Raw genomic sequence first — 72,089 nt, forward strand, 5'->3', positions numbered from 1 at the left:
GATATTGGGCATAATAATAAACTGAGCCAGTGACTGCAGGCCATGTAGGATGATCAAGCAATAAAATTTTTACACTATCAGTAACAAAAGAGCCTTCTTTAATTATAGCATATATTTCCCATGGTATTGTGTCAATAAGCATATGCAATACTACAACATTTATTTCAATGTAGCTGCATTCGTTTTACACCAAGGTCTTGTTGATGGGAGAGTCGGAACGCTGTGCAAAGTCCTTTCTATAACATTCCAAAAATTCTCAATGGGGTTAAGGTCTGGACTGTGTGGTGACCAATCCATTTTTGAAAATGATGTCTTATTCTCCCTGAACAACTCTTGCATAATTTGAGCCCAATGAATCCTAATATAGTCATCTTTGAACATATCCATGCTATCAGGGAGGGAAAAAAATATGATTTTGATGGGAAAACCTGGCTGACCTAAATTTTGGGTAAATATCTGAACCTCATCCCCGCAACCCCAGATCATGACATTGCTCCAACAGGCTTCAGGACATTTTTTTGGACAGGCAGTGTATATGATGTACAGGGATTTCTGGAGTTCATATGGAAAATATATAAAACTGCAAACAACATTGTATTATGTAATCTGTCATTTTTTTTCTACATTTTGCATCTTTGTTTTATCACCATAATAAAGAAATACTGTTATTTCATGTTTACCCAAACAATTTTATATATTATCAAAGCTAAGCAACTCATGAAATGCTGCAAGCAGATACTAGCGGTGACATTTATAAACACATTCCTTAACATGGTAATGAAGACAGTAATGATATTATATATATATATATACATATATGTAAAGATTTCTGTTGGAGAACACAAAATTAAATTTCCCTTTTCCACCCAAAGTTTGTTTTCGAAGTCAAACTCATAATGTATAAGATATTTAAAGAGATAGGATTACATACACAATTTGTACAAAGATTTATAGGAGAATTGTGAGTCATCTGGTCTGAATTACAGCCACAACAACCTCTTGATGCCTGTGTATTGCCGCAAAGAGCGTGGCTGGCTATGATATATCCAGAAACGTTGTAAATTCTAAGAAGTCTAAAACATAAATGTTTGTGTTTCCAAAGGACCCATTCACATTTTTGCTATTATTTTTAGTGCAGGTGCAACTGATGATCAGTTCTGATATCTTTTTTACATGTAACCCAATGCATATTAAATAAAAATAAGCAAATAAGGGAAACTCCATTGCACTTGATATTTGATCTATTAATGGTTTTAAAAGATTGATAAAAAGCAGTTGGTAAATGTTGTATTTACTGCAATTCCTCAAATAGGAAGCAGGCAGTAAAAGTTAGTGCAGGATTTCTACCTTGAAATGAGTTCTGGTCACCTAGTATGACCCAGTATGTATACAGGGATTTATGGAATATGATTTTTCACCTCTTTTATGTATGTGGCCATATGGTGAAATTGTATACTCGGTAATATTCTTATTAGGAAAGTGCTTTCTTAGTAGGGCAGTGATGTCACATAGGTAGAATAATCCATTATGTTGCCACTATGATGTGAGTAGCAATTCTCCCTCCATAGCTGCCCATGGGTTTAAATATCAGATTCAACCTGCATCTCAGTGCAAAGTCACAGGGATTTATTAAAGCTCTCCAAAACTGGAGAATACACTTTCATCAGTGAAGCTGAGTGATACAGCAAACTTGGAATGGATCTGGCCCAAGATTCAAAAACATTTGCTAGCTAATAGGAAATTATTTATACACTTTCATCAGTGAAGCTGAGTGATACAGCAAACTTGGAATGGATCTGGCCCAAGATTCAAAAACATTTGCTAGCTAATAGGAAATTATTTTAAGAAATCCCTCCAAGGTTTGCAGGATCACCCAGATTCACTGATGTAAGTGTTTCCTCTGTAGTCTTGGAGAACTTTAATAAATCAGGACTACTGTGTCCAAAGATTAGGGGCAGGGAAACTAACTCCCTCGTGTTTTCTTTACTGAAGGGGCAGTTACTAATTCTGCACAGTGGTAAGTGTTCCAGTTCCTAATGGACTGGTAAGTGTTCCAGTTCCTAAATTAGTATACTAGAGAATAGACACTCCTGAGTGAACCATTTAGTAAGAGTTCTAATTATTTTAATCAAAAATGTTAAAAAAACACTGTTAAAGAAGAACACCTAAATACATATTTGCAATACATATCTTAATTGTTTCCTTTTCCAAAATATTGATAAAAGTTTACATGCATGAGCGCCAGGCAAAATCCTTTCATGTGAAAAACGGCTTGCGTTGGGGAAACATGTATATTGTGGTTGCTACTACATTGTGATCGAATTACACAGAGCAAATTAGAAGGTAGCAGAAGAATCAATCAAAATACTGTAAGTAAACACTGCTCCATGCAATCCAATTACAACTGGGAACTGATTTGCAGAATATTAAAAATATCCTAAACTTTGTTCAGCTAGTCTTACCCAAATGTCTTTCTATTTCCAGCTAGACTCTCTCGCATTCATTCCTATGGAGCCTGTAGTCATAGTCTGGGCACATAGGACCTGATTTAATAAAGCTCTCCAAGGCTGGATACACTTTCATCAGTGAAGCTGGGTGATACAGCAAACCTGGAATGGATAGCTATTTGCTATCAAATGTTTTGAAACCTGGACCAGATCCATTCCAAGTTTGCTGGATTACCCACTGCACTAATGAAAATGTATTTTCTCCTTGGAGAGCTTTTTCTAAAACAGGCCCAGACTATAGATAGATAGTTAGTTCGAGTTTTTGAGTATATTTACTTTTCTTTTTATGTTATGTTCTATGTTTTATGTTTTATTGTATTGTATTTTATTTGGATTGTGGTGTGTTATGGAAACTAGCTGTGAAGTAACACTGGAATTGTATTTTTGATTTTTTTATAGATTGTGTTGTATTATTTTTTGTTGTACTAGTTGGAAAAATAAAATAAAAATTTTATTTAAAAAAAAAAACAGGCCCATAGTGTTGTATCTCAAGGTGTGAATAATGGTGCACTGGCTGGTGGTAGGGGGACCCAAACTGTTTACTTTTTAAAATAAATATAAAAGCTGATAAGCACAAAAAAACCATTATTGAACTTAAAATGGACTTCTAGAGCCATATTAAAAAAAAAACATAAAAAGTGTAACTTGATATTATAGTACATTTATTACATATAATCATTACTTAGATGAAACAATAACCAACAATTAATAAAGAAATATAAAGAAATAATTTCACTCGCAACCTTACGTTTTACCTAACACAAAAACTCAATTTTAATTTATGCTTTTTTATTATTTTACTTTCCAACTCTGTAATTTGAATAGATCAACATTTTTCTAAACAGATTTTGCTAATTTGACAAATAGTATTTACCCGTGTTTATTTATACATGTAATTTATGAGTTGTAAAGGTTTATTTTTCCATTATATTTATGTTCCAGAGATTGTAATTTCTGGAAAATATGATGGCCTTGCGTGCTTGGATGTTTGACGGAAATCTTACTTATAAACTATGCACCTGGGTAATTAGATTTACACCTAAATGTAACTGTTAAACCTTCACACTTAGTAAACATTGCTGGAGCATGAAGAGTATCCTTATCCTGTGACATGATGAAATATGGCATGCGGACCGCGACAGAAATGATGTAGCCCCCTATGGTGTTTACAAATGATTTTCTGAAAAGGAGCATTACTAAGGTCATTTACCATGCAGGATTTTAAAACGTGCTTGGTAAATTCTTGAGACATTCAGGTGGAAACTTAGAAAAAAGGAATCATGTATTAATGAAGAATGATCTTATTAAGCAGGTTTTGCTTTTAATGAAACTTCAGAATCAATTATGCATATACTTTTTTAATTCAGAAGAATTGGTATGCAGACTTTTTTCACTAGGGAGGGAAATGGTTAAAACTCCTGACATTGATATCTGTATCGTATTGGGGAGATTTTTCTTCCCTTCCCATCTAAAGACATAGCAGGAAGCAAGAAGATAACTATCTCTTAGATGAGGGGTCCTCAAACTATGGCCAATGAGTAAAGTGGACCTAAACTCAGACTTTTTGCTTTACATGAAGGGGTAGACAAAGCTTTAATTTAACGTAAACATTTTTGTTCGCTGCAGGATACCTACATCATGCATCCCGGGAGGCTCTTGGCTGCTCCATGATTAGGGCATGCACAGAAGGGGCCCTTTCATCATCGGAAAAAAAATACCTCATCGTCACTGCACATGCGTGAGATTGGCAATCTTCTTCCCCAAACTACGTCACCCGATCCCATGCCTGGGTAGTGTAAGATCAGGTGACGTAGGAAGAAGAACTCGGAAGAAGAGAAAAGAAGATGTCACCGCCTGGCGCTTCCCCCACTCATCGGGACCCGCGGGACCCTATGGAAGAAACCTCTCGACGGATAGAGGGATCTACGGGGTAAGTGTATTTTTTTTATTTTACATTTAGTTCTGGTAAATCTGGCCCACCAGGCTTTTTTTTATTATAATTTTTTTTTTATTAAAATGTTTAAGCTTTTGTTACAGTAATACAAAAAGAAAAGGTACATACCAACAGATAATATCAGTTGCAGAATTCCAAGACATTATATAAAATAATCACACATAGCATAACACATTCCAATATAAGTGGACAATTCCATAAACAACTGGGTAATGTGATACCCAAGGCTTTACACTGGACAATATGACCTAGATTCTGGCCCAAATAGTAGATTCACAAGTCCTAAAAACTTCATATAATTGGTGCATCAGCTTAAATTGGGTCTCTCTCCATATTTCATTGATCACAAAATCTCCGTACCGAAAGATAGCTCTGTAATATGTGATCAACCAAATCTGGTCAGAAGTTTGGGCAATCCAGCAATCCGGATAATAAAGTGTGCAGCAAAAAATCAACGTTTATGTGTTTTTTTACAGCAATACCTTACAAAGTAAAAGTAAAGTCAATGACACTTTAGATGGTTTAGTCAGTAAGCTAAACATTTTTAACCTGGCATTAAGAGTCATAGAACCATCAAACTATTACTACTACTACTACAATGAGGTGGATGCATTTATTTTTTTACTATATCTTTTTTTGTTACCTGATTATAATGCCACTCGTACTCTTCAAACATATCTACCCTTGTTCATCTCCATTATACAGGAAGTATTGGGATTTGACCAATTTGTTTTGAACAGTGGCAAGAATCCAATTTCTTGAAAGAAAGTATTTTCTGTACTTGCTAAAAACCATATTAAGGTTTATTGAATTCAGCCACCACATCTTTGAACTATTAACCTGCAATATATAAAATGTTGGTTCTTGGGTTTAGTTGGCCTTTATCAAGACACGATTATTAATGTATTACCCTTACATACACCTGGAACATAGAGCTTTATTAATATTTTATGTGACACGTTGTTCATTAAAATGGAACCTAGTTTCCATCCAAGATAGACTATGCGCCCATTGAGCACAGTATCCTTGTACATCATTACAATCCAATCAAGCGTTTATTGTTATTAGGCAACTGAACTCTGTATTTTTTTTAAACCAATAAAAATGAACATTAATTATGTTTGTTATGTAATATCTTGTGGATGATGATTGCCAATACAATGAATAACATGTTTATTTTAGTAGACGCTAATCCATATAACCTATCCTAGATAAACATATTAATTGGTGTTCCTAAGCCAGTGGTTGAATGACGTTGAAAGAAACCTACTGTCTGATTTTGTTTCATTTATACAGATGAAAAGGAACTTGATATCAAATACAAACCAAACAAATGTTTGACAACATTATGAACAAGGCTCTTAAAATCTTCTTCAAATGTGGGAGCGTGTTCGGAAACATCAACAAGTTATGAAAAGCCCAAAGCTCAGCTAGCGAAACGTCTGTTGCTGACTATTGTTTGGTGATTATTAACGCCATTGCTGGTGTGTTTTGCTTCACGTAGACCAAGTTTCTATTTGGAAGCTTGAAGCTGATAGAATATAGAGCATATGAAATATTTTATGGGAGAAGTTGCAAAGGCTATATCTTGTCCATTATTTTACAGAATTACTTCGGTTTTAGGAACGTGGCACAATGTACTATAATGTACCTTATCCAACCCACTGGTTTTTAGGGGTTATACAATGCCTTAAGCCTAAAAGGCAACTATGGCTACTAGAATATCAAAATCCCCAATGGCACACCAGTTGGAGGTATTGGGCTTGATTTATTAAAGCTTTCCAAGGCTGGAGAGGATACAGTTTCTTTAGTGAAGCTCGGTGATCCAGCAAACCTGGAATGGATTTCTTCAAGGTCATTTGCTATTTGCTAGCAAATGTTTTGAACCCTGGACCAGATCCATTTCAGGTTTGTTGGATATTGCTGGTGTGTTTTGCTTCACGTAGACCAAGTTTCTATTTGGAAGCTTGAAGCTGATAGAATATAGAGCATATGAAATATTTTATGGGAGAAGCTGCAAAGGTTATATCTTGTCCATTATTTTACAGAATTACTTTGGTTTTAGGAACGTGGCACAATGTACTATAATGTACCTTATCCAACCCACTGGTTTTTAGGGGTTGTACAATGCCTTAAGCCTAAAAGGCAACTATGGCTACTAGAATATCAAAATCCCCAATGGCACACCAGTTGGAGGTATTGGGCCTGATTTATTAAAGCTTTCCAAGGCTGGAGAGGATACAGTTTCTTTAGTGAAGCGCGGTGATCCAGCAAACCTGGAATGGATTTCTTCAAGGTCATTTGCTATTTGCTAGCAAATGTTTTAAACCCTGGACCAGATCCATTTCAGGTTTGTTGGATCACTCAGTTTCATTGATGAAAGTGTATCCTCGCCAGCCTTGGAGAGCATTAATAAATCAGGCCCATTACTGGAAACAGGTATTTATTCTCACACGATTATTTACAAAGGCAATGGTTTTTATGTGTTAAAATAATAAATATAACTTTGTATGGTTAACAAATAAGAAGTTATTTGCAAAATGTACTTTCATAGTGTGTGGCAAAGATTTGGTCTTTTTACAAATCCAGATCTGAAAAATAAAATAAAATAAGATATTAGATCGAGCATTCTGTATATTATAGTAAATGTAAACTGCTAATGGTTGGTTGAAGCATATGACTGTGCCTTACATTAAAAACACACAGCTTGCTTCCTAATGTCAATCTTATTTGGTTCTATCATAAAGACCCGTGCACCATGGGCGATGATGCCTGCCAAAACATTTTACAAATAAATTATCTCAAAACTGCTCTATTGGCTCTATTTCTAAAGTAGGGACTCTACTGTGTGTCATTCCCCCACACATTCCCTGATGGAGAATCAATTACTGTCATTGAAACACATGGACCTGGAAGATTTTCCACCAAGGAATGTCCGATTTCCTGATGTTTAAATAGAGCCCGATGTGTTGGAAAGAAGTAGTAAAGTGCATTCTAGTAGTATGCTTTAGGGAATCTATGCAAACCGCCGGATGGATCTACGCAATTAAAGGTAAGTTAGGCCCAGTGGACTGCCAAGAAGGAGCTAGGCAAGGGCCTGCATGACTTTGGTTGGGGGGGGCCTAAAGCTTAGTTTTTTTTATAAATATTATGGGGGAAGGTTAATGATGTATTTGATCAGGATGACTACGTACTGAGAGTGTGGTAAGTTGAGGTGGTTTGTGGCAGTTCGAGGTCCTCAAAGACAAAGTGGTGGAAGGTGTGTGTTCTTTAAAGTAATGGAGTGTGGGGAGCCATCTAGAGTATGGGTCTCCAAAAAAGTTATGGTTAGGGGGCCTAAAGATGGTTTTTGGTGGTGGGAAGGGAACTTGTGATTGATATTGTTGATTGATATTGGCAGTGAAGTTGCGCCTGGGAGCCGGATATATCAATTGGTGGTGTGGATTTCTTGGTAAATGGTCTTGTAAGGATTAATGCCTATTGAGGATCTACAACCTGACTGTTGTTGTGGGATTGTTAAACATATATATGGGTAGTAATAATAAAGTTGTTAATGATGTTAATAAACATGTTGTTTAATAAATGGCCAAAAGGCCAAAATTTTTACCACAAATTTAGTTGTCGTTATTGAACTTGGTTATGGGGAGGAGGGGGTTATTTGAGGAGCGTAGGACTTTTTATTTTTAGTTTAGTTCCGCTTTAACTCCACAGAGTTGAATTTGCAAATGGACGAGGACACCTGATCTAGAATTTTACACTTAAGCAGTTGGTCTAGTTTTAAAAATTCTATTGGTGAGTTTGTTAAACCATCTTGCTCCTAAAGTGACTCTGTCATTAGAAGTAAAATAAAGGTTGCCATTGTTGACCTCACCTTTGTTTGTTCCCTGGAACTAATTCTAATTATTTGGTTTGAATGCTCTTTGAGTCTTTGACCTGGAGAAGAAAATCAGACACCTTGCCGACACTCACGTACTTAATGTTTCTTCTGCTGTGTAAGTCAAAGTATTAAAGCTCAACACATCTAGGCAAACAGTATTTTCACAAGAGGGACGTACATGAAAACTCCCATACTATTCCTTTGACATAGTCACTTTAAATTGGCAAGAAATTAAACGTGAATGCCCCCAGATGGATCACTTGGTCATCTAAATTTTTTATCTAAAAGTTTTCCGCCTTAATTTTTCTGTAAGTTAAAAAACAGAAGAGATGCATTAAAATGGATTAACTGATCATGTTTAACATATTTTGTGCTGTGGTTTCAGGAAATATTCAGTTAATGTTTGATTTCTGCAAATGGATTTCATATTAATCACCCTCTATTTATGAGAATGCATAAACTAGTATTTATATAAATACCAGGCCTTGTAGGGTTGACCCACAATATCAACCATCTGCTAAACTGTCGTAATAGCATTTTTGAAGTGTGTGTTCATACTTAATAATTCTTTGTAGGAAACAGAATCTACAGGAAGAGGCATTAGAGCTTGGAAATATAACTCTGCTTGTCTAGTGGAATAATTCCCTTCTGCCCGTTGTTTTACAAAAATAGAATAGGAGTGGACGCTACCCAAATGCTGTTTAATTTAACCCATGTTTTTAACATATGTACAAATTACAGCAGATATTGTAATAAAGTTTTATAAAGTTTAATAAAGTTTTAAAATGAAATGAAGATTTTACATAAAGCTTTGAAGACCTTCTGTGAAAATAATCATAGATTGTTTTAGGGATAAAACATTTGACCTATAGGCAATAAAGTGGTATGACTGCTGGCTAACATTCTCTTGGTGTTCTGAGTTGACCATGCTAGTAGGTTGGCAATTCAATGAGAAAGAACTTTAGAAAAAAGAAGAGAAGAAACTTCCTGCGATGGACTGGCAACAATGCTGCACTGCTTCTAAATTCAGGGTAGAGTTGCCTCTTTCATGTAGGCTGTGCCTGCTTGTACTACATTGGAATGAAAAATATTTGGGGAGGGGGGTGTTAGCATTGTCACTGCTGATTTACAAGCCTGTAGCCTTTACCACCTGTTCACATCTAGACCTACGCACTGCTTTTTTGGATTCCTAGCATTGATTGAACCCTTCTACTGTAAGATGCAGTTTTTTAGAAAGTGAGAAGTCGCACACAGAATACAATTGTTCCCTTTAGGCAGAAAACAAACCAACACATTCAAATTTCTTAACCCAGTATATTAGCCAGTACTAGGAATGAGCGAGCGAATTTATTAAATTCGGTCTTGCGGCGAATTGGGCAGTTCTCGCTTACCAAACATGTAGGCGAGAACGGCCTTTGTAAATTCGGCCAGCCAGACCGAATTTTTGGGACCTGTGTTATTGGATTGAGTTTCCCTATCCAAGAATACAGGAGTCATGTTTTCCTGGATGGAGAAACTCTATCCAGGAACACATACTACAGGGCAGCAACAGCAATCAGGGGAGCGGAGTTGTTAGCTCCTCTCCCCTGATTGGTCTTGCAGGTCCCAAAAATTCGGTCTAACCTACATGTTTGGTAAGCGAGCCTTTATTATTGCCCTCATTCTGACCTGTGGTGCCCGGGGATCGCTCACTGACAGAAGGATTCCCACTGCTGTATTTGTGAACTGCGATAATCCTCCTATAGCGATTTCCTGGATTTCTGATGGTTTCGCAAATTTTCAGCGAAATTTCGCAGACCCATCACAACTTTGAGGCATTCTCGCTCATCTCTAGCCAGTACATCTGCCCAAAGCAGAATCACAGAGCTCCAAATCGAAAAAAGAGTCTGCACTGTTTCAACTTTAAATATGGATATAAATCACACTAATTAAAAACCCATTTACTCAAATTATTTAATGTTGTTTCCAATGCAAAGTCCCAAAATGCCTAACCTGCCAATTTCTTTAAAAAAAAGAGCTAATACTATCATCACCACCAGCACTGTAACCAAATGTTCCATTGAATGCTTCTTGAACTGTTTATCCCAATTTATTATACATTTTCAGATTTCCTTGTGGGTTGCAATATTTGGAGCCTTTTTGCCAGTGGCTAAACAGATCCAACACTGTTCTTAGATTTCAGCTACACCGTAGGGCTAATTTATTAAAAAGAATTTAGGTTGCTTACTTATCATGATGAATTAGCACCAGTATGATGAATTAGCACCTTCCAATAGAGAATTCACTTAGCTTAATGAATACAGTGAATATGGTGACAGTTTACTTTGCAAAGAATACCCGGCATTTTTTTCTTGTACCCCATTGGATCGTTAAAATCAGCAGAGCTTCATTTCATTAAGTGTGGCTGATTTACTAAAAAAGTAAGTTTTGGAAAATGAATTTTCAATGAGCAGGAGTACTTTTGTTTAATTTAGTAGATAAGGTGGAGTTGTGCTGACACCTTTTTTTAATTTTTAGTCATGTATCTATGACATTTTGTATCGGAATATTTAATATTTGCCACTTACCACGAGGGGCTCCAGGCTTCTCATACCAGGCAAACTGGCACTGGTTATCTGAAACTCAAAGTACACACACAATAAAGTGAGTTTGGGGAACTCTATACCACAATCTTCCAGTGTTCTTCTTTTAGAACTTTGTATGGAACACCTACCGCTTTGCCTTCTACCAGGAAAACTCTGAATACTCTGGCTTGGCTGAACCCTTTACTCAACATGTTAGACCCAAAAAATTGATCAGACCGGTGGATATCAAGTAATGGTTCATCCTAATATTTTTCCAGTTTAGGAAAACCTTTGCTGTCCTGAGTTTACTTTGATTTTGGTATAACCTGAACTTGAGACCTAACTTGAACTGTAAACCCACTTACTTTCAGGGATGAACACTATCCACTAACTTCTTGTTCCATGTGGACCTCCAGCGTTGTTTTTTTTTTTTTACCCTTAAGTCAGCACTTTTTTTTTCGCCCTTCCACAGGATTGGATATTTGTTACAAAGTAAACCTTCAACTTTTTTTTTTATCAAAGTCAGTGAAAATTTCCTTAGCAATATGAACAACAATAATTGTATAGCAAATCACTGAATTAAGAAATGTAAATATTCATGTTTTAGATGGCCTTCTTTCCACTTTAGAGGCTTCCTTGCCCAACTTTTATTACCTGTTATCTCTTTACATTTACATTTTTCACTCCATGTCCATTCCCTCTCTTCCCCTACTCTTTTCATTTGCACAGGGTAATTAAATTATATTTTCCTTCCTTTTACCATATTGCCATCCATCAGTATTGCCTTATCACACACAAGTACATGTATTCTGACTTATTTCCGGTATTTATCCATTATTTAACCCAAACACAAGTACATAAATATATAGTAACACATTATCTGATCATCAGCTTGATCATCATTTACAGAACTACTTCAATTGTACAATTTAATTTAACATAAATCTCGAAAGCAAATCCTTAACCTTCTGAAGGACCTAATCCTCATCCAGAATTAAGTCCTTTAGCCTCCAAGGTAAAAAGGCCAAAGTGACCCAAATTTACTGTGAACTAGGTTGCCAGTCCTGCCATTTCTCACCCATTCTTATTTAAATCCTAAATTCCAAGCTTTATTTTCTTTTAAATTTATATTAAGTAACAACTGAAGGTTCACGTATGACAGTCTAAGCAAATATCCAATCCAACTACTATGTTATGTACAAGGCTTACAAAATAAGCAAAAAACTTCCTTTACCTTCACTGATGGAGCAAAATTCTCCTCCATCTGTGTCTCATACACTCCCCTTATCAGACACTTCAGCTTACAGAAGAGTTAAGATTAATGCACACGTTTAAATTGAGATTCGTGTTTATTGCAAAGCAGAATCAAACAGAATCAATTTCCTTTGTCAATATTGGTTCTCATCAACCGTCCCAGACAACTCCCTGTACCATCCACCTTCCCTGTCCATATCAGTGCCTCCTTGTTGTTCAGTTAAAAAGCAAAACTCATCAGCACCACACTGGTTGCTGCTCAATTTAGCTTCTGATGAACACTATACCATGGCCAATATAAGTTCAAGGGGAAAGTTTAAGTTCAAGGGAAAATTACAATAATTCAGTCTTTACATTCACCAATCTCATTATGTACTACGGGTGGCTTATATTTACTTGTTGTACACTAAAAAAGTAATGTCTTTTTTGCTTTATGTTTATTAAAATATATATTTTTTAATGTTTTATTGTAATATATTGTAATAAGAAGTGATTAGGCAGTTCCAGTTTCTGATACAGATGTGGACTGTTCCAACCTTAGATAGGAGCTTGGAATTTGAGTTCTGGTAACCCGCACCACAGGGTTCCCTGGGAATCCTCCTGTTTGCGATTCTCGGGGCACTCGAGGTTAATTAACCTCTAGTGCCGGGGATCGCACACTGTTCTCAATGCATGAGGCCACGGCTGCATTCATTGAGAGGATGCCGAGCACTAGAGGCTAAATGGGGACATATCTCCCCATTCATTCACCTCTAGTGCTCTGTGATTGGCTGGGGAAAGAAAAATCCTGATGACGCTTAAGCTGTCATCAGGGTTTACCTATCCTCAGCCAATCATAGAGCACCAGAGGTGATGAATGGCGAGACTTGTCCTCATTTAACCTCTAGTGCCCGGGGATCCTCTAGTGCTGTGCAGCCGTGGAAATCCTCCTGTCATTGTGGGATAACCTGTAAAAAAATAAAAGTTAGTTACACAAGTCACACACATAAATTTCTTTAACATTAACGTTTCTTTTTTTTTAACACATTTTTTTACACATGAATTTGCGCCATATTCGGGTCGAATGTAAAGACAACCTGAATTCGAATACCAACACTATTGTCATTAACATGTATAGTGGAGGACCAGCCAATCCGCTAGCTGGATTGACTGAAAAATTCTAAAAATACTGGACTTTGCTCATTTATCAGCTAGGTGCAGCTGGCACTGGATGGACCTCTGGACCCTGCACAAATATATATTAGTTAAAAAAATGTAAAATTTGGTGATAATATTTAGGCCTGATTAAACTCTTTCTGGGAATAGGTAAGGGGTACAATGTAGATAGATATACTTCGGGCCCCCATATTAAAGTTTCCAGATTTCAATAAACTCCCTGTCCACATACTTTCACATCACTAAAGTGATGTTGTGGGAATTTAAGCCCTCATTCTAAATAGGGGACAGGTTTTGTCAAAATGTAGCAATGCTACACAATTTTTCTCCATTGCGTCTGAGAGAAGCCAGATTCCACAGAAACTTTAATGGCTAGGTGGAGGGAACATAACCAAAGAGGTCCCAAGCCTATGAAAGGGTCTGGCATTAACATTAGGGGGGACCCCACCAACTGACAGCATAGAGCTATCAAAGTCCACCAGCTGGATTGTCAGACCCAACAAATATTAAGCTTTAAATTCAAGTCTATTGTTCTTTTTTTGAGTGAATTCAGACCATTCCAAATGAAAGCATTCTGACATGTAAGTTTTCTATTTCAGGCACCTCTAATTGTAATATTGATCAACATATTTTTAATTTTAAGTCTACAATAATGTCTAAATTATTCTGTTTTCTGATGGAGAGGGCAAGGTTGGTCCCCAAAATCCAGTGGTTGGCTTTTATAATCATCTGTTTGATTCTGCTTTGCAATAAACACGAATCTGGATTTTAAAACATGTGCGATATTCTTAAATCTACCGTAATCTGCAGTGTCTGATAAAGGGAGTGTATGAGACACAGATGGAGGAGAATTTGGCTACATCAGCGAACGTAAAGGAAGTTTATTGCTTATTTTTTAAGCCTTGTACATCACATAGTAGTTGGATTGGACACTTGTTTAGACTGTCATATCAGAACCTTCAGTTGTTACTTAATATAAATATAAAAGAAAATAAAGCTTGGAATTTGGGATTTAAATAAAAAATCACAGGCAATAGAATGTACTTTAGAATGACTCTTTCTAAATATAATTTCCAGTAATGCATTAATGGGACTACACGCCCTTAAAAGCACATGAGATGCCTAAATGATCTGCTACACAAACACAAATAAGCCTTTAAGAGAAATTCCTGCCGAGCAAACAGCACATCTTTTTCTTTGGAAAACAGCTGTTCCCAGAAGAGTAAACTGCTTCTGTATCAATTAAATCCCATTAGTGTCAAATTGGTAAAAATAATGATACATGGGTGATTTCATTGGGGAGTTGTCAAAGGAAAGCTTCAGTACTGTCTATTGGCCCAATGAGAAAATTGCTTCATTTTAAGTGATGTGCTGCTTAGTGATATGTCATGTAATAAAAGTTACTAAAGGATATTCAAATACATATTTTAAGAAGACATGTTTCCTTTTACATATATTGAAGTACAAGCTATGGAAATACACTATATTTCATATGCCAAAAGGTGATTTTAGTGTTATCTCCTTGTTCCAATTTCTTTAGCCACCCCTCCCCAAGCAAAGTTACTTACTTTTTCTCCTGATATGACTGCCTTTCTTCATAGCATTGGTTAGGACAGATGAGCATCAGCTTAGTCATTCTCTGTTTATTGTGAAAGCACAAAGTCTTAAAGTTCCCAAGAATATTTCAGGGCACCACAGAGCCCCTTTATTTAAGTAACATAATGGTCCTGGTTTATCAAAGCTCTCTAAGACTGGAGAAGATAGACTATCATGGGGGAACCTGGCAAACCTGGAATGTGTATGGTCCAAGATTGAAAACATTTGCAAATAATATCAAATGATTTTAAAAATCCATTACAGGTTTGCTAGATTACCCTGGTTCTCCCATGATGGTCTGTTTGATCTAGTCTTGGGGAACTTCATTAAAAAAGGCCATTATTGTCAGTTCTGTGCCCGTATTGCTTTATTTGATACCTTAAAAATAAAAAAATAAACAATCAGGCCCATTATATCACCCTACTCAATCAAACCTATTGAAATTAAATGTACTTAGAGAGATGTTATAGTGAAGATTACAACTTGATGTCCTTATAGATATCCCTCTTCGTTATAATATCTAATGAGTAAAATACTATACACATGCATATCATGCACAAATGCATAAATTATATATTAAATAATTAATATTAAATAATTAATAATTAGATATCCCTCAAAAGGCAAAATGACCAACATTATTAGCACAAACACACAGTTATAGCATATGATCAGAAGGATATAATAGTTGGCCTTTATGATCTTTTTTCTATCTAGGTGTTATTTACTTACCTTGTATAAATATATATATATTATGTATGTTTTTCTTTGTAGATATCAGTACAGCTGTCCTTCTAAGTTGAGAAAGCAGATTTATTCTGCGAAACACGTCAAGAGAGAGAGATCAGGGGTGATTTTTCCCCCTACCCATTAATTAGAAGGCAATAGGTTCGGCCTCCATTGCCAAACCTTAAACAATAGATTATAGAGAGCAATGTCAGGTGTACATTAATGATGTTCAATTGGTTTTATATTAAGAAAAATCCTTTTTGTGAATGATGTCATGGTTTTAATAATAATGTCTAAATAAATTAGCAAATCAAGTTTTAAATTATATAAAAAAAAAATATTTTTTGTTTTTTCCTGTTTGTTTTGGCACCTTGAAAGTCCCTCTATGTGAAACACTCTCTATGTTTTTTTTATTTTTGTAATCTAAATAGTGAAGATTAGATGTTTTCTAGTTGTAACACACTACCCATTCCAAGGTGGTGACTAGGGATGAGCGAGCAAATTTTTTAAATTCAGTCTTGTGGTGAATTGGGCCGTTCTTGCTTACCAAAAATGTAGGTGAGATCGGCCTTTGTAAATGCGGCCGGTGAGACTGAATATTTGGGGCCTGCAAGACCAATCAGGGGAGCCGAGCTCTCAGCTCTGCTCCCCTGATTGCTGTTGCAGCCCTGTAGTATGTGTTCCTGGATAGAGTTTCTCTATCTAGGAACACAGTGTGAATCTCGCTGGATGCTCATGAATAAATGCAGCGTGAGAAAAATCCTCTGATTTTTCCCATGGCCACGTTCATTCATAAACGCAAGCCGCATTGGAGAGGAGGAGTATTGCGGAGGCATTAATGAATGGAGCCTTGAGAATCCTCGTCTCAGTGAGAGGTCCCCGGGCACTACAGGTTAGAATGAGGGCTTGCTTCCATTCTGACCTGTAGTGCCTGGGGCATCGCTCACTGACAATAGGATTCCCACGGCTGCATTTATGAAACAGCTGTGATAATCCTCCTATAGTGATCCCTGATGGTTTTTGCGAAATTTCCCCGAAATTTCACGAACCTATCGGAACTTTGAGGAAATTTTCGCTAGAATGCCGGAGACATTCTCGCTCATCCCCAGTGGTGATAGCACTGCTGCTTCATTGATACACAATAATGTACAAACATTGTGAAATCTAAGGACTTCTAAACTGCAATAAATTTTTGCTGTTAGGTTGAGATTTTAAATCTTAAAAAAGAAAGAAATAATATATCTCTATATATTTTTTATCCATTAAATATCAATTGACCAAACATTATTTTACTAATACAAATTCACATTTCTATCCTAGCATGCCTTCAAGAAAATTCATCATATTCATTCTTTCAATTTCTAATATTGCTGAAAATGAACCCAGATTCAGTTACTTTTCCTTGTAAATGATTTAACAATTGCAGATCTCTCACATTTGCTGCAATGGTTTTGTGTAAACACCAATTTGCTCTAACAGCTTTCAGATGTAGACGTTTCATACTTGCTTAATTGAGGCTGCTTTACCGTTTCAACAGTTTATTTTTAAAAATGTTGGCTTCTTTACTGCAGGAAAGAGCTTTCAGCCAGCTTCATGGCTTCTTTCAGCCATCCTGGGTGTCGTTTGAAGATCCCCATTTTACTTTGCAGGTATTCGATGTCATTTATTTGTGTTCCAGAGCAACACCAACCAGTCTACCACATTTAGCATGGACATTGAGCCGTGTTTATTACATTTTATAGGGAAGATGTCAATTATGACTTGAAAGTGTCATCAGTGTTGTATTAAAAGTGTTAGCCCACCTTAAAAAAAGTGGGGGTTGTAGTCTCCCAATAGCTTAAGTCATGTTTCCCCTGGATTCCCCCCCCCCCCCTTATTTATCCATCACAATCATATGTCCATAATAATAATGTTTATAAAATCATATCCTTCTTTTATTTTCAAATCTGAATAATTGCATATGAATATTGTACATGGACCATACTACTATAATAGCAGGTGTAGCCTTTTCCAGTACAAAAACTGTAAAGCATGGTTTTGCTGCTAGACCTACATAGCGAACACATACCTTCCTTTCCGAGCAACATTTATCTATTACTATCTGCATTGCCTAACAAAAAACATTCAGCCAGTGCTAGACTTACTTACTGGAAAGCCCAGCATCCTCTACAAACTTAGTTTAACAAATTCAGTGAACATTACATTTAAAATGAAACATTTCCTCAAAATTTAGACACGTGTGAAAAAATCTCTGCCAAGTATGATGGCTTATGTCTTCATTGGAAAGATTCTCGCATATTTCCTGTTGGGGTCTTCTACTTTCCTGACCCTGTGTTCTTTAAGCACAAGCTTACTGTGACGTATTTAAAATACAGCTCTGTGAAGAATCCCTTACCTGGGCATCCCTTTAGCCTGAGGGTATATTATTATTATTATTATTATTAATATTATTAAATAGGATTTATATAGCGCCAACATATTACGCAGCACTGTACATTAAATAGGGATTTCAAATGACAGACTAATACAGACAGTGATACAGGAGGGGAGGACCCTGCCCCGAAGAGCTTACAATCTAGTAGATACACATAAGCCTATAAATGTACACACCAGTTATTGAATCCTGCTTGGGTATTTCACATGTATGATTAGGTTTAATGAGAATTCAGCGAGTATATCTAATGAAAATATCCTACTGCTTATCCTAGGCTCATGAATACATCTATGCGCAAGCAATCTACATATATTTTGTTCAAAGAATTCAGTAAGTTTTAGCTGATTACCACAAACTGATCCCACATGTGTCCACTAAAGTACATGGGCATACATTAAGTTCAGTTATCAACCAGGCTGATTGAAATGTAATCACAAAATGAAATATATGGTGAATTTTAAAGACAAGAATTAGGTTTTAGGTGTTAAGATTGAATGGGTCCAGAACTTCAAGTTAGTTCTCATGTCAGGAAAAGTGGTAGTAGTGTGTTTTGATTATTATTTTATATTTGTTATTTTTATGGGATTTAGTTTGTATTCTATGCTTCCTTCTTCTGCACACTCTGTCACACTTACCGCTTCCTTACTAAAGTGCCGGCATCTCTCTCCTGCACATGCTGGCAGTTCTGACCCTGGTCGTGTCTCTGCTCCTAAGCTTTATCAGTTTCACCGGCCAATCAGGAAATAGCCTCCTAAAACTCCCGGGCTATTTAGCTAGCTCAGACACAGCACTCAACGTTCATGCAACCTCTCTTCATTAGTGCCAAGCCCCTAGCTTTTCAGCAAGTTCCTGTACACCTGCTGCCTAATTCAGTGTTTCATCTGCCCAGCTCCTGTGTTAACCCCTTCTGCCCAGTCTGTTGTTTCCCAGCCCATTCCCTTGTCCTGTTCCAGTGTACCTGTCTGTGGATATTCCTGTGTCACATGTGCCTCCTGTTGCTTCCAGTATCTCCTGTGTTCCCTGTGTCTGCAGTGGCCCCTGTGTCACTGGTGTCTATTTCCTGGATCCCTGCTTTTTGACCCCTGGTTTATGTCCTGACCTCTCTTGCTTGCTACCTGCCTTGACCCCGGCCTTCCTTGACAATTTTTCTGTCCAGTGATCTTCCTGCCCACCCTGGTGTACCCAAGGACCTCAACCTGGCGGTAACCAGCAGTGCAACATTCTCACCCCTAGAGGCTCTGGAGGAGACCTGGTTACTGCTTGGACTCTGCGCTGTGGCCCTTCTTGGGGCTCACACCACTTTTGTGCAAGCATAGCACCCCCCAGTGGCCCTGTCTCCCAAAGCATGACATAATTACTGTGCTGGTGGATGCTTTGGCTATAGGGGTGATGCAAGTAAGGTCAGACAGTTTCGAGGGGATGTCATAGTAAAATTTAAAGAAAGACATGTTTAGGTGTTATTTAGATTTAAATGAGCATTTTAAAAAGTCATATCTGCATTGAAATGAGCAGGGCGGACTCTTTTCCATATTATCACTTTGTTTTTGAAGGGTTCAATTAGAGAGATTTAGGTTCATGTTACATGAGTGACTCTGCCACTAGCAAAACATCTCCATCCCTGGAATCGTGGGAGAAAGTCATCTACTTACCTTTGTGTAATTGCTTCCTTGCTGGCCCCGAATGCTGCCAAATTTGATTATCTGGTCAAAGGGGCAGCAAGAAGCAACCAGGTTCTGGGGTAACTAGTAGAGTATTTCAGGCAGTCTGTTAGCTATTCCATTGCTGGCAATGTTGCCAAAACTGCACATGTGAAATCAGGCTAACCCTTACTTTCTGATATATTCAAGTTTTAGAGCACAGGAAGTGAAAGAGAAGAATATTGGCTTAACCAATAAACCTAATTGTAATAATTGTTAAATAAATTGACCTAATTAGTACAACTAAGCAAAATATTCACATACTGTAAAATACCTGTTATCATCATCAAGAATGTTGAGGTTTGAAACATAGAAATTATTGGGTTTATAAACATATTTTATTTCACTGCCTTAGATAGCAGAAATTCTCTTTTTACTTTTTAAAAACCCTCGGACCACTAGAGGGCTGCTGGAAAGTCAGCATTACAGAAGAACTCATTTATCAGCTTGAAATACACATAAAGAGTAATTCCTTGCAGTTTCTAGTTCTGTATATTAGTTTGTGGTTACATTTTTGAGGCAATACAAATGGCAAGCTCACAGAGTTACATTCAGTATGCCCACCAATTTATGTTATAACGTGTTCCAGAATGCAAAGTAATGCACAGCACAGTTATGTGATGACATAATGCGATTTTATAGTCATCCATCTCTAGCTCAACGAGCTGATTCAATCACAACTTCAGTGATCCATTGCTAAAAATGTGCAGCGCTTTTGTATGACGGAACCGAATTCCATACTTATGTCATGGCTATCAGGATCACGTAGAGGCATGTTGTGGAAAGGCTGCTAGTGTAACTTTACTGCTGATGATTTCCAGTTACATTCTGCATCAATCAATGTAGAAAAGTCTAAGTAACTCTTGGATTCCAGTCCAGGGTTAGCTGTGCATTCCAGAAGCCACAACCACAAGTGCACAAGACAATGGTTTGATAACAATTACCTAGAAGGAAAGTTGTAGCCTCAATGCTCACTTGTGAAGTAAGGTGGCTTTGGTGTTGAGTTCTCCACTTCTGGATTATAATGTTCAGTGAATATTGAACTTGATGGTTTGGACCTTATGTCAGCCACACTGTTTATATAGCTAAGCAATGAGACTTGTGGGCTAGTTTGTTATCATCATTTTATTGGCTTTGTATAAGTAAGTGAAGCGATTTGCAACCCCTAACTCTTTTTACTTATTTTCTGTAAGCTTTTTGTACATTTAATTCGTAAACTTGAATCTGCTTTTTGCCAATCCTGGTTCCTCTTTTCTAATTATGAAATAAAAACTTTTTGACCTAAGTACATTGGGCAGCATGGTTGCTCAGAGGTTAGCACTCTAGCCTTTGCAGCGTTGGGCCACAGGTTTGAATCTTGGCCAGGACACTATCTGCATGGAGTTTCCAGGTTCTCCCCATGTCTTTTTGGGTTCCCTCCCACATCCCAAAAACATGTAACGAGGTCACGCACCAGGGGACAGATCAGATGAAGAGAAAGCCACCATAGAATGGCAGGACCCTGGAGGATGCCGATGGTACCAGGTAAGTGTTTATTTTTTTTGTTTTTTAGCTACCCCGAGTGTGGCTTGGGGTTACCGCTATTAGCAGTTTTTTTTTACCCTCAAGCTTACAGCTCGGGAGGTTAATGAATAAATGTCATCAACTTAATAAATTGAGTTTGAATGTGAAAAAATATCATAACTCTCTCCTCTTCTGGGATTCATCCCTAATGTGGACAGCAGCTACAGCTACAGCAATTGACCTTGTAGACACAGTCAAGCAAGTGTTGTAAAGAAATGCTTAGATGATTTTTTTGTTGCACTTTTAAAATTTCAGAAGCAAACATACAAAAAAGATCTGTTTTAGAACATATGCTAAAATGTCAGTCCATTAGGTTTCACTTGGAAAATGTAGCATTGCCTATTTTGTAACTAGGGATGAGAGAGAATGCCTCTGGCATTCTCACGAAAAATTTCCTCAAACTTCCGATGCTTCCGTGAAATTTGGGCGAACCGATTTCGCATAACCATTGGAAGATCGAGGAAATTATAACAGGAGAATTCACAGGATTCCCTGGGAATCGTCTTGTTTGCGATCCCCGGGGCACAAGATGTTAATTAACCTCCAATGCCGGGGATCACAGTGGAACAGCAGAGGAACTCTCAATGGAGTTCTCCATTTCCCATGGTCCCATTTCTCCAGTTCCCATGGTCACCGGGCTGTACTTTTCATTAACCTCTAGTGGCCCGGGATCACATTGGATTCTTAAGGCTGCAATCATTCTTGCAGTCCTGGGAATCCTGTTTGTGATCCCCGGCACTAGAGGTTAAATGGGGACAAGTCTCTCCATTCAAAACCTCTAGTGCTCCCTCTAGTGGCTTTCCTCAGCCAATCAGAGAGCACTGGAGGTTTTGAATGGGGAGACTTGTCCCCATTTAACCTCTATTGCCGGGGATCCCACACTGAGCTGATGAATGAATGAACCAATGATTTTTTTTTAAATTTATTTAAAATTCGAGCTCAATCAGCGAATTTACACCGGCCATTCTTGCTTACAATTTCCGTAAGCAAGAACGAAGGAATTTGCCGCGAGATCAACATTTAAAATCTCACTCACTCATCCCTATGTGCAACTCACAATATTTTGGTATGAACCAGAATGGGCTCTGGATCTGGCTTTATACCCACTGCTGCATCTTTAGCAGACTTGTTCTAGAAAGCCAGTAAAAGAGGGGTTACTGATAAACCTAATAACGACACCAGTAAAGCATATATATGATGAGATGAAAACATAGTCTCAACATGTTGCCAGGACCAACTTTATCTAAATCTCAGAGCATAATCATGGAGAAAAGTCAGAAGACATGACAAAAATGAGGCAAGAGGCAAGAAATGAAATAAGGAGGTAAGGAATCTGTTCAAACCACAACAATTAATCAAATCAGAGATTATACAAAGAATAGCAAAGAGAGTTACAGACACAGGCTAAGATGAGCTACTAAGGTCAATAAAAATACGGGTGAGTTCCTTAGATACACAGTCAGTTAGGTTGAAAAAAGTCCATCAAGTTCACTGGGGAAATAAACATATCCCAGATAAAATCCCTATAGACATAGTTGATGCAGAGGAAGTCAAAAAATGGTTGGTCCAGAGGAAGGTAAAAAATGGTTCAATTTGCTCCAACAGGGGAAAAAAATTCTGTGAGACTATCGAATGTTTCCTGGATAAGCAGTCTCTGTTGTTTTTACTTTAAACCTTTAATACTCTACATATTCTGTGCTTCTAGAAATCATCCAGATTTTCCTTAAAGCAATCTATAGTAGTTGCTGAAACTACTTCCTGAAGGAGCCGATTCCACATTTTCACAGACCTTACAGTGAAGAATCCCTTCCTTATGTTTGCTAGCTTTAGATATTGCAGCTTGGCATTGCATGCTGTTATTAAGTTTATGATCTACCAGAACCCCCAGATCCTTTTCCTTAAAAAAAAGAGCCAAGCATTTAGAATATGTACCGAACCTTTCTGACTTAGGAACACGATTGACATTCACCCCTAGATGACTAGTTTGAGAACAGAGTGTTGAGACATGTGCCTAAAAATGGGAGAGCAGAAAGACCAAGAGGTAGCAAGTAGGGAAAAATTGAACAACTACAAGTGGGTGGAATTACAGAATTGTGGGAAAGAATAAGTAACTATTAGGAGAACCTATCTCCAACATAATTCTCAATATGCAATTTTTATTATTATTATACAGTTTTTATATAGCTCCATCATTTTACGCAGCGCTGTACAAAGTTCATACTCGTGTCACTAACTGTCCCTCAAAGGAGCTCACAATCTAATGTCCCTACTATAGTCATATGTGGTTAATGTAGTCTACGGTCAATTTAGGGGGAAGCCAATTAACCTAACTGCATGTTTTTGGGATGTGGGAGGAAACCGGAGTACCCGGAGGAAACCCACGCAGACACGGAGAGAACCTGCAATACCTGACACAGATGCCAACCTCTTGGATGGTAAAATAATGAAGGTACTGTGGTCTTGTAAAAAATAATTTTTACTTTATATTTAGAATCACCTTAATTTTTATATGAATCATTTGTATAATCAACCTTTTTTAAGCCACTTTGACAGGGGAACAGAATGTGAAGCATCAGTACATGACCAGTGGAAGAATCTCTCCACTCTGAAAATGAATTTATTTGACTTCTTATGACTGTTCTTGTTCTTTAGCACATTCAAGTTTACAGCTTCGGTGACACATTAACACAAAACGCGTTTATAATAATGGCATCACTTGAGAAAAGCTAAGAAGAGGTGAATGGGCATCATGGGACAAATAAACAATGACTGAACAGTGAACTCGGAAACACTAACATTTCAATACTGCAAACACTGCTTGACAAGATTATGATCCAATTAACCGCACCACTAAAGAGCAATCTGGTTAATCAACCACACTCTACACTAGGCAAGTGTGTCAAGTGGCTCACAAACAACACTGGTTTCTTTGTTCAATTAAACTGATCTCTGGAGCAAAACGGATCTTAAGATAAAAATAGATGTTCAAACACAAGTGAATTAGTGAGAGTCACACAAAGTGCAACCTCTGATGAAACCACATCACAGGCTCCTCTTGTCATCTCTTATCATCCATGGTTCTCTGCACAAGAATATCATTTACTTTGTAGAGATTGGTAATTGTGATAATAGATAGGATAATAAGCATACCTGGGTAAAGTAATGTGTTTTAGGATTAGCATCATATAATGCACCTGAAATGTTTTCCTGAAAGAGAAATATTTTGTTCCTTAGACTGATCAGATAGATTTACAATAAGAGTTATTGTGAGCTGAATTTCTAAGACAGATGCTGTAAATAGAGCCAAAACAACCCTGCCTTGGGCAAGCCATAGTCACAGTTTATAATTATAATATATATGGCAATGTCTGGCTTTTTAAACTAGCATTGAACTGTCAGATCAGTAAAATAAATACATTTTCTATCCACTAAAGGTGAGTCAAATGAGGGATTTTACGTTCTAAGTTTTGAAATTGTTAAGTTACTGCTTGTGATTTTCAAGTTACAAAAAAGGCCATTTAAGTTTCACACAGTGTTTTTGAACCTTTTAATGAAAAAGAACCGTAACCCTTAATCCCAAAAGAACCCTTATATATTCAGGTTTTAGTGAACCCCTGTAAAATATATTGCATTGAAAGTAATTAAGAAGAATGCCACTTTTATTGATAGTCATTGAGTAAATGAAGTGGTGGCTCATTGCCCTGTCAAGTCATATTTGACCCAATATTAGGCAGGCACCATCTGATAAAAAGTCAATCAGCAAAAGATTAAAGTGTACCTAAACTCAACCCTTTACATAGCAGGGTAGCTCAGGATACCTACCTCATGCATCCCAGGAGACTCTCGCTGTTCCTTCTGGGCATGCCCTGATTTCGGGCATGTGCAGGAGGGGCATCATTTCCTTTAAGGGGAAAGACATGCCAATCTCACACATGTGCAGTAAGATCGGCTCTATTTTTTCCCCTTCACAGCGGTTACATCACTCGATCTCACACCTGCACAGTGCATGATCAGGTGAGGAAGCAAGAAGACCGGAAGAGATGGCAGAAGAAGGAAGTGCCAGGTAGAAGAGAAATTACAGGACAACGCAGGACCAGATTGCAAGAAGGACCAGTGCCATCGAGGCATCTGCAGGATTAAAGGAAAGTGAAATTGTTTGTTTTTAGTTAACTTCTGCTTTTGGAAACCCCTACCAACCTCTCTAACCCTGGTTGAGAATGGCTGACATAACAAGTGTCCCCATAACATCCACATGGGGGCCACTATCTTTTCTAGGGATGTTAAAAAGGAAATTAACAGTCAATATCTGGTAATATTTTATCTCTTATTCCTTGCCTTAAACCAACCATTTTCTAACGTTCATTGAGGCCACTTCAAATATGATCCCTGTAGTGTAGAAAGAGTACATGGGTGCAAACTAGTAATACTTCTCCAGTTTATTCCCAAAGTAATAATTTCCTCCATTGGGCACCATAACCTTGCCTCTCTGATAGGAAGGGTATGGGCACGCCATCAATCACAGCTCACGGGTCAACAATATCACAGCAGTTTCTGGTTAGCTATGAGCCAGTGTTTTCTACACATGAGGGCTTACCGGTAACTGTTGACTTTTAAAAACAAGTCAGCATTTGCATGTCAGTAGATTGCTTTTTTAGTAAAGATTTTGGAACAGTTTACAGAGAGGATTATGATGGTTTTGCTTTGTTTGCATGCTTGGTGAACAGAAAGGATCACTTTAAGGCAATCATTCTAGAAACATGCAGATCATATGGAAGTCTGTTTGTCACAACCTTTGGCAACCTTGGCAACCTTTCTAGTGATATTCAGTTCCCACAATTTGGTGACATAAGCATTTATTGCTAACCTGGCAACTTTCACTGCACAACAAGTTTATTAATTTCTCTTTGTGTTCCATGCAGGCACAATATTCATTATGAGGAGTGCACATTTGTCCTTGGAAACCTAGTAAAATATCAACACATCAATATAAAAAGATGTACAGCATTATTCATCAATTTGGGACCACGTATGTCCCATTTAGGAAAGTCTAATCACATCAAAATTTATGTCAAATAAGCTAAATATTATATCAGTAAGTATAAAAAACAGAAATTTTTATTATTACAAATTATTTATATAGCAACATCATATTACGCAGCGCTGTACAAAGTCATGTCACTAACTGTCCCTCAAAAGAGCTCACAATCTATTGTCCCTACCATAGTCATATGTGATTAATGTAGTCTAAGGTCAATTGTTAGTGAGAAGCCAATTAACTTAACTGCATGTTTTTTGGGATGTGGGAGGAAACCCACACAGACATGGGGAGAACCTGCAAACTCCATGCAGATAATGTCCTGGCTGGGCATCAAACCTGGGACCTAGCGCTGCAAAAGCCGGAGTGCTAACCCCTGAGCCACCATGCTGCCATATGAATAAAAAGATTGGGTGTGTTTAAAATGAAAATAGAATTTTGCACTACAAACATCTCGCTGATTAAGGTGTGGTTATGGTGAGGCCTCTAAAGTGACATTGATACAGTCAGAATTGTGTCAGTCAGAAAGGATGGCAATAAGAAAAAGGTGGGAATTGTAATTTTAAAACGTAAATTATGAGTATAATTTGTAAGATGTCTTTATTTCGGCCCTATTCTTACTCCTTCATTATGACAAAGTTTGTGCAATTTTACATTTTTGTGAGTTGGAAAGGAGAGACCTCATCAAAAATGAACCAGACGTATCAGATATAACCAATATATGAGTTTTTGGGCAGAGTATTTTGGGATCCTACAATGTGATTGTATAAAACAGAAAAAACTTTTCTTAAAAAGTCTTTCAACAACAATCTTACCGTCTGACAGCTAAGTTTCACCAGCAGGACAACATAAATGTCACACTACTACAACAACAAGTAAATGTGCACAATCTTTATTAACACACAATGCTCTGCAACAAAGTCAACAGCACACTGCCCATTTTAAATAAACACGATATACAAAGGCTGCCTTCTTTGAAACCCCATTGTCAGCAGCATTGCTACTTTATGAGAAAATATCCACTTCTAATGTCTTCTTTTGCTAGAACAAACAGTGAGTAACACTCAGACTCTAATGGTTTCAGTGCTCAGTGCACGTTCTGCACAATTGCCAGGTGTAGTGATGAGGGACATGGGGTCAGATGTTTACAATAAAAATACCTTTCTTTTGTTGACGGAAGAATAGCTTCTGGATACATGCTCCTTATCCAAACAAGCTTTTAAATAAAAGCTACACTGTATATATATTGAAACATTAGTATCAATACTTGGTTCCGTTGTGTATTAAAATGGGCCTAGAACAAAGTGCAGGGCCAGCATTACATGGCATGAACATAACAGGAAGACAAGAATAGATCTTATACATGGCCCTTCTGCATAACTCAAATGAGAACATATACAAGAAATGGGAGATGAAAAGAATCAAGTCGGAGAAAAGAATTAATCATTTATGCTGCTGTATTCTGACCATGACAGGTTTTCCTAAACTGCAGCTTTGTGGATGTTGAGGAGCTATATTTTCCATATTGCCCCCTTAGCATGAACCCATTGGGTCTGATTTATTAAAGCTCTCCAAGGCTGGAGAGGATACACTTTCATCAGTGAAGCTGGGTGATCTAGCAAATCTGGAGTGCATCTGGTCCAGGACTGAAAACATTTGCTAACAAATAGCAAAACATTCCAGGTTTGCTGGATCACCCAGCTTTAAAAGTGTATTCTCTCCAGCCTCGGAGAGCTTTAATACACCAGGCCCATTGTTAGAGGGATAACTGTGATCTCTTTAGGAGGAGATAAGTAGCTGTAGGTGTTGCTAGATCCACGGAGCAGGGAAAGGGATGTAATTCATCACCCAGAGGTATATTGTTTTATTTATATAAGGTATATAGTTATATGAAAGTATTAAATATATTACAATTTCCATGTAAAAACAAGTCCTAGGATGACCTCTGTGCTATACCTGAACTCCTAAACAATTGCAAGCCAAGCATGAGGACTGCCTATTGCACAGCTATTTTATATGCTTCAGATATGACAACATGGCATGCTGATTCTTGAATAGACACATTGCTGTAAGTTTATAAATGAAACAATAAATTACTGCACACTGATTAATAGATAAGTACTTTGATGTGTCAGTAACGGGGGAAATTATATATTTCAGTTTGCTGATTCAGCAACGTCATGGATCTCAAAAGCATTAAACCATATATTTATTTTATTTACAACCGAGACTCGTACATCGTTACAATAATTCACAAACTAAGACACTGATTACACATTCCTTAAAACCTGAAAGGTCAGTTACAAAATGGCAAACAAAAGATACTATTCTACTCTCTAATGATATTAATTAGCAATTAGCAAACCTTATTTCATAAATCTCTGTCACTATGCTGGCAGACACTCCCAGTAATTATATCATTTTCTCCTTAATTACATATTTCCCTCACAGTTTACTTAAGGTATGCGGGATAAGCTGAACAGAAAGAAAATAATGGAAGAACAGTTTGTGAAATAATGACAGCTATTTCATGAGCCTATGATAAAGAGAGAATGTGATATTGAGGGATTTTACCCAAACACATATTTTTGGCAAATGATGGGCACAGCATAATTGTTAAAGTAACCCGGTAAAGGTTAAAAAAAATCAGAATTGAAGGACCCTGCAATGGAAGAGTTTTTATATTCACTCCCCCATTCCCCCGAGTCTTCTACCCTGCATCTGTTATGTTCCAACCTCCATAAGACTCCTCAACATACAATACTTCTGGAAGTGTCACATACTTTCTGCTTACCCCACCATGTGCCATTTTTTATTGTTCAACCCTGTTACAAGACTCAGCAGTGATGTAGAAGTTGGAGGATAGATCCAAGGTAAGTGTCAGACGCAGAAATCATGACGTGTTAAATGCCGTATCCATTGGAGAGGTGAGTATAGGGATTCTGCTCTTACTCTTTCTAAACCTGACAAGGTTGCAGTAAAACATTCAATAAACTATCCACAGCATTATCAGAGAGTTATGTGTTTTTTTAAGTGTTTGCCCAACCAAACCTAGGATTTTAATTATGAGCAAATCCAGGAACATTTTCCTGCAGGCCATGGAATCTTATTCAACCTGTTGCTTTCTCTGTATTGTAATATAAGAAAGCATAGCATTTTGAGTCCACAAAAAATGACTGCAGTTACTGCACTACAGCTGGGGGCGCAGTTTGGGGAACCAATGCACAAGGATCTTGTTGCTGCATTGTCCATATATATGTGTCTGTGTCAATGCCAGTCTACAAGTAGCCACTTTTAGGGTATGTACAAACGTCAGATAATTCTTGGCCAATAGGAGTCACAGGGCTCATCTCGGATGAGAATCTGACATGTGTACATAGGCAGAGTGAGGTGGTTCATGATTCGTCTTGGCGGATCCATGATCCAAAGAAGAGGAAGACCACAATAGAAGTGAGGGGAGGAGAGCTCAGCGGAGTGCTGCTCACTCGTTCTTCCCAGTCCCCTCTCCATAGAACAGAATGGCACTGTATATACAGCACTCGTTCAATCATCTTTCAGTCATTTGTCATTGGAAACGATCATGAAAGATCTTTTCCAACTACAAAAATCTAACAGGTGTATGTAGCCTTAGGCTATGTACAGACATCAGAAAATCATTGTCCAATACAAACTGTTGTCCTTGTCTCGGGCAATAATCTGATATGTGCACAGTGGATTGATTACTGACCACTTGGAAAGACCACTCATGAACATAGCAGGGTACAACCTGATCCATTCCCTCCCAGTAGAACAAAACAGTGTTGTGTCTTCAGCTCTCATTCATTCATATATCATTGGAAATGATCATTTAATGGGCTTTAGATTTGTTTTATTCTGGCTGACCCAATGGAGGAGTCACAGAAGCAGTTGGGGATATTTGGTGAATGAATGTCCACCAACCCGATACCCATCATATCGTCAGCAGCTTGTAATTGTCAATGAACTTTGTAGGTGAGCCAGGCAGCATCATATCTAACCAAGCCCTTGGACCAGTAAACTGAAAAATCATCTTAGAGTAAAGTTTTAATGACATTCTGGTGAGGAAACACCAGGGTACATGGTAAACCCCTCATACTCCAACTATCTACACAATGGTCTGTGCCCAGCATCACCAAGCTGATGTTTTTAGTTTTGCAAAATTGTGGGTAACGGTGGGACACTTCTTTTAAATGTCGCCATTTTAGCAAAAATGAATTGATATCAAAAGGGAAGGTAAAATTACGGAGGTTGATGGTAGTATTTTTTGGAAGCAATGGGCTTCAAATCGGTCTTGAGTTTCTTTGGAAAAGAAGAAACTTTTCTCCAAAGAAAGTGTCACTGAAAAATTGATCTTGGATTTTAACCCTAATGCCAATCCTATTGTTATCCCTAACCTTTTGTTGATTAATAAGGCCATGTGGTCACCATGTCACCAATGGTTGGTTTGTCAGACATGCTCTTGGCCTACTTATTATTTCATCAAAAGCAATTGTTAAAATGTTCAGTGTTTTCAAACTTAATGGAAGAACTGAATCACGACACGGTGGATCTGAAGACATTTGCTCATTATTAGGTGCAAAACCATTTCAGCTCATCCTGAGTTGGAATCCTTAGTGGAATGTGAATCCCGTAAGCTGTTTCTAATCCTTATAGCTGCCTTGGGCTTCTCATTGATAAAAATATATGCAGATGTGCAGCTCTGTTTTTAATGGGACATAGCAGACACATTTTTAGCATTTTTAATCTTTGCTGGATTTCCATGTTAGTTTAAAAAAGTCCCTTCGTGTATTCTTGACTATTTCATTTCATCTAGTATATAATGCTCACTCTAATCCCCTATTATATAAAGGCCCAGGTGCACTCCTCAATAAACATGATATATGTGTCTTTGCACAATACTGTACAGACTTTTCTGCCCATCTGGGATTGTGTCATCCTAAACACTTATCTGAATTCTTGCTGCCTCATTGCCGCTTTTCAACAAACTTACAACACTGAAAGTCATGACACACAATAGGCTTGATCTGCCACAAACAAACATTTTGACGCCCTATTTTTCACAAGAGCAATAATGGGCTTTGCTGTGATTGGGAATATATAGTAATAGGAAGAAAACCATATTGAAGACTTCAGCAAAGTTTGCCGACGATAATGTGTTTGTTGACAGAGCTGTGACAAATTGTTATTCATTTTCAAATGGGTGTTAAAATGTCTTTTGGAGAAAGTAATTAACATAAATTGTGTCAAGAAGTTTTCTCAGAGTCACCTTTTTCTATGAATCTAATGGTGAGGTACATAACATTAGCCAGCTGCTCCAGGTTTCCATCTTTGTTCTGCCAGACTTCACTCAGCTGGGCAAGAAATGATCTTTTAACACTTCATTGTGTTGTGTCTCTTTGTACCAGGGTATGTTGCATACCAAGCCAATCATATATCTTTTTGTGGGTGTTCACTGTTTGTACAAATGATACAACAAGATTATCCATGATGAAACAGGCAAGGCATTCAAAGGATCGTTATTTTATAGGAACGAAGTCTATGGAATTCTTGCCACTTGGGGTTTTCCGGATAAGGGTATTTCTACCAAATGTAGTACATTGTTTAAAATAAGTTAAATATGTTTTCTAGGAAAGAGATGAGATTATCTTTTATTCTTCAAGCAAAACATAGGTATCTTAGCAGGCCCTTCTTGGAACAAAAGGTATTTACATTTCCAAATCGATCACAATTTCTAAAAATTCCCCTTGGCCCCTCCACCAACAGCTACAAAAATTACGACGTGTTAAGTTGATGGAAGCGGTGGAAGAACTTGGCCAACACAGACAATAATTAGACCCTCCTAATGGCTAGGATGGACAAAGGGGGAGGTCTGTACTTGTGAATTGTCTAATCTTCTGTTCTAGCAAGACACATTGTAATAAAATAAAAATAATTTATAAAAAGCAAAATTACTGAATTTTTATTAGGTGATTTTTAACCCTCTTCAATTAAAAGACAGCTTCAAAGTGTGCTAGGTGGGTGTGCGATATAGGAGAGAACAGTCCAGTCTTAGATTTGAAGATATTTATTATTGAAACTACCAGAATTTTGTATGCAGATGACTTGGAATCTATTTTTGATTTTATTTGATTTTCCATTTCAGAAACGCAACAGGAAAAATAGAAAAATATGTATGGCGTAAAGTGATGTTTCTTGGGGCTTTATCTTTCCCCTAGGGTGAAACTGAGATATTGGCAAGTCATAGGTAGACAGTAATCTGCTGCCATGTGGCTATAAATCATATTGCGGTCGTCCAAATTTGCATGTAACTACAGACAGCGTAAATCTTCAAACAACAATTGCGTGGTCCAAAACAAGTTTTGGGAACACCAACACATTCTGCTGCAACTGCTTGCAAAAAATGTCTACCAACCTTTTCCATCAACTTAAATAGGAGAGGCTAGGTGTGTGGCTTAGCCTATGGCAGAACGTATTGGCGTGCCGCAGGTCTAAAATGGCACTTAGTCATCTGACCCCAAATTAGAGGTTCCTTTCGGAAGATTTGCCCACTGCTTCACTTCTGGTAACAAATTAAAAATAATTCTTTACCCCTCCATCCAAGGAAAACCAAATGTCCTCTATACACATACACTTTATTACAAATATTAAGGCATTAAGGGGCTCTTTTAAGGTCCTATATTTCCAACCACCATCCTTTTTAGGTTTAAAATGCAAACAGCTCTGAACCAATTAATTATTTCAAGGGGATTGAATTCCAACTACACAACCTTTCTGGTAATGATAGGAAGTTTGTAGTTGGGAACTGCTTAATGTTGACACAGAATGACTGTTCATAAGTCTCAAGCTCTGCCCATCTCTACTAAATGGCACCTTTATGAAATAGGTAAAATGCAGAAACCACAATGAATAAAACTACCTTTTCAAAATGTTTGTAAGCCAGCCTGGAGATGTATTCTATACGTGGATGTAGACAGAATAATGACTGTTTTTAATAAACACTGTAATACAGGAATTAGTTACACTCAACACTAACCCTAATTGTCGTATCACTTTGGAGTTCACATGTAATGCTCCAGAGTCTAAGATGCCTCGGGCCTAGTTAAACAATGCACTGCACTGTAGTAAATGTTTCTCTTGGCTGGAGGTAGACATAAGTTATTGAGGGACTAAGTTCATTTTGCTAATACTAATTTAGCACCTCATGTAAAATGTATCACTCTTCTGGAACTTATACTGGCTAATTACTTATTAGTAAATGACTCATGAAGTCATTGCAGTTTGCTAAATATTATTTACTATGTTCAGTCTGGTAATGTTCTAGATGATTTATATTAAAATGGTTTGTAAAAGAAAATATATTGTAGGTTATTTATGGTATGCTGGGTACAGAAAATGTATTACAAGTGCTCTGGCTTAAAATAATAATATCAAAAAGTCAGCCTACTAATACCCAATAAAGGTTTGAAAAATGGCATCCTTTGGGACCTTTGCTGACATGTGGCCCATAATACCTGTACACACAGAAAACTTGGTTTATAAGCACAGGCATGTTTTGTTTGCTGGTAATATGTTTAAAATATAGCCTTAAAATGAACACTGAGCACATCAACCTTTTAAAAGTTGTATTGGTGTATCCTTAAGATAAATTCACCTTACTGTGTACATTTAGGCCCTGATTTATGAAATCAGGATCTTAGTGTTAGATTTAGTACACCAAAACCGAATATTCTTCATTGTGTTGCGGTAACGTACACAATACCACAATCCATGATAACTTATCTTAGGTGTGGATGGCTGACAGGTTTCTGACCACATTCCAAATTTCCCCTGACATATTTCTAACTGGTAATAACACTGTTATTTGGCCTTCCCCTCAGGTAGGTTGTCTTGACGTCACCTTCCATTCTGCACTCTCTTTCACTTTCTTTTCACTCTAAAGCTACGTACACACGTCCAATGGTTGTCGCCTGATAATCGTCTCAAGGCCGTTATCGGGCGAGAATCTGGCGTGTGTACAGCGCCAGTCTTCCATCGTCTGAACGACCATCCTGGCGGATCCACCGATGAAGAAGGACTAATGATCCTAATCGAAGTGAAGGGGAAGAGCATGCAGCTGGGTGCCGCTCTAGCCCTCTCGCCCTCCCCTCTGCATAGAGCAGAACAGCGCTGTATGTACAGCACTCGTTCATGCATCCTGCAGTGCTAGTCATTGGAACGGATCGTGAAAGATCCTTTCCAATGACTATTATTGCACATGTGTATGCGGCTTAAGGTTGCCCCCACTTTCTGGAACTCTTTTCCTTGTCCTTGTCAGCTTGCTCCTACTTGAAGGTGCTTTTAAAACTCATCTTTTCAAATTTGCCTACCCCTTTTTTTCTGTTCCTTAAACCCTCACTACTTCCCACCACTCCAAATCCCCCTCCTCTTTAACTGTAAGCTTTTCTGACCATGGTCCTCTCCTCCTCTTCTGTCTTGTTGGCACTATATAAAACTGTTATTATTAATATTATTATTATTATTATTAATAATAATAATAATAATAATAATAGGAAAAAAGTGTGTTGGTGAATTGCTAAACCATTTTTTTTTAACAGTGTGCTGTGTCTAAAAAAATTTGCACGTATGCTTTTCTGTGCACTCTGGTGCGTTGATGGGCAAACTCAAAAGAAACAGAATGCTTTAATGAAGTGCAAGGCATAAATAATAAAGTGTAAAAAAAACACTTACCTCTACTTTCAAAGAGTCTACAATCCCACCGCAATTCGATTCCAGTCCAATCTGATGACGCCATCTTCTTCCGTCTTCTTGCAGGTTCTTGTCACTCAATCCAAAACTGTATTCTGTATCATGAAATGATCTCCAAGATTGATATTAGAAAAAAAGGGGGCCTCTTGGTTTTCTTTTGGTTCTTCCTTATCTATAGTTACAGACCACAGAAGTGACCTTATTAGAGTACCAATGAGAAGTAACGCTTATTGTAAAAAAAGTTCAAATAAATCTTCTCCAAAGTCAGGGAAAATGCTCTGTTAGTCTTATTGGTCTTTAAAAAGTATTTTACTAAAATATTCAAGATTTGGTGGTAGATAAAGAATGAACCTACTTTATGGTTTCTTGTATTTGTTAATGATTCTCAGCTGGTATAATCTCTGCCAAGGTATTGAGGTCATGCAACTCCTTTAGTTAGAATTCTGCAGAATTTTGTATTCACACTTTGTAGCCTTTGTCACATCAGAACATCTCACTGTCCACCACAATATCGTGGGGCTGGTGGATCCAGTCAGTATGGGAAGTACCACAGATGTGACTTTCCAACATGAATTCAAATTGCACACTGAAAGATGGCACTGTGTTTTATTTCTCCAGTACAAAAAGTTTTATAAACGATTAGGAATTGTATAGGCCTAATCATAGGAAATTCAGTAGGATACCTTTAGTCAGTAGATATTAAAAAGCAAGTTTTGCAAGTGTTTTTTACATGAGTGTTTTTTTTTTAATATAACATTCTAGAAACCACTGGTAGTACAAAAAGGGTCATAATCAATCAAAAAAAAAAAAAAAATAATCATAGTATGGCTTAAGGCATACATATAGAAAGTTAACAGTATTTGACATGACACTACAGCAAACAATTCTAAATCTGATCCCAGGAACAACCCAAATCATAGGGCTACTTTAGAAATATGTATCTCAATTACCCAGATATCTCTCGTAATCAGGAGAGTCAACAAATAACTTCCAATAGAACCAAGCGGTTTCAAACCATCCACTCTTGTTGTGAAGGCTTGCTGTTAGGTCCTCTATGTGCATGATTTCATTAGTAATACAGAACCATTGGGCTACAGATGCGGAGGATTTCCAGTTCAGTGGGATGCAACTTTTTGCTGCACTTAAAGTGTCTAATCACTGAGGTTTTGTGGAATTTTAGGGACATGGAGGTGTGGTGTAACACGTAAAATGCTGGATTATCAGGGATCATGTAGTCTGTGAATTTCTGGACCAATTTCTGGAGCCATGAGAATTCCCCAGATGGATTAGTGAGATAAGAATACACTAATGATAAGACGTGTCTATCTGAGCCCAGTCCTACATATATGGATTCATAGGGGGTAAGCAGGCAGGCAAAGCTGCTACTTGGGGGAAGAGAATGTAGGAAATGTGTCAACTGCCCCTTCTCTCTCCAGAGACCTAATGGTTTTGGGGTGCCTAAGGATGCCAACTCTTGAATCTGGATCTAGGCATTCCAGTCTAAAAAGTTAGATGCCAGTCAAATGCCTTGCTGACTGAGATGTAAGAAGTAGTAGTCCTTCCTGCCTGGAGTAAAAACCAGGTTGTCCATTATTTGATATACCGGTGATGGGGAAGGGGAGATGTTTGGATGGGAGACCACCTTTTGGCAGACTTTCCAGGTGGAGCCTATGCTAGAGTGGTCCATATAGAGGCACTGCGAGCAAGGCCCAACCAAGGTGTCACCCACAATGCCACCGTGCTAGCCAACTGCTCAAGTCTGACCCATTGTTTGGAGGTCAAGTTGCATGCCCAGTCGACCACTCTAACCAGATAGGAGGCTACGTAGGATTTGGAAAGATCTGGGACTCCTAACCCATCCACCAGTTTGGGGTAAAACATGAGCTGATAGTTGATTCTAGGCCGCTGGTTTCCCCGAAATGAACTTGAAGATACACACCTTCATGCATTGAAACCATGACTTGGGAATCTAGATTGGCACTCTTTGGAAAAGATAGAGAAAGCACGGTAGTACATTTATTTTAATCACCTGAATTGATGATGGACTTCAAATTTTGGAAAGCCAAGCTTAATGCGTTCTAATAGAGACACACAATTCAAAGGAAATATACAAGAAAGATCTCTAGCCAGGCACATACCAAAGTATTTCCAAGCCTTGGGAAAAACGTACGTTTTTTGAAAGTAAAAAGTAAGCCATTAGAAAGGTAAATATGTTGCATCTTCTTATCCCTATTTTGTTTTCAACCATGTAGTAAAAGGGTCACTTTAATTGCTGCTAATGCAATAATAATATTTCTCAAAATGAGCAGATAAAATGTTTTATTGGTTTTATGAGTACAATTGATACCTAAAAATAGCTGTTGCTTTTTTATTGAAAGGAAAAGAATTGATCTGTTTATTTTTTACAACTCTGCATATCGAGATTTTATCATGTTTTCTAAAAACATACTTAAAATTCTATAGGATAATTCTCCAAGTAACTCATTTCTACTTTAGCTCTTGTTTACTTTGCATTTTAACGTCAAACCTGATTGTGTCTGGCATAAAATCTGTACACTTAATGTTCTTTAAACACAGGCATAGCTGAAATACATTGCAACCACAAGTAGATTAGATTCCTTCCCTTGTATGTTTACATTAGCTGAATAAAGTTGGGGAGGGTTAAGCAACAACCAATAAGAAATGGAGCTTGTGCTATCTAAAGTTTTCTGCAAGAAACAGCTGAATTTTAATTATTATAAATAAGATGATTAGAATCTATTTTCAAATCAAAGAATATGGTTAGAGGTGATGAATTATGTCTGAATTAAGAGCTGAAAAAGACCAAACCTTTAATTGCTTACGGCCTGTCTGCAATTTAGGAGAGGCAAAAATCTTTTCACCTGCAGAAAACATTTGACTTGTGCTATTGCTTTATTTTGGTTTGAAATGACAGACACTTCTAATTTGGTGAGTAACTGACCCCTAGAGCCCTTTTCACATCCCCTGGGGAGTCGCAATCAGTCAGTAACTTTACAATTTCTTTTTTTTTTTCTTCTATCGCTACCAAACCATTTCAAAGGCCCGTCCAAACTTTTTGGGCTAATTCCCATTTCCGTTTAATCACATTTTATAAATGTGTCTCGCTTGCCAAGCTCTCCTAGGCAGTCTTAATTAATGTTAATTTCAGACATTACCCCGTCCAGGTGTCACGGGATGGGATGCCGCTTGATGCCTTTGATTAATGAGGCCAGTGGAATAAAAATTGAATTTTAATTGGTTGTTGTAAACTCTTAATGTTGTTTTCTTTTAAGGTCTTGGGCCTCTTGTAAGAATTATTTACATTATGATGATTTTGCAAGATGGAGGGGGTGGTAGATTTAGGGAAAATGAAGATTTAAGAACCATCATAGCTATGCTGAATCATCGGAGGCACTGGGGGCACCATCATGCTTTGCATTAGGCAGACCATTTACTTAAATCGGCTGCCTAACACCCAAACGTACCCCCAAAGAGAGCAAGTAACCTTTTTTGTCTGTGCACCACATGGTACATTGGATGATGCCGCAACACACATGAGCTGGGAGCGTGCCATTGAGAAATTTTGGCACTGCGTTGCATAAACCCATGATAAGCGTGTGATTGTGTGTAAATGGACATTCATATTTGTTGTATAGTTAATTAAAAAAATGTATGTGCATGAGACTGACACAATTGCATATTTATTAGTGAATTTTGAGTTTGCTCTTTTAGGTTAAGCTGCAGTCAGTGTGAATATTTTGAATTTGACCTACCTAGGCTTATGACAATAACTTTGCACAAATGACTGCCTGCTAAATACGTCAATGTGGTTATTATTATTTTATCTTCTCAATAGCCAAAAGACATTGGGGTTGATTTACTAAAGGAGTTTAGGCTGTTTTACTCTGCAAGGGATTATTCACTTTGTTTAGTGAATGCGCTAAAAATTTACCAATCAGAGGCAAGGGAGTGCATGTCAAGACGGCTGACGGAGAATGATTGGAGAAGAGCACGATGGGGTGCCGCTCGCTTGTTCTCCCTCTTCGCCTCTCCATCGAACAGAATGGCATTGGGTGTGCAGGGCTTATTCATTCATCTGTCAATTTTTTGTTGCTAGAAATGATCCAATGAAAAATCATTCCAGCTGTAAAAATTACACGTGTGTGCCCAACACGGGGGAACCAGAATAATGTGCTGACACCTTTCATAGGAAGTACCTGCACAACAACCTTTAAAGCTGGATCACCAAGAATTAAATTGATTTTTAAAACTACATTGACATGCTCAAGATATTTTAGCAATAGGGTTTACATATACTTAAAGGAAAATTTTGGTGACCTTTGGACTTTATCATTGCTTCTTGAAAATAATGTGCATCTTAATGACTGCATATGATGTGTCCTTGTGGCTGAATCTATTTTTTACTTTTTTTTTAATCTGACCACCTTATAGCAATGATCAGAAATGCTCTGATTTTTTCCTTATTCCTACTCCATTTCCAAATGTTGGCAATAATGATATACTTAAGGCCAGTCATGCTAATTTGCTCCCAGCTTCCGGTCTCTTTACAATAACAAGAGCAGGAACGTGTCTCTGTCAGCAGATTATTACTAAAACAATGTTCAGCCACCTCACACAAGAGTAATTTGGGTGAAAACACTTTAAACTTCCCCCCTTCATTTCTTTGCCAATAGAAACAAATGTAACAGCACGAGTCCATATCCACCGCTGTAATCAATCAACGTTTTCTAATGACACCAAATGGGGACACGGCATTCCAATTTGCAATTTTTCATCTTGACACCTGATCTCTCTAGATCTTTTCTATATTTATTTATCGTTTATACCACAAAAATTAAATAACGATTATCTTCTACTGATTTATAGGCAAAGAATAAGGTATGTAGAGGAAAATATATATACTTCATATATAAACTTCAAAAGTTTGAAATGAATTAGTAATTGCTGACTTGCATGTAGAACATTGTTAGGATAGCCAAACCATGTGGGACCACCAACTGATAGGTTGGGTTTTATATTCTCACTCTGCGCTATATATATATATATATATATATATATATATGTACAGAATAGGAACATACCCCGGCACGTTCTTTGAACTTCACCTAATCAAACGTTGAACCCCGTTGAAGTGTATGGGTAAAAAAATGATGTCTACATTGCTGAATGCTTTAACCTCCTGGGCGGTTCATTTCTGTCCGGATTTATTTGTCTAAAAGCGGTACATTGTCTTTCATAAAAATGTATTTTACAGTATAATAGAATAGTATGAATATAATAAAGTTTGAAACACAAAATCATGTCAAAATAATAAATTAAATAAATTAAAAAAGAATTCATTTGTTATTTAATAATATATTAAATTAAAAATAATAAATTAAATAAATTAAAAAAGAATTCATTTATTATTTAATTTAATAAACTTTGACATGATTTTGTGTTTTAAACTTCAATATACTCATACTATTATATTATACTGTAAAAAAAATTTTCATGAAAGACAATGTACTGCTTTTAGACATATAAATCCAGTGCATTGCATTCAATACAGTCATTTTGTATTGAATGCAATACAAAATATTTTGAAATTCCCGCCGCGCTCCTAGCGAAGGCTGTATGCACCAAGGTCCTCGGGAATTTCCGGGGAACATCAGCACACTCGGTGGGGGACAGATCGAGGAAGAGGACAAGGCCAGAGGATGGCAGGACACTGGAGGACACTGGGGGACACCGATGGGAAGTGTTTATTTTTTACTTTTTTAACTACCCCATGTGTGGCTCGGGGTTACGGCATTCAGCTTGTGTTTGAGTCACACTCAGGTTACCACTGGGAAGGGGAATAATATCACAGCAGTGGGCAAAAGTAAACATGAGATAAGTGTTGTTTGTTATGGTACACCTGCATTCTAATTCCTTAGTATGGTCCATACATGCTTTCCTAATCATGAACCGCCACTGACAATCACAAGAAAAAGGGAACTGCCAGCTTGTGCCTGACTATCATCCAAACTGGTACCCACCCAACATCTACTTTACCATCTGCTTATTTACCTCTATCATATCCTGGTCACACATACGGCTCCAAAAGTTTTCTAGGGCTGCCCCAACTCTCTGGAATGGTCTTCCTCGTCCTATTGAACTTGATCCTACTTTCTGTTCATTTAAATGAGCACTCAAAACCCATTTTTTAAAACTTGCCTAGCCGTCTTGTTAGTTTCTTAAACCCTCACTACTTCCCATACTCCATATCTCCCCTCCTATTGTGTGATACTTCCCTCACCTAATTTTTAATTTATAAAACTACTGACCTATTACAAAATATTTTTTTCTTTTTTATCCTGAGCTTGGCTTTAAAATGGGTTCTCCTATTATCAATTTCTATGAAAATCTAGAAAGCATTTTGATGAAAAGACATTCAGCCAATGTTTTAGGCAGATCAGCAATGGCCAGCCACATATTTTTCCCAGTATGGGTTTTCCTTTATTTTTATTGGCCAACATAATGTCATCTATCAAAACTATATATTGTTTCATGTTAAAATTAAAAACTATATTCCATTACCATCATGGGTTTTAGTTATTGTATTGAAATCATTGTTTATATTGTAACATTAAGCAGTTGGTTGGAGTCGTTAGCAGAAGCAATGACAGTTTATTAACTTTACATTATTTTTCAGTGGTCTGTATACAGACACTACATTTATGTAATTGGAATGATCATATGTTTTTATTAAAAATGACAGTGGAACACAAGGGTGCTACACACATCATTTTTCAGTTCTATGGAGGAAGTGGGGGAATGAGCAGAAAGCACCCGCTTATTCCTCCGGATAGGAAATAACAGTGATCATCTCCGCTCAGTCGTTTAATATTCCACCAGATTGGTAAATCAGGGGACCGCTGTATGAACTGTAGATTTTTGATCTCTCACTGATCTCTCTCTGTTGCCTTTTATCACCAGTTTAGTCCAATAAAAAATTCTTATGCTTGTCTTAAAACTTGAAATTAGCCTTAGGTACTAATTAAAGAAAAGTCATTTTGTCCAGGTCCTGAGCACAGCCTTGTATTTGATAGAGACGGGTTGACTCACGGAATTCTGTACTATGTTAATTGATCCGGCATTAACCAAAGACAGGTTTGATGCCTTGTTTATAAAATGTATCAAGTGCTACCGTGTTATCTATGTTTACACACAAGGAGGGATAACCTGGGATGATAAAATGGTGATAATATGCAAGCATCCATCATCCAGTCACAATACTAACCCCTGTCCACTTCCTTGCATTTATTTTACATATCAGGCAGCCAAGTAGAAGGTTAAGTTATGACATTTGACTATCCAGGAAACTACTGTTAAGTGCTAAATGTGGAGAGGTGTAGGTGCCCACACACAGTGTGATTAGGTTAGGTCTTATTAATACACAGACAATAGATGGCTGGGAATGAATGACCCATAGCTTACGGTGGCTGCTTTAATTCTTGTGCTGCACTGCACATTTGTATTAGTTCTATTTAGTTTTATAAATGCCAGGGAGAGAAATGGGCAGAGAATAGGGGCCTGAGTCTTCAGAACATGTAGGTTTGCTGGAAAAAGAACGGAGACTGCAGACAGTGCCATGTTAGAGGCTTGTTTTATATTATAGTTAGGTATTCAGATTGGAGAGGTGGAACTAAGCTCACCTCTGCCCACTCCATTGCCAGTGCCAAAATCTTCACCCACCCTTCTTCTGGGTTCAGGTCACTGAGTAATGTAACACCTGGGGGTATATTAACCTCCCTAAAAGTAACCCTGAGTGTGACTCGGGGTAGAAAAAAGTTGCTAAAAGTGGTAACCCCGAGTCACACTCGGGGTATGTAAACCTTTGGGAAGGTAATAGTAAATAGAGCCTTACCTGATCTGCCGGCGTCTTCTTCCTTCTTCCTGCTTTTGCATCCAATGAGTCACCGGGGAGTTCTCGTTGCGGGTGCGGGAAATTCAAAATCCATTTGTATTACATTCAATACAAAATAACTGTATTGAATGTAATACATTGGATACATTGGATACAGTGTAAAAGCAGTACATTGTTTTCAAGAACATTTATTTTACAGTTTATATAATAGTATAAGTATAATGTGTATTTTTTTTTTTAAATATATAGAATTTTTAATTTTTTTCAATTTATTGTTTTTACATGATTTTGTGTTTCAAACTTTATTATACTCATACTATTATACTGTAAAATACATTTTTATGAAAAACAATGTACCGCTTTTAGACATATAAAACCGGAAAGAAATGAACCGCTAGGGAGGTTAATTCCTGAACCAGGTTATTCTGAAATTATAAAATGAGCTAAAGATTGTGAACAGGCAAGTAAGTTTATTTTCCAACACCATCAATGGCCTAAGGTCCAAAACCAATTAAATATTCTGTAAACACATAACTGTTCATTTTGGGATGTTGCTGCCCTAATGGTGTTCTCTAAAAAAGGAAAACGTCAAAATATTTCTAGAACCATGTGATCAAAAGCTACAGGAGGCATAAAGTTTTACCAAAAGGTAGTGTAAGCAGTTACTTACTAAAATAGGATTATAGCTATGGCAGCTTAGGGATAACTATTTTACACAATGTCATCTGTAAATGTATTGAATTCATCTTTTATATGAACCAATTTGTAATTTGGCTTGCATAGACATTTCTTCTTTTATACACACCCTCTGTGCCTTGTTTTTTGGCATGTCAAAATGTTTAATGACATTCTGGAGAAAGGCAGTTTAGGGATTTGTATAAGGGGATGTATTGCTAACAGATAAGAAGGTAGAACAAAATTATTGAATAGAGAAATGCCGTCGGTAATGTATTGAAAACACAGCATATATATCTTTCCCTTTCAGACTTATTATCATCCTTTTCAACAGCTGACAGCATTGAAAACCAGAGATAAGAGTAGCAATTGTACAGAAAAGCCTGAAATGTTCAGATGAAATAGAAAAAAAGTTGGCAATATAAAATGCAAAAACATATGGAAAGGAAGAAGGTCATTTTAAAGATGCATGCTTCCTTGTACAATATTTTGGGCTTATTTTTTTTTTCTTTTGTACAATGTTAGTTGTATATTTGGTATAATAAATAAAAAAAAGATATAAAAAAAGAATTTGGTCTTTTAGCAATTTAAATATAAGGTTTGTTGCATAGAACAGTCTTCCTGGCTGATGACTGAGGTCTGATGACTCTATACGCTATAGACGTCTTCATACCAAAATTAGAGAAAGTGATTGATTGGCATTCTGCAGATCAAAATACCCAAACGCAACATGCCAGACTTTCTTTGGTGCAGGCAACACAATGTATTGGTGAGAAAACACACTTTGAACTTTCTGATGATTTTTACTTGCATCAATGCAATGGAGCATGAAGTTGGAAATGAATGCCAAAAGTATGCCATTAACATTGGTGATTTTTCTAAATTAAAAGCCACAAAGCAACACCATCTTTACATAACACCCAAATTAGCATTCATGATATATGTTAAAATTAAAATATTGGATTCTATACGCAGTGCAAAACCTCTTGCCTTCTGCCATAAAATGCTAAGGTCACCAATCGACCAATGAATATGGTCAGATGTGGGCATATGGTCCAACCATCATTGGCCACCAAAATTAGTTGGCAATCAGCAAGCACATTTCTGCTCATCCACATGTTCATGTTCATGTTAATATGCCAGATAAATAGTTTACACCTACTACTGGTGTGGCTAATCTCAAGAACAGGCAAGAGTGCTCAGAAATGTTTTATATCCATAGCATTGCAGCTATTCTCCATAGCTACATTTAGACTTGGTTTTACCTGATACTTTTTATTTGATTATGATCTGATATTTTATTTGATTATTATTATTTGAAAATACTATTTATATAAATGTATCAGCATTATTGGGAGAGTGTTTCTATGCTCCACTTTTGCAGTGCAGTAATGAGAAAGCCCAGCACTAGCTCTGCACTCATTGACTAAAGATCTAGCCTACATCATTTCTACTAAAAGGGAGAATAATGACTCAATTTTCTGAGTCCAGGGTTGTTTACCAGTCAAGGATGAATGAAGTAAGAAACTATGATAATAACACGTTTTAATGACGCAATAGATGATGGCACCAGATTCTTCCTAACTCAGCTTCCTGTTGAAAGAAAATTAGATTTATTATGAACCCATGTTGAACACAATCTGATCTAACATTTCAGGACAGAGCAAGACTCCCTTATTTTTGCAAACTGAGGGTATACTTGTGTGAATCATTTCATTACTCAGCTATGCGGGTGTGTAAAACCCTAAATCCTGCTATTCAGGTTTAAAGTGTTTGTAAGAGAGAAAAAAAATTGGATTAATTTTCTTTTTTGCATTGATGTATTTGTCCCCGCTGGGGAGACATTATTTATTCTGGTGATCATTGTCACTAACAAAGGGAGGAGAAACTTTCTGAGTTGTCATCAGACCAATAGGTGAGGAGGATTCTCCAGTGTGAGCAGGTCAGTTTTATACTTTTTTCTCGCCCGGGCTTGTTAGCTTGTGCTGTCCCCCCAATTGTGCCATGCCAGTGCAGGGCATACCTGAGTCTAAACCAATCTACGCTGGCACCATTTTTGTTTCATGCTGAATTGTTCAACCTATATTCCAAAATTACCATGCAGAAGAGTGTGGAAGGCTGTGGAAATTTCTGGGATCCCCACACAAGATGTGCATGTATTGGTGGTGTGTGGACTCCCATTACAGAGCTATTCACCTTGAAGATATGGGAAGATAAGCAACAACAGCAGCAGATCCTTAGCCCTGGACACACAGCAGAAGGTGGCTCCATTGCTTGCAAAACAATGCTGTGGAGAGAATAAGGAAGCTCCAAGGTAGGTTAAGGGTTAGCATACAAGTCAGGCAGGGAATAAGAAAGATAAAGTACCAGGGGCTCAAATGCCACTCAGTGTGACCTTGTGATAAATCTAGTCCTGCAAGGGAATTTTGTTACATAGAGACATAGTAGTTTAGGTTGAAAAAGACATAAGTCCATCAAGGTAAACCACTAGGGAAATAAACATATGCCAGATATAAAACCCTATATGACATAGTTGGTCCAGAGAAAGGCAAAAAAAACCTTGGTACAATTTCATTAAATTGCTTCATCAGGGGAAAAAAACTCCTTCCTGATCCCATGGGACAATCGGATGTACCCTGGATCAGCAGTCTCTGTTATCTTTACTTTAAATCCTTAATCCCCAGTTATATTATGTGCTTCTAGAAATCATTCAGCTTTTTCTTAAAGCAATCTATAATAGTTGCTGAAACTACTTCCTGAGGGAGCCGATTCCACATTTTCACAGACCTTACAGTGAAGAATCCCTTCCTTATCCGGAGATCAAACTTCTTTTCCTCCAGACGCAAAGAGTGCCCTCTTGTTCTGTGTATTGATCCCGAAGTGAATAATGGGGAAGAGAGTTCTCTATATGGACCATTTATATATTTATACAGTGTGATCATATCCCCCTTATACGTCTCTTCTCAAGGGAGAATGGATTCAGTTCAGCTAATCTCTCCTCATAGCTGAGCTCCTCCATTCCTTTTATTAGTTTAGTTGCCCTTCCCTGCACTCTCTCCAATACCACAATGTCCTTTTTGTGAACTGGTGCCCAAAACTGGACTGCATATTCCAGATGTGGTGTGACCAATGCTTTGTACAGGGGCAGGATTATGTCTCCATCTCTGCAGTCTATTCCTCTTTTAATACAAGAAATTACTTTTCTAGCTTTAGATATTGCAGCTTGTTATGGGGTCAACTCTTTGGGATGAAAATTGTGTTCACTTCTCATAGATTTACCGCCGTGTCTTTGATCAATAGGTGAAGTTAAATCTCCCTAGCAAGGGGTAGACAGTAAAACAAAACCTGCCAGGAGTTTTAAACCTTTCTTGCTCTATACAAAACAAAAAAAATGTTGGTAGGACTTTAGATTTACAGCACAGCAGTACCCTAAAAATCTGAATCCCTGGGGTACCCTATCACTTGTCCCCTGATAGCTACAGTAAAAGAAAAAAAAGTATAAGTGATGTGTAAATAAATATTCATATGTAGTATTTAAATGATTAAATACAAATTAGGGTTTATTCCCACTGGCAGCGAGGTTGCGATGCATTTACCACTTCTTCACGACAAGAAACACGGCCGCATGGGGAGACTCTACATGTAGCACCTTCCTGCAGCAGGCCCTATAGGGAATGAATGGGGGCTGCAGTGAGCAGTATTAGTAGTATTCACTGCTGCCAGTTGTGCAGGCGCTTGGTATTTTTGAACCAAAAAGTCCTCGAGCAGCTGGCAAGGTGCCAACACTGGGAGCTGCACAAAATCAATCAGGTGTGAACCAGCCCTTTAAAAGCATCAAAATTAGTTTTTTTTTCCTGAACCTCAAAAAAAATAAAGAAAACAAAGAAAAAAGAGCACAAACCTTTTTAGCTGAATAGATAAAGCCTCCACAGTGTACACAAGCTGATCAAGTACAAAGGGTTCACTATGGATAAATGCAGCAAGCAATAATTCTATTGTTTGTTTCTTTTAACAAAGAGTTATACTGTATATTGTAGTTTGTTGGACTTCGAAGAGGAAGTCATCACACAAGATAATAAATGTGATATCATTTATTAGTCATAAACATGTGATAATCTCAGAGTTCACATAATGGAACTGCCAGCAATCGCATTGAGATATTTACAGAAATGACTCCTGGTGGCTTTAGGGCAAAGGAACGAAGGTTAGAAAAACACAGTAGGATTTACCTGTCAAAGAGAAGAAGTGCCAGTTTAAAAAAGACATTTTCACTTGGCTAAAAGGATTCAGAGCAATTTCTAATGTTTGAGCTTACTTAGATAAATGGTTTCATCTGATGACCTTGAATCCTTTACAAATAGGTGGAGTACAACTCCAGTAGCTCATGGCGTGAGCTACTTTTAGAACACTAAAACGTGAATCATAACTAATTTATAAGTATCCATGAGATGTTTTTTTTACTTTTATTACCCTCCTTGTTATTTTAAAAGTAAAAAGGTAAATGTCTTGATTCATCCAGGTTTTGCATTCATGTTATCCCTCACCCCAACTCAGCCTTCTCTATTTTCTTGAATCTACCACTTGTAGGCTGGCAACCTAAGCTCACTATGATTAGGATGGTGGTGACCTGTCTTGCCTGGCCTATTAAGCTTTGAAATGGTGAAAACACTTAGAGGCCAGAACTTAGAATGAGTTGTAACAAAAGGTCTATCATACGAGTAGACAAAAAAAAGAAACTGGTAAAGTTATGCAAAGTTTCAAATTTGCAAAAAAAAAATACAAACGGGTCCTTGTTGTTTCATTGGTGATACAACTTCATTTGGTATTTTTGTTTGTTAGTGCTGTTCTTTCAAAGCAAAAATGCTTTTAGTTCCTAATAAGTCTCTGATTCCCTAATAGGTCCCTGATTCCTTTTAACCTAACCAATATTTATTTATCTGGGAAGAGAATTTTTTTGACTTTCCCTTGCAGTCTGACCAACTGGAAGGATGCTGCACTTAGTTATTATTATTATTATTATTAATATTATTAAAAAACAGGATTTATATAGCGCCAACATATTACGCAGCGCTGGGTTACCTGATTTGGTACCTTTTTGTAGCAGCAGGAAGGAGTGAGAGGAAATACTATAGCACAGTGATTCTCAACTAGGCTTCAGTGCAACCCTGCAGGGTTCCTTCAACAAGGGTTCCATTAGTAATTTGTACCTCTCAGGTCATTTTACTGACACTAATGAACTCTTTTGCTATATAAGGGTGAAATTCTTCTCATTGGCAAATAATGTAATAGGCGATCAACCCACTGACCACCAGGCCAATATACCATGAACAGGACATATAATATTGTTTCCCCAAGGCCTGAAACTTATTTCAAGGGTTCCCCCCGTTAAAATGGTTGAGAAAGGTTGTTGTAGTGTGTCACTTGCGTGACAACTCTGGGTCTGCAGCTGGTCTCCACCTTGGAGCTGGTGACATCACATCCAAGGTGGTGACACCCAGCAGAAGTTTCCATGCTTTTGGATATCTACAACCTGAAACGCATTTTGCGGTAATAAATATTTTTGTCTGTGCCCTTACAAGTTCACTAGCAAGCTAAAAGTCTGTACCTAGACATTTCCTACTTTAAACTAAACAGTAATAAACAACATGTTGTATGTACATGAGCAACACAAACATGCTGATGTGCCTCAACATTCACCCAACAAGGAAGCCTGTAATTATCTGATAGGGTAAGTTGAGTAATACTTCAAAATAATAATTTAATTAACTTTATCACTTCATGGCTAACCATTGAGTTTTAAACACTGGGAATCCCTGTTGGTCATTTTACGCTGTGACCTGAAGTCAGAGGGAACCAACAACGATGCCTTTTGGAGAAAGTGATTGAACTAGAAAAAGTTCCATTGGGCCCCTTTTTTATTTTACTCAATGTGAAGCTTTGATCCAAGGCTTTGGTCCAAGTATAGAAGAAGTACTAAAGTTGTTTAGGTTGCTTTCTCAGGTAGCTTAGCTCACCCTTCTATCCCTCCCAGCAGTGTTTCTGCAGCCTTCCAGCCTCCTGATCTTCCTACAAGGTATTGCAAGGAATATTACAGGTCTTGCAAAATGGAAATTTCAGGTCATATATGAGGTGTCCCCATAGAAAAAGTACTCAATTCTTTACAGTTCTTCACCCATCATGGAATGCTTAGGTGACCAAAGTAAACAAGTAGTGGTCATAATCAGTTGACTTCAGGAATTGTTGGCACTCATACTAAGTATAAAAAAAAACTGATCATGTGTATCTCAAACCTTGGATGTGAGATCTTCCATATGCATGATCTCAGTTACCCTACGCAACCACAACTGTACAGGGAAAGGGGGTCTGTTCCCTTAAATATAGGGAAATATACAATCTGGCTGCTATAACCAGTAGCCTAAGGATGGATAATTTGTATGCCTTTAAAGGCAAAATGGTGCAATTAGAAAAATGCTGGATCATCTGTGACCTTAAAGTCTGTATATTTCTGTGCTATTTTATTCACCGCTTTCCAATAATGCTGTAAGACGAGGCAGGACCAGAACAGGTAGAGCATAGTTCCCACCTCCTGACCAAATCTCCAACAAAAATTCGAGGCCTCAGGATATATTTTGTTTTGGGTGTTTTATACAAATGAGAAATTATTTTGAAAGCAAGCTCCTGAAATCTGCTAATGGTGGCCTAATGGTGGTGGCCTAATGGTGATAGGGATAAAATGCGGTCTCTCTACTCCGGTGTAAAACTGATCCCTAGATCCGATTCCCATGCTCTCAAAAAGGATGCACATAATCTGAAGAAGTATCAATAAGCATTGAATAAAGTAAATATAGATTATGTCATGTTACTCCTTTACTAGTACACAGTGTTTGAAATTCAGTGATAGCAGAAATCCTCAGAAGATGAAAGGGATCTAAGAAAGTTGGCTGCATGGATCTCCAGAAATTTAGATAAAAGTGGTCAGTCAATGACATTGACAGAAAATCCATGAAAATCCATACCATATTCACAGATTCACTTTAAGAAGAATGTGCAAACAAAGTTTGGTTCCAGTTTGGTTCAATTTGCCTATATCTACTAGATACTTGTACACAGTTTTTCTTTTAGGTTTAACACTCTTTTGTCAACAGCACAGGATTTCATTTGAAAATGCAGCTAAGCATTTTGTTTTAATATAAGTGCAAGGTTAATTAGCTAATTGCTTGAAATTGTGCAAGCTCCCAAATATCTGGCATGTCACAGACCTTCAAGGACTGACCTCTGCTCTCGTTTTGTAGCTGCAGGTCTTCTAGAAGATTACACATGAGTAATATTTGATGCAAGAACAGAAGAAACTTAATTTTCACTTGGTTCCATGTGGTAACTTAGCCATCTTGCCAATTTTAAAGCATTAATGGATTATGTTGTCACAACCCAAGAATCACTGACCAACAGCAGCCTTGACCTCAACATTCTACTGTTGACCAAAGGATAAAAAAAATGTTCTTGCCTTTTTTTAATGGTAATTGTTTCTAAATATATCCCTTGTATTATTGTGCTATATCAGGCACATATTTCATAGCTGAACTTCTGGCAAACAGTTGAATTACATGGGATGGGAGATGTTTTATGGGTGCTCCATCCTATTGACATTAAGTTTTTTCCCTGTGCTGAAAATGCATGGAGGGGTTTTGTACTAATATTTTTGACACTAAAGCTTCAATGAATGTATAATCATGCACACACAAAAAAAAAACACTTCTGAAACTTTTTACAATTGATTTGGACTTCATTGTGAATATGTTGCAGATGGGACCACCAAATGACATAAAAAGAAGTTATTAGGAAGCCCTTCCTGATACACCAAAACTAATCAGTTTACAAGTCAGACGTGGAAAATGCCACTAACGCCAAATGGTATTTTTAGGAACTTTGTTGGCACAGACAGACAGGGATCTAAATTCACTCATCCTGGCTCATTTAGGTGCTATTATAGTTTTATATGGAGTCTGATCCGTAAAAAGGGTGCAGAGTTTCCACATACCGCCAGGATTTCATCAGCACCCTTCAGACTGGAGATACAAGATAAGCCGGAGTGCAGAGCCACAGGTGTAGGGTCACATAATTCCAGGTGTAGGGTCACATAATTCCAGGTGTGGGGTTACAGAATCACAAATATTCCAACACTTTTCTAGAGCTGCCCCGACTCTCTGCAATGGTCTTTCTCAACCTATTCAGCTTGCTCCTACTTTCTGCTCATTTAAAAGAGAACTCATCTTTTCAAACTTGCCTACCCATCTTCTTCTTTTTTTTAAATTCTTAACTACTTCCCACCACTACATATCTCCCCTCCTATTGTGTGATACTTCCCCTACCTCCTAGATTGTAAGCTCTTCGGGGCAGGGTCCTCTCTTCCTCCTGTGTTACTGTCTGTATTTGTCTGTCATTTGTACCCCTATTTAACGTACAGCGCTGTATAATATGTTGGTGCTATATAAATCCTGTTTATTAATATAATTATAATATATCACATCAATGGAGCATAAACTGATGCATAGAGGACAGCAGCAAAAGAGGTGAGACTGCCAAGAGGCCTAAATATTGTGCCAATTGCCCCTACTTATGTTTACTTTTTTTCAGTCTGTCCTTATAAAATCATGAATATTTTAACCACGTAAATTGTACGTAAATATATTGCACTAAACAGGAAAGCCTTGATAAATAAGCCTGTAATGGCATTTGGAATAAAACTTGAAGTAGCTCTATGGCATCCTTTGCTCCCGTCTCAGCATCAGCAGGTGTCTGCTACTTACCAGCTTCTTCAATATTCGTACAAAGCATAGAATGTAGCAAATCACTACTTTGCTGCAGTGCCTAAATACACATTTATAGGCATTGTGTGATTTTATCAGGGTAATGCAATCGCAATCTACAAAGTGTTCATATCTGTGTGTTCTAGTGCACTGTATTGACCATGTGTTGTGGTGCCTTGTATATGTGCATTGCTGGGATGTCATTCTAAACATATAGCAACACACTATAACAAACATATCAATTCATTATCATTGTGGTAATTTACAGTAAAACCATCACCATTCAAATCATTCACCATAACGCACATGTGAATGTGGCCTTAGGAATTTTTATTGAATATCATTTTTTATCTACATATACAGAATACTTTTAGTTGCAATATATCAATATGTGACTACTTTTTCTGTATTTAGTAGAAAAGTATATTTGCTCCGAACATAAGCAGTTTTCAGAAGCAAAAAAATAATGTCGTTTATCATTTCTTTTACAAATATATTAGAAAGGTGGTCATCTATTAAATACATCAATGATCACTTTGATCTCAATCATTCAGTTGCCAACTTTCACAAAATATCCCGTAGCATCTTAATATCAACATAATTAGATGTTTCTGAACATTTAGGTGGCTTTTTACTGAAATAATGATGCATGCACATTTCCTGAGGCTATAAGAAGGAAACCTTTCTTGTATATTTGCAAAGTCATCAGAATAGTATTTTAGTATTTTTTTTTATTTATGGTACAGTTTGTTATAGTTTGAACATGTACCTCAATTTCATATTTATATTAAATGCCATTTTTACTTTACATAGAAGGGTAGACTAGCCTTCTTTATATAGTAAAAATGGGGGACTTAATGAGAGCACAGAGCCCCCCAGTATACCTACGTCACGCATCCCAGGAGGCTTTGGTTGCTCCTTCTGCTCATGCCCTCATCTCAGGCATGCCCAAAAGGGGCATTTTCCTCCTAGGGAAAAGAGATGCCGATCTCACACATCCGCAGTGTGATTGGCTCTCTTTTTTTTCATCATCACAGTGGCTACGTCACCTGATCTTGCACCTGCGCAGTGCGAAATTTGGTGACAGAGAAAGAAGACGGAAGAAGAAGACGGAAGATGGCGGTGCCTGGTGCTTCCTTACGCCAAGACGAAGAGGAATCTCAGGACAACACAGTACCGGTTGGTTCTGCTTTGCCATGCAGAAAAATGAAAGTAAAAGTGATGGGAAATCCGAGAATTCATAAAAAATGCAAAAAATATTCAAAAATGGACATTGAGGGGTAATATATAGACAGAATAAAGAAACGGGATAGAAAAAAAATGGGAGAGAAAAGAGACAGAAACAGAGAGAGGAAAATAAATATAGGAAAAGAAATAAGAGAGAAAGAGAAGGGAGAATAGACAGATAGATTAATAATCTGATGGACAGGTAAAGGAAGGATGAGGGTATAGGCAGATGGATGTATTGAATCTGATTTAATGAAGCTCTTTAAGGCTGGAGAGGATACACTTTCATCAGTGAAGCTGGGTGATCCAGCAAAGCTGGAATGGGTTTATTCAAAGTCATTTGCTATATGCTAGAAGAAAGAAAGAAAGTGACAAGGTTTGAGTTCAATCCCACAGTGGGTTTAACTCCAACCTTGGTTTGACTTTCATGCGTTCAACTCACGCTCGTTCAGTGCACAAAACATTTGCCAATTCTGGAGAAAGATCAATAGCATAAAAAGGAAATAGACCAAGTCAAACCAAGGCATGGGTATACCAGGTTCTAGGAAAGGTTCTTTATTATTCTGAATCAGAAAGCATTTATTCACAATTTCTGTGCATAAATAATCTCCTAATTGGAGGGTTCTCTATTGCATTATACAGCTTCATAGAGCTTCATTAGAGCTTCATGGACTTTCCATTCATAGTAGCTCCATCAGCAAAGAAAATGGAAATACAAATAGTTTGGTTGGAAGAAAAAAGAGGGGATGGACACTACAAAAGCCACATGGACTAGCAAGAGGACTGAAAAAGCAACCGCTATGAAGGAAGAAATGTATTGATCATGTAAGGATGAGCCATTTCCATGGAATCACATTTTAAAGAAAAGTGTTTTACTTCAATTAGGAGTGTTGAGTTAAACACCCTTTAATTCGGTTATGTTGCGTTTTTCTGCAGAAATAAAATCAGCACATTTCAGCAATATTAGTTTAAAGTTTATATCAGTTCTATCAGCTAATTCCCATGTGCCATTTTATCATGTACAGACAGAGTCACAGCCTATGTGCAGCTGGTGTACCTTATCGTTACAGTTCCATAATACCTGGGTAGCTGTAAGGCATTCCATACCAATGAAAAAACATTGACAATGACTAGCTTAACTTGCTAATACTTTCAAATAGAATTTAACAATTAGATGTGCTACTCCTAGATTTCAATAGGATTCACTTAGACTTGGATCCTGTGTTTTCCAAACAAAATTTGCCAAACCCTTGGTAAACTGAGCAGGAGTGTAGATTTGATTATTACTAGCCTACACTACGGAAACATTTAAAGATATGGACACCTGGCTAGTCTCTTCTCTAAGGCAGGTCTCTTTACTTGTTATCTCCTTTTCCTGAGGAAGTGGACTAGTTTCCATGAAACATGTCGTAATTTGGAACACCCCCCATCTATTTTGGTGTACAGGTAGTCCCTGGGTTACATACGAGATATGGACTGTAGGTTTGTTCTTAGGTTGAATTTGTATGTAAGTGGAAACAGATACATTATTTTAATAAATGCAGTTAGGACAGATGTTTGTCTCAACATATTATTAGGATGCGTGGTGTCAGTTACTGTATAAAATCCTCACTGTAAGATAATCACAACCAAAGCAAAAAAATATCTTTATGCAGTCTAGACATACATTAACTTCTGGAGCAAGCTGTGCTTTGATATACAAAAATAAACGATTGCAGAGTTTGTCTTGGTCATTAAAGCGTTACAAGAGGTTGCAGAAGAGCTCACCCCCTCAGATCACCCACAACCTCAGCTCTGTTTAGCAAAACATTTCTTCTGCAAGTCATGCAAACTGCCCCCCATCAAGCCTCCATCCTACACACAAGTGAGCAGGGAAGCCCAGTAAACTGAGCAGGGGCAGATTTGTTTATTACTAGTCTACACAATGGGAAAATTATGATTTGGACACCTTTTTAAAGTAATAAAAAGTATTTTTTTTCAAAATGTGTTTCTGTGGACATAAGCAGTTTTGTGGAATTCTGGAAAAATGAGGTCATTCTTCTCTATAATAGTGTGATAGAGAGAGGAGGAGGAGGAAAACAAAACATGTGATAATTGAAGAAGTGTAAAGGTATAGGTGGATGATCTATATTTATAGGAGTTACAGAAGGATTCAGCACACCCCGCTTACTTTCACAACAGGTATCTTGTAGAAACATTTAATGGATTAGATGTAAATGATGAACTTGAGTCAGGGCTAAGCCCAGGAGCCTACTTATGGAAAAGTCTTATTGTGGTTAAATGCTTACAGCAAGTTCATCTTGATGTTCTGTCATAACATAATGGTCTGTTCTGTCACAGGGGATCAGCAAAATGTTGTTTTTCTATATGTTAAGTGCAAGGCCAGGTCTGACATGACATGCTGAGATACGCCTTGGTCCATGGAATGTGTGCACGGAGATGAGGGAGCTGAACTTGAAAGGTGACAGCCTGGTTCTGATCTTAACCCTTCACCATTTATTTTATGCTCCACCGATTGTCCTCACCTAACATAAGCAAAAAATCTGCTCTTTGAAAGAGCTACTATTGCCAAAATATTATCTTTTCCTAAGATTCATCTAACAAAATAATAAACATACTTCAGGGGTCAATGGAAAATGTATGTTTTAAGACAGAATTCCTATATATGCCTATATATGTCTATTTCTAAGCTTTAGGAACGTCAACCCATTGATATTGCAACATCTTGTACCTCAATTAGTAATGCATTAAAGTATTTGTAAATTAACTTTCCTTATTTGATCCTGCTCGGTCTAATAAATATACCATGTAAAGCAGTTTATTATGTTTGCTTTGTACATGCTAAAAGTTATCAGTTGATCCAGACTGGAATCTTTTGAGATCCTATCATCCCATATACGCTTCCTGCGATGCCTTATTATCATTTGGCATTGTTTCTAGCTCTTTACGTTGACTACAGAAAACCTTCATCTTCAAAGGGTAGGGGGAGTATTCTGTAGTCCAGGTCACAATGTTGGAATATTGCAGTCATTTTCTAGTATTTTTTAAATAAATGAGCCATCATTCACACTTGTACGTGGAACATATTTGTTAACATGTGCGTTAACAATAATAAATAATTTAATAAAAAATAATAAATTAATAAATGTATATTATGTGTGTTAAGTATGGTATTGAGCCAACAAACTTTCTATAAAGTATGTCTAAACCTATATATAGAGAAAGCAATTTGTTGGTAATATATGTTTATGTGAATTAAATATGCCTTAAAAATCTGGCCTTTTCTCTCTCTCTCTCTCTCTCTATATATATATATATATATATATATATATATATAAATTATTAATATTATTATTGACGATAATAATAATAATAATAATAAACAGGATTTATATAGCTCCAACATATTATGCACCACATATATATATATATACATATATATATATATATATATATAAATCCACAAATAACTTTTTCTCCAAATTTTAAATAATTAACCTAAACATTTTGTGTGTTAGTGCATTGCTGTGCTTTTTGTTAATCCCAAAGCTGCTATGAGCATTTCCATGATAGCGAGTGATCCTTATAGTAGGTTACATAATCACCAGGTGAAAATACATGATTGAAAAAATAATAATACATTATACTTAAGTAATAGTTGACTGAAAAGTAACTTCTTTTCTTATTAATATATTTTGAGGTATTTTACATTGCTACTTATTTGCTGAAACACATTCTTCACGAGTCATATACAAATTATTTACCACTCCACCTAGTTAGTATTTAAAATCAAACGGCCATTGTTGGCTTGTTAAATGACTGTTGTGAAAATCATAGCACATATTAATACTACTGGATAGTATCAGTGAACAATTTGCTGCTTGCCAATGTTATGTCCGCCAAAACAACCCATTCATTTGAATCGGCAGCCTAAAAAGAGCTATGTACAAATCCGTTAGTGAATCACAATGCATGCTAGTGTCTTGCTATATGTTCCAGTGCAATGGCCATCTATTGCCAAGATCTGCCAATCATAGTGTATGAGTTTTAGTTTAATGTAAACCTGTGCTGTCATTTTGACCCTTGCTTTTATCAGTACAGGTTCCCTAAAGCCAGCTGCAGAGTGTTGATTTCTAGAATATGTGTAACCTGAATAATGGGCTTTGCACTGTGACATCTCACATTACATTATCATGATAACGGTGTAAACCCTTCAGAGGAAAAGTTGCGTAGGATGAGTGAGGCCAAGCATACTAAACCATGCATACATAATAAGCCAATATGTTCCAATGAACATAAACAGATAAAGGGTATGTAAAATAAGCTGGTTCTTGCTTTTAGCTTTACATCAAGTCTATTAGCATTCTATAGAATGAGATCAGAAATGGCATCTTACATAATTCCGAGATATAGGTCCCCTTCAGGATTACTATACACGGACGTTTTCCCCAGCGTTTAACCTAACTCTTTTTGAAATCCCCATGCATTACAATGAGTATATCTACACCAGGACGTTTCCTTGAGGCACAATTATTAGTTTTATCTAAAACATTGCTTGCAACTTTTAAAAAATTAAAACGTTGGGTTAAAGCGGGTAAACGCTTCCATTGTTCAATAGGATGTTTTCCCGCGTTTTTGAGCACTTATTATGCAAATTAGGTAAATTAAGTAAATTTTAAAGGCAAGCTTTAAAACGCTAATAAAAGTGCATAAAAACGCAAATAATGCAATAGGAATGTTTACATGCGTTTTTAAAAACGTCCATGTAGACCCAGCTTTACCATAACTATGAACAATATATTAGTATATGCTTGAAGGATAATGGAACTTCTTGCTCTACAAATGATGAAATACTCCAGCAGTCATAACAATACTAAGCTATAAGCAGTGTCATAGATCATCCTATGTGGGAATCATGCAATATACATCAAATAATCATGCTGCTTCAGGATTATGTTTTCCTGTTTCAGTATGACAACTATTTGTACTTTGTAAAGTATATTGCTCTTACTTTCTTTACAAATGAGGGCCAGTGTCTTACCTAATGCATGTGTTGCTTGGTGGTCATTGTTGTTCAGAACTTCAGCTAAAATATAGATACACAGAAGGACACTATATCTGATTTATTAAAGCTCTTCAAGGCTGGAGAAGATAGACTATCATGGGAGAACCTGGGTAATAAAGCAAACCTGCAATGAATCTGGTCCACAATTGAAAATATTTGCCAAATATTAGCAAATGATTTTACTATATCCATTCTAGGTTTGTTGGATCATCGAGGATCTCCCATCGAGGATCTCTATCTTTTCCAATCTTGGAGAACTTTGATAAATCGGACCAATTGTACTTTCATTTTTATAGTCTTACCTCTACTTGCCCTCCACTACTGAAACTAATATTTTTTTGCGTTTTATACACTCCCCCCCAAAAAAAACAAAAAACAAAAACCATTTGGTAGACCTAGATGTAGCCAGCATTTGACTGATAAGCTACTTGCTTGTGAATTGTTAGTGACGATGCCAAAAGCCACCCCACCCGCTACCTTGTTCTATATTATTGTACTGCAAGCAGGTAAAACCTTAATGGATTTGGCATGTCTGCTCTGATTTTAGGAGTGGTGCCGCTACATTGCCACATCATTACAAGAAATGGCATTAGATAGACTTCCCTGGCAGAGTCTCCAGGTGTTTGTGAGACTTTACAGTGGGATTAAGAAGAAACTGTGCAGATTCATATATAATAAAGTGCTGCAGCAGCTGAACACCAGGAACCACAAGTAGAACAAGTCTCCAGATAAAAAAGAGAAGCTACAGAAAGGGAACTCTACCTTGAAATATATATGTTTCTAGTTTTTCCTCTGGCTATTAATATCAACAAAGTGCAAGGAAAAGCAACCTAGTATATCAAATAAATCAAAAAATCCAAAATACCTAATAATAAAAATAAATGTGATATAAAACAGTATTATTATGTAACATTTTATAAAAGATTTCTAGAAAGTAAAATCTGCTGAGCTTAGCAGAATATTTAATATAAAAAAACATGATGATTCCCTGGGGTCACCTACTTAATTTCTGCATCATAAATCAACTTGTATTTAAGGAATTTAGATTTTGCTGTAGATTACTTTGTATGATTACACCAGTATGTTAGTAAATGGTTTACAGTTCCTTGATGTTAAGTGGCTGACATTGTATAAAGGTATTCATAAAGCTACTTTATTATAGACATAGCAAGTCATCCCGATATTCCCCGGCATTGGGATTGTGGGTTCTGTGTAACCGGAAACAAGTGTGAATGTCTTTTGAGGAGTTGTCCAAGTGCCACTAGTGTTCATGTTATGTGTGTTACTTCAAAGAAGTAGCTGTTGTTCTGCATTGCAAGTCAGGAATTCTGTAAATTGTACAAGCTTACTTTAGGAAAATATAGTGCCCCTACACTCTTTAATTTCATTATTTATTTACATTGTTGATGACAGTATCTTTGTTTGATACATTTCTCTCAGGTAGGGAAGTTTTGGACTGTAATTTCCAAACCCAATGACAGTCGACAATACAGGCTGGTGACCAAAATACAGAATAAAAATGAGTTGCAATCCTTGAACTAAGCAATGGTTGGCATAGGTGGGGCAGTATCACATAAAAGGTAGAATTCAAAGATTTTAGAAAAGAAAACATAATAAATAAATTAACAATAATAAAAAAAAACTGCAACAGGTAATACCTAGAAGAGGCCAGAGAAGATAGAAAATAAACCATGATCACAAGAAAAACAGCGGTCATAAGACGGTATGGATGGCGGATGGAGGTTAGCCTTTGTAGTGGTGGGGTTTTAGGTTTAAATCCTGACCAGGACCACATCTGCATGGAGTTTGCAGGTTCTCCCTGTGTTTACGTGAGTTTCCTCCCACATTCCAAAAACATGAAGTTAGGTTAATTGGCTTACCCCAAAATTGTATTAAAGACATATGACTATGGTAGGGACATTAGATTGTGAGCCCCTTTGAGGGACAGCTAGTGACATGACTATGGACTTTGTACAGCATTGCGTAATATGATGGCGCTATATAAATACTGTGTAATAATATTAATACTACTCCTATTCATATGTTGATGACCCAGCTAGTCTACCAAACTACTTCGGTTCTGTTTGCTCTCTACTCTACCTGTAATTGTCGACACCCATGTTATTTTCGGCACCGGTGCCAAAACTATGTTTACTTGCCCCCTGTTTTGCACTCAGTTGCAGTGGATATTAAAAGGAATTTAGGGATGCAGCCAACATTTCAAGAATCTTTTGGGTCACCAAATAATAATAACCAGATTGATATCCATAGTAATAAAATCATTGGACAGTGAAGCAGCTCATAAAATGACAGAGACGTACATTTTCAGAAGTTTCCCATACTCTTTTTAGTTGCTGTGGTTAATGCTAGCCTTGTATTAGGTACATTTGAGACTATGCCAGTTTCTCAGTCTTGGATAATAAATGGAAAGTCTATCTATCTAGTATTATACATAAAAAAGAATGGTTAAACAAGGTAAATTTGCACACATGGGTATTACATTACATTTGCATTTTAACAAAATGCAAACACATCCTGGTTAATCTAATTAAACAAATCTTTATGCTTAAGAATATTGAAAAAATCTCCTTGTTAATCCAAAGTACTCCAAACATTAGCTGTGCTAAAACCTCATAATTCCCAGTCTTATGTTTATCTGCATCTCTTAGTTATTCCAACATTTCTAAACAACTGTATTTCCCAACCCTTATTTGCTGGCTAGCATCCAAATATATTAATCATAAGCTTATAAGATGACCCAAGAGGTCCCTGGTACTCACTTTTTGGTTTATCGTGTGACCCTTTGTTTTGATATCGCCATATTATATTGTTCTTTAAACCTTTGACTGTGATTGACCTTAACCACCAAAGTGTGCCCTAAACATCTCCACCTTATTTTACCAAACAGTTTCAGAGGAAGGTGACCTGTAGTTAAAGATGGAGATTTAATGTTTCAATTGAACTGGGGCATAAAAGCCAATGCTTAGTTTATTCTTATTAGCCATTCTTAACAGTGATCAAGATAAATGTGGGGCACCTGAATACGTATGTAAATGTGAATTTTCAGGTCAGTAAACTGACTGAATTTTCTAGTTTCTAAACAGTTGCAGTGTGCTGATATGTATAAATAAATTACTGATTGGATTGAGTTAGTTTGAATCCAAAATCACTGATCACCAACTGAAACTGGATTATGCACAAGGGAACTTTTTCTGGATCCTATGGCCCATTGGATGTCCAAGGTGGGGGATAGTTACAACCTACATTCTCTTGCAGTAAACCTATGGGACTGTAGAACATTATGTACCTACCTGTCCCTTCACAAGGGATTATGTACTTTTGGTAGGTAGGCAATTGGTGTTTGTTGGGGGTTCTCCATGATTAATACAATCCTCATCAATGTCATTCAAAGGGATGAGAGAACCAAGGCTACATTGGGTCTTGCCTACTTCCTCCCTGCCTCCAGCTAAGTAATAATGTGATATTAATGTAACCTTGGTCACTGCATCAAACTGCATGATTATACCGATACACCTGTACATGTTTGTGTGTCGACTTTCTTGGACTAAATGTATGATTAGATAAATCATCTATGAGGCACATCTGTAAACCAAAAGCTGAACTCAACTAAAAACAAAAAAATCACACTTACCTTTATTCCGGCAGGTCCCTCGATGGGGCTGGTCCTTCCCATAATCTGGTTCCTGGTCGTCCGGGAATTCCTCTTCATCCCGGGGCAGAGGAAATGTTGGGCACTGCCATCTTCGATCTTGACTTCTGTCTTCCTCTTTGGTCTTTTTTCTTCATTACCCTATCTCGCACTGTGCAGTTGCGAGGTTGGGTGACGTAGCCAGGAAAAAAAGAGAGCCGATCTCACGGATGGAGGAAAATGCCCCTTCTGCGGATGCCCGAGATGAGGGCATTCGCAGAAGGAGCAGCCAGAGCATTCTCGGATGGACCTGGGAGACTCAGTACATAGCACCAAACCATTTTGTATATCATTGAGATTTCGCAGAATTAATCCACTTCATCAGGCATTATCTAATCTGCTGATTATTACTCAGTACCCAATGAGATGGTACCTTTATTGTATCCATTGATTCCGGTTTGAGCGTCTTTCTCTTCTGCTGCTGGAGGGGGTCCTCCTGTTTCCGATTACTGCATCCCACGCCAAACTTAGTCTCACTCGATACTATATACTGTGGTCTTACACCCATGTGCATTCTATCTATTGAGGTGTTGTATAATCCCTGAAGAAGTGGATGAATTCTGAGAAACGTGTTGGATTATCAGAATCTATTACAACATCTCAAAGATATACACAATTGTTTGGTGTATGTACTGAGCATTTTTACGAAATTTCCATCCACTGTTTTAATGGCTTATGTTTAATAAAAAATAGTTTTTATGACATGTATTGAACTGCCTTTAAGGTCCCACAAATATACCTACTTTTCTATGTTTGCAAAAAATATAACAATTAAAAATGTCCAATGTCCAAATGTCCACTTTACAATTTGATTTACAAGTGAGAAGAAAATAAAAAGGACTGTTCACATTATATAAAGAGGTGAAAATGATTAGTAAGATTGGCTGCAGTAAAGCCATGAGTAACAAATTCATTCAAAACTTCGAGCACACCTCTATTTTAATAGGATGTTCATCATGCTAACTTCATTTGCAAGAAGATTTAATTAGTGGTTGTCAGCACATTTTTCAATTGACTAAAAAGGTATAATGATAGATTTCTTATTAAGAATGACATCATTTTTCCACCTGCTCAGTTTTTTTTTCAGGTCCTATCAAAATTTGAAAGCAAAAAAAAAATGAAAAAAGCTTACACCCAGTTCCTGCCAAAAGGAGCTTAGTAACAAAATATACAAAAGGCCACCCTTTACCATAGTACCTGGAGCACAGAACTTTCCTGTAATCCAGCTAAGACTTTCATTTGTTTACCAAGCTTATTTGAAGAGATTCCCGCTTTGTCTCCTTCTAGGGAAAAATTTATCATTTAGCTATCAGAAATTAACACTTGGAATGTAATATTCTATACGCAGTAGCACTGTTTTATTGAAATAGATAAGCTTTATTACCTGAAAAATGTTAAAGCCCAACAATATGAATTTTTTTTATTATTTTTCAAAACGTTCATTTCCAAATCAGCACTGTGCCATTTACAAAGCATAATATAATAGTTATGTTCACATTGTGCTTTATGAATCGACAGCAGATTGAGAGGGGTGGAGGCACAACACCGAATCCTGTGTCATTCATAGACACCATTCCAAGGCAGTGGGGAACCAGAAGGTATGCTCCCTGCTGCATATATCAGAGGCTTAGAGAGCTCCTAGAATAAGAACAAATTACAGTATTGTTGTGAAAATGAAGATGAAAAATTATATAAAAATAGCTGTGCCTAAACCAACATTTTTTCTTTTATGTTTTGTGGAAAAAAGGAAGTGGTGAAACTTTGGTTAGCTCATCTTTTGCCATATTGTGGAAATTTACCTTCACTTTCTGTCCTGGAGAAACAACAAAAAGTGAAAAGAAATCTCTACAAAGCAGTTAACATTTTATCTTGCTGATTTTCATTAGAAAAAGTGTCCCTGGACTCCCTTGTACCTTTTGGTGACAGCTATTACATTTTCTGCTTCCCATCACTTTATGTCTTGAAGACAATGGTCACTAGAAGAAATAGGGCTCTATTTAAAAAAACAGGGAATCTGGCATTCCCTAAAAGATTGCCTGGTAGGAATCAATTACTGCTATTGAAACATGTGGACCTGGAAGATTCCCATGAGGGGATGCTTGAAGGAATGATAAAACTCCCTGTTCTATAATTAGAGCTCAGAGTCAATCTAACAATAGTAAATTAATTTTAGGAAAGCTTTTCCATGTTTGCTGGATCACCCAGCTTCACTAATGAAATTGTATCCTCTCCAGCCTTGGAGAGCTTTATTAAATCAGGTCCAATGTGTCAGTGTGTTCATAAACTTTATTTACATCACGATAGTTATACTACTCCCAATGATTGAATATATCATATATCCCAAGAGCAAAAGGGTCTTGGCCACCTGATAACAAATCAGCTCTAATCAATCAATCAACTTTGTATAATTGCACAGTACTGCAATAACATGGTATGCCTCTGTATTCCAGATATGAAGGTCAGGCAATCAAAAAAAGTATCATTGGATTCATATAAGGTCACCTCACCCAAGGGTAATGCACTTGGCATTTTACCCCCTAATAACCTGGCCTGTTTCCCACCTTCATAACCTAAGGTTTGCCATTTTGTGGGTGCGGATTCAATTGCAATGTATTTTTTTTCAAGGAAGGATTAGTCTTTCATTTATTAGCATGTTTTAAAAGGTTCTTTGTGAATGAAAAAATATCTGAAAGAAAATGTTTATTAAGGTGTACACCTATTTGTATGTCAGATGTATGCCCATTTTTAAACAAATTTTTGTTTAGTTTAAAGTGTTTATTTAGATTATTCTGCACACCACTTGTGAGCTTTTCCTTCACTTTCTTTCCTAGAGATGACACAGTTAATGAAAGGAATTCTCACCAAAGTAAACATCCCAGAGATCTGTCCCAGACACAGGCATCCGTATTGGGGGATATGTCCTCATTATTGCTCCAATGGTAAACTCAAAATATTGTGTTTCCCTTACTTTCTCATAAAATGATGATAATCACCAGGACAAATGAAGGGGGTGAATCTTCCGTACATTATCTCAAACAAACTTGCTTTTATATACACTTTAAATTTCCATAAATGCTAAAAATGTTTTGTAGAAATTAGAAAATAAATTAGTGCACATTTAGCAGTTATTGCTGCTCAGTTATGACACCAAACACATTCTCCTCTTTGTTGTTATTTTCATAATATTTTAAATCAGACTCACCTGTCCATGCTCCATCTCATACATGGCCAACCCGGTCTACTTCTAGGTGTTGGATCTTTGACCAAGTTGAATGTCTTGGGTGGAATGACGAAGCTCCCTTGCATGTGTGTGAGAGTTCATTCATTCCTGGCAGGGGATGCCTGGATACCTGGCATATTCCATGGGTCAGTTTATAAAAAGAAAAAAAAAGATTGCAAATAGGCAGGTAAATAGGAGACATTGCCTTTCCCTTCTGCAGTAAAAATTCTGCAATCTGCAACTTTTAATTGTGGAACTATAGATCCATTTCCATAGATCTAGAAACAGAGAGTCTGTATCGTTTGTTGAGCAGAGTCGCAAGAAAAAAAAATCTATCCATAATGCCACACCAACCTTAAACTCAACTGGGGATTTTTTTTAATAAAAAAGATGCCTGCATTGCTCATCTTCAATAAAAAGCTGTCTCTCTCAGTATTATATTTTTGCCACAAGAGGGAGAGTCAATAGAGTGCCCTGCATTTACTCTGCAGACAGAGCTACTGAGATCAATAGTCATCACTTCATCAAAGACCTCCTAAGTTAGAGAAGACGTGAAGGTGAATGTCCAACAGAATCACAAAACCGGCCCTAGGACTCAAGAACAGTTCAAAATTAAAGCCTTATGTCTGCTACTATGCACTTTTCGTTTTTTGTAGAGTGTGCTACGCTAAAAATCTCAAGTCAGAAGCATCAAAGTAAACCAAGTAATCAGTAATGGGAAGAAATGCCAAACAACAGAAAACTAATAATCTATAAAAAGGTACTTAGTTTCAAAGCGGAAAATATTTATCCTTTCAATAGCAGCCATTTTCAGCATTCATCTGACCATACGTAAGTCATCTTCCACAAATGTGGCTTCATAACACAAATATATATAATGGATTCATTATAACACTTCCTCTTTAACATATTTCTACAAGTCCACCTGCGAGCACTAACACATGATTAAAGGAAACCATAGATTAATAGCCGTCTGTATAAACAAGTATGTTAAGAGTAAGACCATAATGCACAATGAGCCCAGATCCTTTTTATCAGCTGTTGGGAAGTTCACTTTGAATATAGCAACTCAAGTCAAGATAGTGGGAAAGACAACTAAAAGCTAGAAGAGAGGTCAGGAGATTTATGTTTCTATAAATCCACAACATGACCTTGATGTTTTACTCACAGCTACAGAGGAAGCGGGGAATCCTGCTTAATGTTCTACAGACAAAGTGAAAGCCATCTCTGGAACCACCTGCGGTACATCATCTTGGTTGGATGGAAGCAAAGCTCATGTAAATTTCTCTTAAAGTGGACCATGCATCATCATGTAAGGGCCTCCTAATATCTATGTAAGCCCCAACAATGCACTGCTCTTTTATTCCAGTCTTATTCTTTTAAATATACTGTTGAAATGTTTTAGGTCTCCTCAATAAGTGCAAAAAATATGTTATTTCTGCCAAACTTTTCAACTGATAACTTTAAGAACCCTTTGCTTGACTTACATTCAAACATTATCCCCAGCTAGATCTGTAGACCAGGGTTGCCCCACAGTTTGCCAGTAAATCGGCAATCGGAGTAGATAGCGGAGCCCTGCCTTTCAAAATAAACTCTACCACGCACAGGAGTTATTAGGTCCAAGTTTTTAGATCATTTTGACTTGGTCATTTTAAAAGTAGCCAAAAAAGTGTGGGCACCCCTGCTGTAGACTATAAAACACCCCTCCTTTATGCTATGGAGAAGAGGAGAGGGGATGGTTAATCTGTAGCCTGTTCCTTGTGTGACAACACTGCTACTTTATAGATTTTGAATGTTTTCCTCCGAGGACAGGAAGTATGTTACTTTAAAAAGCTTACATCAGATGGATAAACTATTGTCTATTGCCCAAACCTCTGCAATTAGCTCCACATATCAGGAAACAGGTTACAAAATCCTAACAAGATGGTAAAGGGTCCCCTCAATCCTACTCAATCTTGCACTCCATGTATAGATAGATGCTGCAATGCAGCTAGAGGTTCACTTCAACACATTTTCTGGAAATGCGCGAGGTTTCGTCACTTCTGGGAAAAAGTTCACCGATTGTTACCTAATTCTCCAGATTAACCTATCCCCTTTGAGTTCTTCCTTCCTCTTCGCAACAACTTTAAACCAAAAATATACATTCATCCACTGAGAGCGTGTATCCCGGCACTTTGGGGTCAGCAAGGAACCCCTCATGTGGCACAATGGATTGAGCGTGTTACCCAGCTCCAGTTGATGGAAGACCTTACTGCCTCCTTCAGAGATGTAAATTAAAGATGTTTTTACTGGACAATGTTCAGTAAAAAAAAACTCTGTGGACTATATTCACCTCTCCCTATTCTCCACTTTTCCCCCTGGCTCATTCCCCCCACAATATCTTTACTCCTTGCCTCCATTGACACACATTGACACATTGTTTTATTTGTTCTGTTTATTGTATTTTGTTAAGTAATGTTTATAACAGATACTAAATTCTTAAAAAAAATACTTAAATAATAAAAAATAATAAAAAAAAACAAAAAACAAAAGGAAAATTAAGGGCTATTGCAGTCTTGCAGCCACAGGATTAACCATGGTCCTAACCTCTTTACTTAACAAAGTTTTTGCCGACTTTAATTACAGGTCTGAAGAAGGCTACAATATTGCATTATAATTGCATTTTCTTCTTGGGATTGGATATGCTTTATTAATTAGTAGACCACCCCATGCATAAGTATTAAATATAGAAAAAGAAAATATTCCATGGCTACCAGAAATACTCGAGACAAAAAGTTTAAAAAAAAAAAAATAGCTTAATCTGCCCTAGAGGGCTGGGTAAAGGTGGTGTCATAGTCTTCTGGTAAAAAGAAGGGTACAAGAAGGTAACAAGAAGAAGGATATGTATGTGGCGTGGGGTCTTCCAATGAGTATACAGACGTTGCCTTTTGATGCATATAAATGCATTTGTTCCCGAAAGTGAAGAATATTGATAAAATAAAAAAACTGGAAAAAGCATTTCTAAATAGACCTTCAGTCTAAATTGAAAGTAGTAGTATTTTTAAAAGATGGGCTAATAAAATGATGAAACCAAAATGGCATAGATTTCCAAACAATAGATACATTGATCAGAACAAATATTTTACCCTAATGCGCATGGAGTATAGGCCATAGATTGTAATACACAAGAAATTCATTTAGATCAGTCAGTAAAAGGTGAATGTTAAGGGACTTTTATGATTCATTGTGATATCCAATATATCATTATAATGCCTAGAGCCAAAAAACCTGCTGACGATGGAGTAGAAATTGCTCATCGACTTCAATTGCGAAATGCAGCCAGTAGCCTTCAGCAAGCTACTGTTACGAGATGTATTTTATTTGTACAGACAGTGAAATAAAAAAATCGGGCTCCAATCAGCAATAAAATATCAGTATGTTGTACCCGTCAGATAGCAAAGATGAAATACCCATCTAGTCTGAAGGATGATTTTTTAATTTCCCACATTCACAGAATTCTACCTTACCATGGGACCAGGCCCACAAAGGCCTCTCTCTATATGGCCCCATATATCTCCTTCTCCCTCTGTAGGGCCCCAGCTTCTCCAATATCACCACGTAAAATGCAGGACCAGCACTGCTGCATTGCACATGCCAACATATAATGCAGCGCATTACAGAGTCCATGCTCATATCATACCACCAAATGTCCCTTAGGGGAGCTCACAAGCAAAAGCCCTTGACATAGGCATATGTCCCAAATGTAGTCTATGCCAATCAACCCACCATTTTTTTTCTTTTTTGAGCAAACCTATTTTGCTTGGTAGAAACCCATGCATTCATGGGAAGAACGTGCCAATATAAGGAAGATAGTGCCCTGCTCAAGATTTAAACCTCATCTAATCTCTGACACGTGTTCCAGCCACTTAGCCACCCAAATAACAGACTACATTTGAAAAGAAGCCTTGTAGACTAAGGGAGACCTTGTCAACAACAAAAAAATACAAGTAAAGCACAAAAACGTAAAAAAAGCATGTTTCAAACATTTTTCTGCCTCGGTGGACAAATCATGATTGTCTCCCCATATTAAACTGTAACTTATTCATATGATCAGAAAATCTATCCCTATGTGAGTTGAGGATATCCAAGCCACAGGAGCTGTTAGAGATCTTTTATGACATGTTGCAATTGTTTTTATATGTAATAAATTCACATAAGCTTCTGAATTTCCTGATGAAGCAGAAATCATTATACTGTGAAACGCGTTGGGTCATTTAGTGTTTTGATTCATTACTAATATTCATGCAACCAGCTTTCAATATTAATTGCTTGTATTTGGGAGCAGTTATGGCTGCTGTGGAAACATGAAACATTGATTAAATATAACTAAAATGTTGCAATATCTTATGTTTACAATGTTTATATTGTTTAATCATACAGCAACATGTTCAATAACATTAATATATTTTATTTATAGTCAAACATTGTTCAGTTGGATTTTTTATCATTTATTTTAATGGTACCTTAAATGTCCCCAGGGTTTATTACCCATCAAATTTATCATAATATCTACTTTTCATATTTTGGTTAGTTGATGTCATCTCCCAAAGTACTAAAAAATGCATTTACTAATTGCTAATTGACTTTTAGTAATAAATTCATTTTATGTTAATGGTAAATGACATAAAAGATAACAATACGGCATCATAATTTAAAGTTCTTTAAAATGTTCTGTTTTTGTCTAAATGTCAGGTTTCCGATGAAAAACAATCTATCCTCCGAGACATTCACCGCTGATTGAAAAACACACATTTTCTAGCAAGACCCTTCAACACTCACAAGATTAGACAAGCAAACAATAGCATAATGGTTGAAGTTGGTTGTAGAATCAGGTCAGTGGTGGATCACTTATCACCACCACAATCCCATGTAACCTGTTCTCCCTGCCTGTTGTGTTTCTTAAATTCAAACTTCCTGACTGCGTTTGCTGATTGCTGGCTTAAGGGCAACATTGCTTTGTGATTCTGACACAAATATGAGTGAATATTACTGACATCTTTGCTCTCACATGGATATGGAGAGTAATACTATACCCCTTCTCTTTATTTCCAAAACAGGGTGAGGTGCATAAGTCAGACATTACAGTCTATAGTTGGGATATGTGGAAAGGTTAACGGAGGTTTAAATGATGATCCGGGGTCACCCCTATTTTATGAGGTTGAAAATGAGGATCTTGATTGAGAATTAAAGAATAAACCCTATGCAGTAAAAACTAAATGTAAGATTCAAATTAAAATGATGGGCTGATTTATTAATGGATTGGAATTTAAGCTATCCTCCCACCAAGGTGAAATATCTCCTTGCAAGGACTTGTTTACTTAGCTTAGTGAGTGTGATGAAAATTTATTTTTCCAAAGAATATCCAGGTGCAGAAAAATCGGGGGTTCCATGGACATGATTGGATTAAAATGATAGAACGACATGCTTTTAAAGTACAACTCCAGGCAAATTGTTGTAAATTTACATGGATGAAAGAAAAATAAGGACATTATAGAATAGGGATGGAATATAGGATGGCGACAGAGAGACATTCCCTCTCTACTTCTGTTTCAGTGACATCATTAACTTTTTTCTTGTCCTGGTAACAATGGTCACAAAAATGGAGACACAGAGAAGAATTATTATTTAACAAAGGTCCAATCCCATCTCTTACACTTGATTAAACAAATGTTTTGCTTGAGTTTGATTGCACACACATTGAACTTGATTTATTACCTCCCTGGTGGTATTCCCGAGTGTGGCTTGTAGTGGATTTTCCATACCAAAAGCAGTATCCCCGAGCCACACTCAGGGTGGAATTGCCAGGGAGTTTACCAAGTCCTACCAAGTTCCCACGTTCCAGCAGTGTCCACCAGCAGTGCCCGCGGGGTCCACCAGTAATGCTGGCATCTGCGCCCCCGACCTATTAACGTTGGGGACGCAAAGCCAGGGGAAGCAGATGCCGTCCGGGCATCTGCTCGCGAGTCTTAGTCTGGAGGGCAGGAAATTTAATATAATGAGGATTTTTAGATGTAATCCTCACTATTCATACCGCCCGGGAGGTTGAAGTTCTCCAAGACTGGAGACGATAGACTATCATGGGAGAATCTGGGCAATCCAGCAAAGCAGCAGTGGATCTGGTTCAGGATTAAAAACATTTGCCAACTAATAGCAAGTGATGCTGTTACATGTCCCACCCATAGCAGTCCAATGAAAATCAATGGGGGCAGCAGTGAGTGGTTGCTATGTAAGCGGTCCCAACCAGTGGTCTGCAGACCAGTGGCCGCAAGAAAATTCTGGTGGTCCTTAGCTTTGGCTGGTGTGCTCC

The sequence above is a fragment of the Pyxicephalus adspersus genome, chromosome 8, assembly GCF_032062135.1.
Source record: "Pyxicephalus adspersus chromosome 8, UCB_Pads_2.0, whole genome shotgun sequence".
Classification (NCBI taxonomy): Eukaryota; Metazoa; Chordata; class Amphibia; order Anura; family Pyxicephalidae; genus Pyxicephalus; species Pyxicephalus adspersus.